This window comes from Trachypithecus francoisi, unplaced genomic scaffold, assembly GCF_009764315.1.
Source record: "Trachypithecus francoisi isolate TF-2019V2 unplaced genomic scaffold, Tfra_2.0 Lachesis_group8, whole genome shotgun sequence".
Lineage (NCBI taxonomy): Eukaryota > Metazoa > Chordata > Mammalia > Primates > Cercopithecidae > Trachypithecus > Trachypithecus francoisi.
In genome coordinates this window covers 107,208,917-107,277,843 of record NW_022681473.1, presented here as the reverse complement: position 1 = coordinate 107,277,843, position 68,927 = coordinate 107,208,917, and the positions used below count along the sequence as shown (strand labels likewise).

At 54.9% G+C, this 68,927-nt stretch overlaps 2 protein-coding genes across 5 annotated transcripts; one reads left to right on the top strand and one right to left on the bottom strand.

Annotated features, from left to right (window-relative positions):
* The first annotated feature begins 20,529 nt into the window (after positions 1–20,529).
* Positions 20,530–51,851, top strand: BCL9L (BCL9 like). 4 transcript variants are annotated; one of them, XM_033205384.1, is made up of 10 exons: positions 20,530–21,486; positions 27,848–27,901; positions 36,700–36,801; positions 38,054–38,439; positions 39,106–39,225; positions 44,564–44,774; positions 44,936–45,020; positions 45,102–47,394; positions 47,803–48,084; positions 48,488–51,851. In XM_033205384.1, exons 3-10 carry the CDS (start codon positions 36,776–36,778, stop codon positions 49,579–49,581), a joined length of 4,497 nt encoding a protein of 1,498 aa, XP_033061275.1. In that variant the 5' UTR covers positions 20,530–21,486; positions 27,848–27,901; positions 36,700–36,775; the 3' UTR covers positions 49,582–51,851. The 4 variants fall into 4 exon arrangements, with proteins under 4 accessions (XP_033061275.1, XP_033061276.1, XP_033061278.1 ...); XM_033205385.1 differs by lacking the exon at positions 27,848–27,901; XM_033205386.1 differs by lacking the exon at positions 36,700–36,801 and having other exon boundaries at positions 20,804–21,486.
* A 1,262-nt stretch (positions 51,852–53,113) lies between these two features.
* Positions 53,114–64,360, bottom strand: CXCR5 (C-X-C motif chemokine receptor 5). The gene is made up of 2 exons (XM_033205388.1): positions 64,203–64,360; positions 53,114–54,670 (listed from the first exon to the last, which is right to left on the bottom strand). Exons 1-2 carry the CDS (start codon positions 64,251–64,253, stop codon positions 53,603–53,605), a joined length of 1,119 nt encoding a protein of 372 aa, XP_033061279.1. The 5' UTR covers positions 64,254–64,360; the 3' UTR covers positions 53,114–53,602.
* Positions 64,361–68,927: the final 4,567 nt, after the last annotated feature.

Here is a 68,927-nt window from a genome sequence, read left to right as displayed (position 1 = left end):
GACCAGCCTTGACAACATAATGAGACTCTACAGAAAATACAAAAATTAGCTGGGCATGGTGGTTCACACCTTTAATCCTGGACTGTAATCCCACCTGTAAACCCAGCCTGTAAACCCACCTGTAATCAGGAGGATGCGGTGGGAGAATCGCTTGAGTCCAGAAGGCAGAGGTTGCAGTGAGCTGAAGTCGTGTCACTGCACTCCAGCCTAGGCAACACAGCAAGACCTTTTCTCAAAATTAATAAGAATAAGAATAATGTGTTTACCACATGCCAGGCATGTTAACTCCTTTGTATATATATTTTCCATTAATTCCTTTACATATATTTTCTTTCTTTTTTTTTTTTTTTTTCTGAGATGGAGTTTCACTTAGTCACCCAGGCTGGAGTGCAGTGGTGTGATCTCAGCTCACTGCAACCTCTGCCTCCTGGGTTCAAGCAATTCTCCTGCCTCAGCCTCCCGAGTAGCTGGGATTACTGGCACCCACCACCACGCCAGGCTAATTTTTTGTATTTTTAGTAGGGAGGGGGTTTCACCATGTTGGCCAGGCTGGTCTCGAACTCCTGACCTCAGGTGATCCACCCACCTCGGCCTCCCAAAGTGCTGGGATTACAGGCATGAGCCACCACGCCGTCCTTTTTTTTTTTTTTTTTTTTTTGTGAGACGGAGTTTTGCTCTTGTTGCCCAGGCTAGAATGCAATGGCGCGATCTCGGCTCACAGCAACCTCTGTCTCCTGGGTTCAAGCCGTTCTACTACCTCAGCCTCCAGAGTAACTGGGATTACAGGCATGCGTCACCACGCCCGGCTTATTTTGTATTTTTAGTAGAAACGGGGTTTCTCCATGTTAGTCAGGCTGGTCTCGAACTCCAGACCTCAGGTGATCTGCCTGCCTCAGCCTCACAAAGTGCTGGAATTACAGGCATAAGTCACCATGCCCACCTTTTATTTATTTATTTATTTTATTTTATTTTATTTTTTTTTGAGACGGAGTCTTGCTCTGCCACCCAGACTGGAGTGCAGTGGCCGGATCTCAGCTCACTGCAAGCTCCGCCTCCCGGGTTTACGCCATTCTCCTGCCTCAGCCTCCCGAGTAGCTGGGACTACAGGCGCCCGCCTCGTCGCCCGGCTAGTTTTTTGTATTTTTAAGTAGAGACAGGGTTTCACCGTATTAGCCAGGATGGTCTCGATCTCCTGACCTCGTGATCCACCCATCTCGGCCTCCCAAAGTGCTGGGATTACAGGCTTGAGCCACCGCGCCCGGCCTTTTTTTTTTTTTTTTTTAAAGACAGAGTCTTGTTCTGTCGCCTAGGCTGGACCAGGCTGGAGTACGATGGCATGATCTCAGCTCACTGCAACCTCCACCTCCTGGGTTCAAAAGATTCTTCTGCCTCAGCCTCCCGAGTAGCTGGGACTACAGGTGTGCGTCACCACGCCCAGCTAATTTTTATATTTTTAGTAGAGACAGGGTTTCACCATATTGGGCAGGCTGGTCTCGAACTCCTGACCTCGTGGTCCTCCTGCCTCGGCCTCTCAAGGTGCTGGGATTACAGGCGCGAGCCACTGCGCCTGGCCCCTTTACATATATTTTATTGCTTAAACCTTGTAACAACCTCTGTGAGGCAGGCAATATTATTATCCTCATTTTATTGAGGAAGTTAAGGCACAATAAGTTAAATAACTTGCTAAAGAGGCTTCTCACCAAAGGGCGACTTACATGAGCTTGTGTAGTGTGGAAGAGCTACCTGGAGGAAGTGGTAACTAAGTGGAGACCTAAAATTGAAGTCCGAGTTAGCAAGCTAAAGGTGGAGAGAGGGGAGGAAGAGGGAAGATTATTCTAGGCTGAGAGACCTGCAAAGGCACAAGGTCAGAGAATGGGTCCACTGGTGGGTCAGAGTAGACCTTGGAGAAGTCACTGGAGAAGTAGCTGGGAAAAGATGGAAGGCTTTTACAGTCCCTTTAAAGAATTTTAATTTTGATCCTGAGGATAAAAGAAAGCCCTTGAAAGATTTTAAACTGGAGAGTGTGCTGATCACATTGTATTGAATATAGATGGCTCTTGCTGCAATGTAGAGATTGTGTTGGATAGATAGCTGGCAGACACTTTAGAGGCTGTTAAAATCAGATTCTAAGGCCAGGCACGGTGACTTACGCCTGTAATCCCAGCACTTTGGGAGGCTGAGGCGGGTGGATCATGAGGTCAGGAGTTGGAGACCAGCCTGACCAACATAGTGAAACCCCGTCTCTACTAAAAAATATAAAAAATTAGCTAGGCATGGTGGCAGGCGCCTGTAATCCTGGCTACTGGGGAGGCTTAGGCAGGAGAATTGCTTGAACCCAGGAGGCGGAGGTTGCAGTGAGCAGAGATTGTGCCATTGCACTCCAGCCTGGGCAGCAGTGCAAGACTTTATCTAAAAAAAAAAAAAAAAAAAAAATCAGATTCTAGGTCAGCGTGGTGGCTCACGCATAATCCCAGCACTTTGGGCGGATCCCTTGAGGTCAAGAGTTTGAGACCAGCCTGGCCAATATGGCAAAACCCCGTCTCTACTAAAAATAACAAACATTAGCCAGGCATGGTGGCACAGGCCTGTAATCCCAGCTACTCAGGAAGCTGAGGCAGGAGAATCGCTTGAACCTGGGAGGCGGACGCTGCAGTGAGCTGAGATCATATCCCTGCAGCCCGGGTGACAGAGTGAGACTCCGTCTCCAAAAATAAAAAAAATTCAGATTGGGGAGAGGGCTTTTCTTTTTTTTTTTTTTTTTGAGACAGGGTCTTCTACTGTTGCCCACAATGGAGTTTAGTGACATGATCATAGCTCACTGCAGCTCAAGCCCGGGCTCAAGTGATCCTCCTGTCTCAGTCTCCCAGGTTAGCTGGGACTATAGGTGTGCACCATCATACCTGGCTGATTTTTTAAACTTTTTTTTTTTTTGAGACGGAGTCTTGCTTTGTCACCCAGGCTAGAGTGCAGTGGCATGATCTCGGCTCACTGCAACCTCCACCTCCCAGGTTCAAGCAATTCTCCTGCTTCAGCCTCTCGAGTAGCTGGGACTACAGACATACACCACCAAGCCCAGCTAATTTCTTTCTTTCTTTCTTTTCTTTCTTTCTTCTTTCTTTTCTTTCTTCTTTCTTTTCTTTCTTCTTTCTTTCTTTCTTTCTTCTTTATTTCTTTCTTTTTTTTGTAGGGATGGGGGTGTCACCATGTTGGCCAGGCTGGTCTTGAACTCCTGACCTCGTGATCCACCCGCATTCGCCTCCCAAAGTGCTGAGATTACAGGCGTGAGCCACCGCGCCCAGCTATTTTTAAAAACTTTTTATTTGTAGAGACGGGGTCTACTTATGTTTCCCAGGCTGGTCTTAAACTCCTGAACTCAAGAGATCCTTCTGCCTCAGCCTTCCAAAGTGCTGAGATTATAGGCATAGGCTACTGCTCTAGGCAGAGGGCAAAACTGACAGGGTCTGGTGATAGGGACCGTTGTGTGCAGTTTGGGGAGCAGAGTTAAGGAGGATGCTCCCAGGTCCTGGTTTGGGCAGCAGGGTGGATGACAGAACTGTCAGGGGCTAGAGAACACAGTGGGGGGTGGGAGGGGCAGGTTGTGGTAAGGGGCTGGGTGGAGATATTTGGGTCTTGAACTTGCCAGTTGAGGTGCCTGTAGGACACCCAGATGGAGGTATGTTGAAGGTGGTTAGATGTGTGGTCTGGAGCACAGGAAAGGTTGTCAGTGCAGGCGCGACAGCTGAAGCCTTGGAGAGGAGCAAGTGGATGCTGATTGAGAAGACAAGGTCAAGGACAGAGCCTGGGGAGCCCCAACATTTATGGCCAAAGGAAAAGAGGAGACTGCAAAGGAAACCAAGAAGCTTCCCTAAAAGAAAGAAGAATAGCCAGGAGGGAGCAGTATCCCAGGTGCCCAAGGAAGATTCCTGTGGGAGGCACATCGAGCAGCAGCAGGACCACAGGGAACTGAAGAGATGTGCTGAAATGGGCTCCTTGGATTTGGCAAGTCGGAGGAGTCATTGGAAACCTCTGCAAACTGGAGGGTGTGCGAATGAGAGGGACTAAGCTGGGCAAGAGGATGCAGAAGGACTAAATGACTGTGTGGAGGGTCTAGGACTCAGTGAAAGGCTAAGAGACCAGAGGGCCGCCAGAGGGCAGGAGAAGGAAAGGGAAGGATCCTCCCCCCTGCCCCGCCCCACCACCCCATGCACTTCTTTAGATCTTTTTGGCTCTTGCTGGGCCCCCTTTTGAGTTGTCTGAAAGAACCTCTGATGGCCACAGGGAAGTAGGGTCAGGAGGGCCTCCCTGGGATGCTGGTGGAGGGTGGAGGAGAAGGTATGAATGAAGCACCAAAGCAAGCTGGTCTTGGAATGCTCTTCCCTCCAGGCCTGTGGAGGAAGGAGCTCTGTCCTCCTTTGGAGAGGTGGGGCAGAGACCTGGACTCTCCAGCCCAGTGGCCAAGGGACCCAACAGAATTGTAACCTTTAACCCCTCTTGGAGTCCAGGCATTTCTGACACCCCACCCACCCCAACAGGGACTTCCAAGTGTCTCAGGCTGGTCCCCTGAGAGAACAGTGGGGGATGTTTCATGGTCACCAGGAGGAACAGCCAGGTATGATGGGAAGGGGTGGGAATGCTTTGGAATCCTATCCCATCCTCCTGGATTTGGGGGTTGGTCTTGGCACAGCTGCCCAGGCCACAGCCCTGAACTTGGCCTTCTCCCACCTCCCCAGGCCCTGTTTGGTATGCACATCAGATACCGGTGCCCTTTGCAAAACTGTTATTTGTACAGAAACCTGAGGAAAGATGAAGGAGGGAAGCTGCTCCCCCCCTTTCCTCCCTCCAGCCACTTCCACTTGCAGGGACCTGCAGGAAAATGCCCACCCCCAGCACTCTCCCTCCCCACTCCTGAGACTTGCAGCTTCCCCAGCTCCCCACGTGGCCCATGCTGGGAGTTTCTGCTCTGCCGGAAATGGCTGGGCCTTAGAGCTTCCCCCTACCCCCTGGGGCCTCTCAGCCTCAGCCCTTCCTCCCCATTTCCCCAGCCCTGAGCTTAGCACTGCCCTGCACCTCCTCCCCAACCTGGAGTCTCGCTGGCTGTGACATATTTGCCCCAAGCCTCCCCAGTTCCCTTCATCTCCAAGAATGGAGTTAGAGCCTCACCCTAGTCTATGCCCTGAGCAGCTGCCAAGATGCCCACCGTACCCTAAGGGTGCAGGAGATGGCAGCGGGGGATGGGAAGCAGGGGATGGGAAGCAGGCCATGCAAGGCAGGCAAGGTCTAGGAGAGACAGAATGGGCTTTGGAGCAGATGGGCCAGGACTACACGCCCTCTGTCTGCAGCCTTCCAGCTTGTGTCCTGGACCCACTTTCTGTCTATGAATGGAGGTGGTAATACCGTCCCACAGAGCCCTGGTGGGGACCAAATGAACAAGGAATGAAGTGCCCAACACACTGCTTGCCACATAGTAAGTAGGTGCTTAAAACAATGCCCTCCTCTCTTCCTCGGGGCGCTGATGAAGAGGGTCCGTGCAGAGGGCTCTCCAAGAGGCCGGGGGCACCTGGTGTGGGGGTGCAGGGCTATTCTGTTTCACTGAGGGGCCTTTCGGGGAGAAGGGGAGGAATGCTGAGCCCTGGGCCATTCCAGTGCCTCTGTTCACTGCATTCCTTGGCCTGGCCTGGGGAGGACCTCTGGGAAGGGCTCCTTGCAGTAGGAGGTCTCGTGGGGAGGGCTTGGTGTGGGGGGACAGCATCTGGGTTTTGAACACCCCCGGCACACACAGACTCCCCCAACTCATAATCTGATTTATATTCCTTCTCCCTCCTCTGGACCCATCACCATGGCAACCGTTTTCTCAGTTGCACTTCATCAGCTTCTCAGCGAATCTTTTCTCTTGCCCCCTCCTTAAGTCTCTTTTTCTCCTATTCCATCAGTCGGCCTTTCGAGGTACTCACAGCGCTCCCCTCCCCTTTGTCCCTCAGCTTCTGTTTCTCTCCTGCTCTTCACGAAGGTGTCCCTGCCTGCCTCTGTCCACATGTCTCTCTATGGCATCCCTCCTTTGCAGCAACAAGCTGGGGTCTGTTGATTAGACAAGAACTTGTGTCCTTTCTGATATCAGGACAGAAAAGCAGAGTCCTGGAGGGTTTCGATTCCAGTGAGCTCTGCACAGATTTCTGTTTGCCATGATGCAGTGGGTGGGTGGGAGTCAGCTTGGGTTGATCTTTTCAACTCTGACCAGGAGGCAGAGAATGGTGGGGAGGGAAAGCAGTGTTGGGCAGTTTCTTCTCCCGCCCTAAGTCATGGCTCTGGATGTGTTCTACAGGGTCCTGTCCTTGGTTCGTTTCCCAGCTTACCCTCAGAGACCTCACCCACTGCCTGCAGCTACCACTGGCAGGCGGTGCTTCCCAGGAACTTAACTTTGGCTCTGACTTCTCTTTCTCTGAAGTTCTAATCAAATCTTTTCACCTCCTCACTGGTCATGTCCACTTGGTATCCTACTGCCGTGCCTAATGCAGTGACTAAACATGAACAGTCTTCCCCAAACCATCACCCTCTTCATACCTCCCTGTCACTACCCAGAGTAAAAGCCTTGGTGCTACCTGTGACTCCTCTCTCTGTCATCCTCCACACCTCACCCAAGTCCAAGGTGGATCAATTCTCCTTTGGAAATGTCATTTGGATCTGCTTCCTTCCCTTTGCCATTCCATACATATTATCCTAGACCAAGCCCCAGCCCCAGCGAGTCATTCTGGGCCCTCATAGAAGCCTCAGAGGTGGACTTCCCACTTGGGTTTACTACAAATGCAGTCCCTCTTCAGAAACCAGACATGGCCAGGTGCCGTGGCTCATGCCTGTAATCCTAGCACTTTGGGAGGCCGAGGCGGGTGGATCACCTGAGGTTAGGAGTTCAAGACCAGCCTGGCCAACTTGGTGAAACCCCACTAAAAATACAAAATTACCTGGACATAGTGGCACATGCCTGTAATCCCTGCTATTCAGGAGGCTGAGGCAGGAGAATCACCTGAACCCAGGAGATGGAGGTTGCAGTGAGCCAAGATCATGCCACTGCACTCTAGCCTGGGCAATAGAGTGAGACACTACTAGACCTGGGCTTGTCCTGAGCACCACTTTCTTCTCCTCTTCCTCACCCTCTCTTTTTCTCCTTCATTTATTGAGTACCTGTTATGTACTAGGCTGTTCATACATGCTATCTCATTTAATCTTCACAATAAATCCTAAGGTAATTGTTATCCCATTTTACAGAAGAAACTGATGCTCAGAGCAGTCAATTTGCCCAAAGTTCTACAGCTAATAAGCAATAGAGCTGGAATTGTAGATCAGATCCAGATCTGTTGAGTTCCAAGGTTAGTGTTTTGTTTTTTTTGCTATGCCAGATTGTTCCTTGTATCACTCTTCTACTCAAAAACCTCTGAGCCTTTCTATTTTCTTCTTTTGAGGCTCATTTTGATCTGACTCGATCCCACCTACAAAATCGTTTATTCTTGCTACGTCTCAGTGTGACGTGGATTGGTACCACCCGGAAGAACATTTGCGTACTTTTGGGTTTTGTCTCCTTCTCTTTCCTGTTAAATTATTTTTATTAACAGCTTATACGAAAATACAGTATCACATTTCATAGATAAAACCCTTGAGGGATAGTAAACATTGAAAGATAAGGATCCAAGAATGCGGGCACGGTGGCTCATGCCTGTAATCCCAGCACTTTGGGAGGCCAAGGTGGGTGGATCACCTGACGTCAGGAGTTCAAGGCTAGCCTGACCTCATGGCGAAACCCCTATGGTGGCACAAGCCTGTAATCCCAGCTACTCGGGAGGCTGAGGCAGGAGAATCGCTTGAACCTGGGAGGCAGAGGTTGCAGTGAGCCAAGATCATGCCACTGCACTCCAGCCTGGGCAACAAGAGTGAAACTCTGTCTCAAAAAAAATAAAAAAATAAAAAAATTCAAGAATCACCTCCATGTATAGAATGGTTAGGTAAACCTAACAGAATAAAGTGATCAAATATCTAAGACCTCAGCAATACACAGTGGGCCAGACATGGCTTAGAAGAAGTTCAGGTGAAAAAGAATGAGGGGTTTTAGTGAGTTCAGTCTGAGACATCAGCATTGGTGGGGGAGAGGGGAATGGGAGAAAGAAAAAGGGACATGAAGCCGGGTGTGGTGGCTCAAGCCTGTAATCCCTTTGGGAAGCTGGGGTGGGCGGATCACTTGAGGTCAGGAATTCCAGGAGTTCCAGACCAGCCTGGCCAACATAGTGAAACCCCATCTCTACTAAAAATATAAAAATTAGCTGAGCGTGGTGGCAGGCACCTGTAATCCCAACTATTTGGGAGGCTGAGGCAAGAGAATTGCTTGAACCCAGGAGGTGGAGGTTGTGGTGAGCTGAGACTGACTGCGCCACTGCACTCCAGCCTGGGCCACAAGAGTGAAAGTCCATCTCAAAGAAAGAAAAGAAAAAGGGACGTCAGGCTGGGCGTGGTGGCTCACGCCTGTAATCTCAGCATTTTGGGAGGCTAAGGCAGGTGGATCGCCTGAGATCAGGAGTTCAAAACCAGCCTGGCTAACATGGTGAAACCCCGTTTCTACAAAAAATACAAAACCCCGCTTGAACGTGGGAGGCGGAGGTTGCAGTGGAGCCAAGGTCGTGCCATTGCACGCCAGCTTGGGGAACAAGAGAAAAACTGTGTCTCCAAAAAAAAAAAAAAAGAGAAAGAAAGAAAAAGGGGCATCAGCATAACGTGACTGCCAGGAGCAAATCCAATGTTTTTTGTTTTTTTTTTTTTTTTTTTTGAGATGGAGTCTTGCTCTGTCGCCCAGGCTGGAGTGCAGTGGCCGGATCTCGGCTCACTGCAAGCTCCGCCTCCCGGGTTCACGCTATTCTCCTGCCTCAGCCTCCGGAGTAGCTGGGACTACAGGCGCCCGCCACCTCGCCCGGCTAGTTTTTTTGTATTTTTTAGTAGAGACGGGGTTTCACCGTGTTAGCCAGGAGGGTCTCGATCTCCTGACCTCGTGATCCGCCCGTCTCGGCCTCCCAAAGTGCTGGGATTACAGGCTTGAGCCACCGTCAATGTTAAGTCATGTTACTGGAGATACAGTATTTGGAATAAAGGAGAAGACAGATAATCTTGCTTTACTGTAAGTTGACCAGGTGTTACAATGGGAGCCATTGTTTTGTGACTTGGGAATGTTTAGGCAAAAGAAAAGAGTGGATCACGAAGTCAGGAGTTCGAGACCAACCTGGCCAACATGCCGAAACCCTGTCTCTACTATAAATATTAAAATTAGCTGGGTGTGGTGGCAGGTGCCTGTAATCCCAGCTACTGGGGAGGGTGAGGCAGAAGAATCCCTTGAACCCAGGAGTGGAGATTGCAGTGAGCTGAGATTGCACCACAGCACTCCAGCCTGGGCGACAAGAGCAAGACTCTGTCTCAAAAAAAAAAAAAAAAAAAAAAAAGAAAGAGTAGGGACCACTAAAGCTCAAATACCTGAAGGACTATCATGGGGAAGAAGAATTAGATTTACAGTGTGCACCCCCACAAAGTGGTGCACAGACCACCAGGAGATAAGAGATCAGCTCAAAATGAAGTTCAGTTCTGTGGAGACCACTGGGAGATGAAGTTCAGCTTTGAGGAAGGAAAAACAGATGTCCATAAATGGAGTGAGCTGTCTTGGGAGGCAGTAAGCTCCCTGTTACTGGAGGTGTTCAAGAAGATACTGATGGCCAGGCGCCATGGCTCACACCTATAATCTCAGCACTTTGGAGGCCCAGGTGGGCGGATCATGAGGTCAAGAGATCAAGACAATCCTGGTCAACATGGTTAAACTTTGTCTCTACTAAAAATACAAAAATTAGCTGGGAGTGGTGACACGTGCCTGTAGTCCCAGCTACTAGGGAGGCTGAGGCAAGAGAATCGCTTGAACCTGAGAGGTGGAAGTTACAGTGAGCTGAGACCGCCCCACTGCACTCCAGTCTGGCGACAGAGCAAAACTGCATCTCAAGAAAAAAAAAAAAAAGAAGATGCTAATACACTGCTGGCCAAAGATGTTGGCAGGGAGGTAACCATCAGAAAGAGTTTGAAGGCTGGGTACAGTGGCTCACACCTATAAGCCCAGCACTTTGGGAGGCTGAGGAGGGACGGTTGCTTGAGTCCAGGAGTTAGAAACAAGCCTGGGCAACATGGCAAAACCCCAGCTCTACAAAAAATACAAAAATTAGCCAGGTGTCATGGTATGTGCCTGTAGTCCCAGCTACATGGGAGGCTGAGGTGAGAGGACCACCCAGGCCCAGGGAGGCTGAGGCTGCAGGGAGCCGTGATCACGCCACTGCACTCCAGCCTGGGCAACAAAGTGAGACCCCATTTCAGAAAAAAAAAAAAAAAAGAGAGAACTTGAACTAGGTAGTTGGTCTTTGAGATTCACTCCCTTCCCATTAACATTCATCCTGCTTTTTCTTTCCCTGCCCCTCACCGAGCCCTCTGTGTGCCTCTGTCCCTGGCCTGTCTTTCTAGGCCCAGGTCAGTTTTCTCTTTCTCCACCAGGTCTACGTGAGGATGCAATTTGCACTGACTGCATAAACTTCATATCACTTAATTATTCCGCATCTTTTTTTTTTGAGATGGAGTCTTGCTCTGTTTCCTAGGCTGGAGTGCAGTGGTGTGATTTCGGCTCAGTGCAGTCTTCACCTCCCGGGTTCAAGCAATTATCCTGCCTCAGCCTCGCGAGTAGCTGGGATTACAGACATGCATCACCACTCCAGGCTAATTTTTTTGTATTTTAAGTAGAGATGGGGTTTCACCATGTTGGCCAGGCTGGCCTCGAACTCCTGACCTCAGGTGATTTGCCTGCCTGGGCCTCCCAGAGTGCTGGGATTACAGGTGTGAGCCACTGCGCCTGGCCTATTCAGCATCTTTTATTGTTCTCTCATTGTCCCCATCTTATAAGCCCCTTGAAGGCAGGTACCTGTATTATTTGTACAATGACTAGTAAGGATAAGAACTTGGGGCTGGGCAATATAGAGAGACAACCACTTCTGGAAAAAAAAAAGCAGCACCCTAGTCCCTGCAGATAAAGCAGATGCGGTCCTGAGGCTGTGAGACCCTGCAGGAAGACAGAAGCATTAGGCTTATTCCCTTACCTCAGAGCTATGTCTTTTTTTTTTTTTTTTTTTTTTTTTGAGACAGAGTCTCGCTCTGTCACCCAGGCTGGAGTGCAATGGTGCGATCTCTGCCCGCTGCAAACTCCGCCTCCCGGGTGCAAGTGATTCTCCTGCCTCAGTCTCCCAGGTGCGTGCCACCATGCCTGGCTAATTTTTGTATTTTTGTAGAGACAGGGTTTCACCATATTGGCCAGACTGGTCTCAAAACTCCTGACCTTGTGGTCCACCCGCCTAGGCCCCCCAAAGTGCTGGGATTACAGGCGTGAGCCACCGTCCAGCAGAGCTATGTCTTCTAAAAACACTTCCCTGATTTGGCATTTCAGAGGTGAGATTACAAATGCCTTAAGAGTTAGAATAGGTTATAGGTCTTTTTTTTTTTTTTTTTTTGAGATGGAGCCTCATTCTGTCACCCAGGTTGGTGCGCAGCAGCACGATCTTGGTTCACTGCAACCTCCGCCTCCTGGGTTCAAGTGATTCTCCTGCCTCAGCCTCCTGAGTAGCTGGGACTATAGGCATGCACCACCACAGCCAGCTCATTTTTTTTGGTATTTTTAGTAGAAACAGGGTTTCACCATGTTGGCCAGAATGGTCTCAATCTCCTGACCTCGTGATCTGCCTGTCTCGGCCTCCCAAAGTGCTGGGATTACAGGCTTGAGCCACCGCGCCTGGCCTAATTTTTGTATTTTTAGTAGAGACGAGGTTTCACCATGTTGGCTAGGCTGGTCTCAAACTCCTGACTTCAAGTGATCCACCTACCTCAGCCTCCCAAAGTGTTGGGATTACAGGCGTGAGCCACTGTGCCCCACCAGGTTATAGGTCTTGACAGATGGAGAACACAAGGCCCAGGGAAGTGAATCAGTTTGTTTTAAGTCACAGAGCAGGTTTTAGGTCTGGCTGGGATTGGGACTATGCCTGGCCCAGGGCTTTGTTCATAATCCAGGGAAGCTGTTTTATTTATTTATTTATTTATTTATTTATTTTATTTTATTTATTTATTTATTTATTTATTTATTTATTTTTTTGAGACGGAGTCTCGCTCTGTTGCCCGGGCTGGAGTGCAGTGGCCGGTTCTCAGCTCACTGCAAGCTCCGCCTCCCGGGTTTATGCCATTTTCCTGCCTCAGCCTCCGAGTAGCTGGGACTACAGGCGCCCGCTACCTCGCCCGGCTAGTTTTTTGTATTTTTTAGTAGAGACGGGGTTTCACCGTGTTAGCCAGGATGGTCTCGATCTCCTGACCTCGTGATCCGCCCATCTCGGCCTCCCAAAGTGCTGGGATTACAGGTTTGAGCCACCGCGCCCGGCCTATTTATTTATTTATTTTGAGACGGAGTCTCGTTCTGTCGCCTGGGCTGGAGTGCAGTGGCCGGATCTCAGCTCACTGCAAGCTCTGCCTCCCAGGTTTACGCCATTCTCCTGCCTCAGCCTCCCGAGTAGCTGGGACTACAGGTGCCAGCCACCTTGCCCGGCTAGCTTTTTTTTTGTATTTTTTGTATTTTTTTTTTTTTTGAGACGCAGTCTCACTCTGTCACCCAGGCTGGAGTGCAGTGGCGGGATCTTGGCTCACTGCAAGCTCCGCCTCCAGGGTTCACGCCATTCTCCTGCCTCAGCCTCCCAAGTAGGGAGGGCTACAGGCACCCGCCACCTCGCTCGGCTAGTTTTTTTGTATTTTTTAGTAGAGACGGGGTTTCACTTTGTCTGCCAGGATGGTCTCGATCTCCTGACCTCGTGATCCGCCCGTCTCGGCCTCCCAAAGTGCTGGGATTACAGGCTTGAGCCACCGCGCCCGGCTTTCTTTGTATTTTTTAGTAGAGACGGGGTTTCACCGTGTTAGCCAGGATGGTCTCGATCTCCTGACCTCGTGATCCGCCAGTCTTGGCCTCCTAAAGTGCTGGGATTACAGGCTTGAGCCACCGCGCCCAGCTTGGGAAGCTGTTTTAGAACGAGTAAGGGAGCTACATAAATATAAACAGGGTCATGATGAGAGAGAAAAGGGGGGCCTGGGAGAAGGCAGGTTCTGAGCACCCCTCCAGGCTCTGGGGCATGTCCAGATAAGGAGGCCGAGTCTGCCTTCCCGGATCGTATGGCCTCACAGGGAAATGAGCCAGACACAGGAAGAAGTCCAGTGGAAAGTTGGATCAAGTGCTGCCGTGGTGTAGTGGAAAGAGTCTGGCCATGGAGGCCTGGGTACCTCTTCCAGCTATCAGCACCAGCCCTATGCTTTTAGGGAAGTCCTTTCACCACTCTGGACCTTCACCAAGCAGTTTCCTCACCTGAGAACATTCCATCTCTCAAAAATAACAGTCCTATAGTGCTACATATTGGAGCAGATGAATGCAGTAACTAAATATATTATGGGCATACTCTCCCCTCCAGCACAATCTCAGAAAGCCTCTTGCCTTCCATTAGTAGCAAGAATGACATGTTCCCAGGACGCAGAACTGCCAGACCAAGGGGGGAGTGGGCGAGACACGAGTGACTGACCAACTGGCTTTCTCTGAGACCCTGCCTCTGGCAGCTTCTCCTGGGTTTATGAGCTCTGGTAACCCCATGCAGATCAGAGCCAAGTGAGTGTTTGTCTCTCAATAAGCCAACTATTTAATCGCTATCTATAGGATAAAGAAGAGCATGAAGATAAAGGCACCTAAGCCTCTTGTTTTACATTTGAAGAAGCTGCACCCCAGAGATAGGGAGTGACTAGGCCAAGGACTTGTACTTTGGACTCTCAGACCAAAGTTCTTTTGGGACTTGGAGAATCAGAAATGGGTTGTTTGGAGCTGGGCATGGTGGCTCACGCCTGTAATCCCAGCACTTTGGGAGACCGAGGTGGGTGGATCACAAGGTCGGGAGTTCGAGACCATCCTGCCTAAAACAGTGAAACCCCATCTCTACTAAAATAACACACAAAAAATTAGCTGGATGTGGTGGCAGGCACCTCTAGTCCCAGCTACTCGGGAGGCTGAGGCAGGAGAATTGCTTGAACCCGTTGCAGTGAGCAGAGATCGCGCCACTGCACTCCAGCCTGGGCAATAGAGCAAGACTCTGTCTCGGAAAAAAACAAACAAAAAGAAGCATTGTTTGGGAATGCTGCCTTAGAGGCCTCTCATAACAACTGGTGGAGAGGCTTTGGTGGGATGCTATTTTTTTTTTTGAGACAGGGTCTAACTCCAGTTGCCCAGGCTGGAGTGCAGTGGCACGATCTCGGCTCACTGCAGCCTCGACCACCTCAGACTCAGGTGATTCTCCCACCTCAGCCTCCCGACTAGTTGGGACTACAGGAATGCACCACCATGCCTGGCTAATTTTTTTTTTTTTTGTACTTTCAGTAGAGACAGAGTTTTGCCATGTTGCCCAGGCTGATTTTGAACTCCTGGACTCAAGCAATCCACCCAACTCAGCCTCTCAAAGTGCTGGGATTATAGGGTGAGCCTCCACACCCAGCCTCCTATTCTATCTTTAGAGCTCTAGTGAGATGTACTGTTTGTCTGGACAGAACCATACCTGATGCTGGAAGTTCCAGCTCAGACAGTTGGTCCCTGCAGGAAGCTTCCTCAAACTCTCAAGTCTGGGATTGGCGTCCACTTCCCCTAAGTGTGCCCACACTGAATTGAAATCACCCGTTCACTTGTTTTCTGACCCCCACAAGGCTGCAGGCTGTGTGAGGACAAGGACAAACATCTATGTCACCAACATATACCACCCTAGTGTCAAGTGCCAGGCACATAGCAGCTCCTCAATAAATATCTGTTGGATGAATAAGTAGGTGGGGCTGGTCAGAGAAGGATTCCTGAAGGAAAAGACTTTTTTTGTTTGTTTGTTTTTTTGTTTTTTTTTAAGAGACAAGGTCTCATCTGGTTTGAGCTGGTGTTTGAAAAAAAAATAAAAATAAAGAGAAAGGGTGTCTTTGTGTTGTCCAGGCTTGTGTGCCCAATCCCACCATGATCCGCACCAGAGTTTCAATCTATTCCATTCTGACCTGGGCCAGTTCACTGTTCCTTAGTCAACCTGGTGGTCTCCCACTCCTAGGAGGTCACCATATCGATGCTGAACTTGATGTGGACACCCATCAGCACAATGCATTACAGCCCAGAACTCCTGTGGTCAAGCGATCCTCCCGCCTGCTAGCTGGGGCTACAGGGCTTGCCACTGAGCTGGGAGAAAAGGCAAATATTGAGGTATCACAGGGTACAAGGAGGACAGAATTGTCTCCAATTGGGTGAACTGCCCATGCAAAAAGCAGTCTTGAAAGGAAAGTAGTGGGAAATAAGGAGAGGCAGAAAAGTAAGGCAATTGAAAGGGGGAGGGGAAGGAGCCCTTCAAGATGATTGGCTTTGCTAACCAGGGAGGGCTTTGGGTAGATGGGAGGAAGGGTCTCAGCCATGCTGGGGATAAGAACACCTGGAATCCCTCAAGTGGAGTCTTTTTACAGGGAGGGACCTAGAAAGCAGCTTGGCTGGAGGGGAGGGAAGCTGAAGCGGCTTGGGGTGGCTGGTAGGAGCTTTGAAGCCTGGCTGATTTGTATTTGATGCTGGGGTCTGGAGGGAATGGGTGCTCTGGGAAGGCCTGAGGCACAGAAAGAAAAGGTAGGAGAGAGCAACTTCCTTCTACAGACCCTCTCCATTAGATGGAGACCTTGGGAGGATAGGGCCTATATCTTCCGGTTTTTTTTCTACCCTCCTTCAGGTGTTTGGGACGCACAAATAGAGCCCCTAGGGCAAGGATCTGGAAGTGGCTGAGGCAGCCTGCTGAAAGAGATGGTGTGGCAGGGACTGTGGGAGCTCCCTCCTTCCATCAGCCTTCCCAGAAGGATCTCCTTCCCTGGGAAGGTGCTGTTCCCGCAAGAGAAACACTCTACTGTCGTCGCCAATGCTCTTCTTCCGCGAATCCCCATGTGAGCCTATTTTTGCCAGCGGCTGCTAAGCCAGATTTAGCCACCAGGGGGCAAAAAAGCAGCCCTTAAGGTCAGTATACCCTCCTCTTTCCCCACCCACACACCTGAAGGCCAAGATGGGCGGTGCCTCACCTGGCGCTCCAGTCGAGCGCGGTAGCTGCGTTAACCCCTTCCTGCCTAGTCTGCGGTATTCTCTCGGCAGAGTCATTCACAGCAGAGCTGAGGGGCACAGAGGACGGGGGAGGGGCTGTTCGCCAGGGGAGGGGCTAGGGTAGAGGCGAAGTCAGGTTTCCAGCTACTCAGGTCCTTAGTCCTCGCTGGAGCAAGCTAGCGTTCCCTGCCTCCGTAGGGTAGTTAGCCCCGCAGATGGGTGAAGCAGCCCCTCTAGGGGCAAGAGAGGCATGGGCTGCGGTCACCTGCGCTGGGCCTCAGTGGTGGGATGTAGAGGAGAGCGCTGAGGCAGCTACAGAACCCAGACTTCCGGGCTCCCCTGCGTCAATCTGGCAAGGACCTCTGCTGTCGGCTGCAACTTGGAGATGGGGGGGTGGGGGGAGGGTAGCCAAAGAGTGGAGGGAGAGACCCAGAGGGCGGCGGTGGGGATGGGAGGCAGGGAAGATTAGGCAAGAGAGCGGGCGATTCCGCAACTCTCAGGTGCCTTGTTTTGCGTGTGGCGATTCCAGAACCAAGCAGCCTTTCAGGGCCCTGGAACCCGACCAGTTCCGGGATTGAGTTCCGGGGCACAAGGTGTTAAACTGTGGGTGGGAGTGGGGTCCGGAGTCCCTCCTCCTTCCCTCCCTCACAGCGTCATCACCACAGAGTCCACCAGGCTGGCACTCAAGGAGTTAAGTCTGCCCGCAATCTGCAAGACTGGAGCTGCGGAGGGGGAGGAGGGGGAAGCGGAGGGGGTAGAGGAGAAGGGGGAAGCAGACTGCAGGGAGACAGCGTCAGGAACCCCCTCCCCAGGGTCCTGGCCCCTGGGCCCCCAGCCCCAAAAGAGGCCCTGTCCTCCCCGGGGTCGTGCTCTCTCCCCCCGCCCTGCCCCCGCCCTCCAGCTTTGTGTCCCCAGGAGGGTGGGCTGCAGGATTTCCAGCCAAGCCTTGGCTGCCTGCTCAGTTTTTCCAAACCCTCCAGTCGGGGAAGGCGGGAGCCCTGTCAGGATAAGAGTCCCTCCCCCTTGCCCCAGTCGGCCCCCTCTCTCAGCCTCCCTTTCCTGCCCCCGCACCTTTTCCAAACTCCTTCCCGTTCCCACCCTGGCCCCTGCGCCCCCTAGCACCTCCTCTATTGGCTCCCAAGTTGCAAGCTCAGGTTGGAAGGGGCCAGGCGGGTCCCACTATCCTGAGAGGAGCTTATGAAGCCACACTCCTCAGGCCGACCCTGAGACCCGCAGGGCACCGGCTCTGCTTCTCTCCGCTTGGCGCCCGCCCCATCCCAGGACCTGGTCCTGGGGTCTCCCACCCCGAAACGGAGGCGTTGCTGGGGGGCGCCGGCAGAACCAGGCAGCAGGCTCTGTATGGCAGGTGCCAGGCCCTGGGGCAAGCTTCGAGGAGGGGGCAATGTTCCGAGCGCTGGCACGGTTCTGTCCAGCAAGTCTATTATATAATAATCACCATCTATCAGGAAGCCAGGCAGCTGGAGTGAGTGGGGAAGCCAGGATGCCCGGATCAGCTCTTCCTCCAGGGCCCAGGACGGTGTCGCCACCAAGATGGGGGTGCGGGCGCAGCCCAGCGGTGAGATGATGTGGGGGTCGAGGGGCAAGTGAGGGGCGCTGGGCAGTCAGACGGCGGCCATACAAACCCCGCCCCCAGACCTCTGACTGACAGTGCCCTGAACCAATGATTGAAGTCACTGTGGGACTCTGCGTTAACTCTTTCTTGGGTCCCTATTTGCTTTAGGGGATAGAGTCCTTTCCAGGAACTGTTTGGTCTGGACTCCTCCCACCGTCTTGGGCTAGTGCTCCAGCCGGTGAAGAGTACCAGCTGGAGAATCCTTTTGTCTTAGTAACCCCGGCAACGGGATGCCTAATCTCAGATCATCAGCAGCTTTCGCGCCGATCCCCAGCAGCCCCAAAGTAAATTGCATTACAATATAACAGTTGTGTGTACACACTGTGCTTCCAGAAACACCCCCTCGTGGCGCTGGCACACCCACACTGCGTCACAAACGGGCACCCTCACGCACCCATACCCATGCGGGCACTTCCACCGACGAACGCCAACGCTGACACACCTGTGACACCCCTCGTGACACAGTGACACACAGATACACGGAAACACAGAGGTTCCCCGAGTTGGCCAGTAGAGGGAGCCGCTCGATTCCAGCAAGGGCCCCCTGCCTCTCCTTTCCTCCTGGCTCTCTTCAGGGTTCCACCCAGAACTTGTGGCTGCCCAGAGCTCAGCTCCGAATCCCAACCTGGAACCTCCGCTGGGGGAATGAGTCACAGCCCCACCCAGGGGAGCGCTCTGCATGGCTGCTCCATAGGACATGTATTGTGCACCATTTAAGAGACCCCTGGCAACACAGACTCACTCGCCCCTGCAAACTCTGTTTTGGACCTGCTATGCACCAGGACTTGTGCCAAAGGGATCATAACAAGCCCCTTTGGCTTGTTACATATGTAAGGGAAAACTGATCCACATACATGCCGTGGTCCCCTCTAACAAGCACCCTGTTCGAGAAGTGGGGGCCCATATTATGTCTTTCTGGAGAGAAGATAAGAAATTAAACCTTATTTCCATGGGTCAGGTACTAGTCTAGGTGCTGGGATCTTTCACACTAGAAGCCTCTCTGGCTTTTGGTTTTCTTTTCTTTTAAGTGGGGATAAAATCGACTTCTCAGGACTGTGGTGATTCAACCCCCAACCCAGGACAGTGCTTGGCGCAGCAGATTGGCACTTGGAAAAGTTTTGGTGATTAGATCAAAGCATCATCATGAGACAACATGCATCAAAATGCTTTGTAAGTGGTGACGGGACACATGGTGCGGGGGGCTACTATGTTATCTTCTTTCAGGTTTTTGGCCCCTTCCACCTGTGCCTCCCTAAATCTTGTCCAGTGCCCAGCTGTTGGCACCATCAACCCATCAGATCAGTATTTACTGAAGTCCTACTATGAACCCAGCCAGCACTTGAGTATTGTGGGGAATGTAGAGGCTAGGAGGCATGGTCTGAGCCCTTAGGAATCTTTTGGGGGAAATCAGACATATATATGTGTGTGTGTGTGTGTGTGTGTATACACCTATATATGTATAGGGATGTATACACACACACACACATATATGTACATGACAAACAAGATAAAACACATGAGGAAGTACTCAGATGCTATGACAGGATAGGTGGTCAGAAGAGAGGGAGGTCAGTGAGGCTAGAGTTATCTGGGGACCATCTGTGAGGATGGGCAGGGGACAGGGCTGAGGAAACAGCAGGAGCAAGCAGGCTGGCTAGTGTTCTTCCTATCAGACACAGTCAATGCTTGTCACTTGGTATTAATTCTGGGTGGGTGGGGACAATAGGAAACAGTGAAAGTGCCCTGGGATAAGGAGACCCAAATTCTAGTCCTGGGCTTACCACTTTCTAGCTGGGTAGCTCTGGGTAAGCCCTTAGGTAATGTAAACCTCAATTTCCTCACCTCTGTAATGGGACCATAACATCTTTCTTGAAGGTTTGTGATGAACATTGAAACATGTGAAATGTTTTAAAAAGTGCTTTGGGCCAGGCGCAGTGGCTTATGTCTGTAATCCCAGCACTTTGGGAGGCCAAGGCAGGCCAATTACTTGAGGTCAGCAGTTCAAGACCAGCCTGGCCAACATGGTGAAACGCCATCTCTACTAAAAATACAAAATCAGCCAGGCATGGTGGCAGGTGCCTGTAATCCCAGCTACTTGGGAGGCTGAGGCAGGAGAATCGCTTAAACCCAGGAGGCGGAGGTTGCAGTGAGCTGGTGGCAGGTGCCCGTACTCCCAGCTACTTGGGAGGCTGAGGCAGGAGAATCGCTTAAACCCAGGAGGCGGAGGTTGCAGTGAGCTGAGACCGCGCCATTGTACTCTAGCCTGGGCAACAAGAGCGAAACTCCGTCTGAAAAAAAAAAAAAGTGCTTTACAATTTGTTTTTCATTGCATCGATAGTGCTATAGGGTGGTGAGAGTGTGTGTGAGTGTGTGTGTGTGTGTGTGAGAGAGAGAGAAGCACTTTGAGGTTAGGTTAGGAGAGCTCTTTTGAGAAGACAAAGGTTTCACTTCCACAAACATTTTCTTAGCATCTACTTTGTGCTGCTGAGGATTGAGATGAAAAAACTCAGTCTGTGTCCTCAAGGACCTCATGGTCTACTAGGGGAGAGACATGAATAGAGATGCTCAGTGCATTATGGATGTGGGTGGGTACAATGAAGAGGGGACCCAGTGCTGTGTGTGTGTGTGTGTGTGTGTGTGTGTGTCCTGGCAACTTCCACTCCTTCCAATCAGTGCAGACAGGAAGGTAGGTTTGTCAAACCTTTCCCTAGCCTGGGATGTTGTTGGCGCGTCTCCTCCTCAATCCTCAGGAGTGGGGAGAAGAAACCCCCCTCCCTGCCCCCGGGCCAACCTGCCTCCGGCTAGCCGGCCGGGCGCCTTACCGAGTCAGACCACTGGGAGGCTGGGGGAGCCGGGTTGGGCGAGGAGGCAAGCGAGATGGGGGAGCTCTTATTTTGACAGGGGCCTCTCCGGGCTCTGGTATGAAGGCAGAAGGAGGCAGCCAGAGAGCCCCGATGCTTATTCAGGCTGGGGAGTGGAGCCGAGTGGAGGGGCGAGCGAGGCTCCGGCAGCGCAGGGGAGCCCGGGGAGGCGGCGGCGCGCGGCGGAGCCAGTGGCTGGACATGCCCCGGACCCGGGGCCGCTGCACCACTGCCGCCGCCCGGAGCCAGACGGCCGGACGCCCGCACGCCTGGGTCCCCCGGCGCCGCGCAGCCCGGGGGCTGCGACCCGGACCCTCGGCGTCCGACCAACAATAAGCGCCCAGACAGCCCCCTCCCCACCCAGCGCCCGCCATCCCCGCGGGCTTTGGGGAAAGTGAAAGGAGGCGGCGAAGGAAGGAAGGAAGGAAGCAAGCAAGGGAGGAGGAGCGGGAGCAGGAGCCGGAGTCCTGAGGTTCGGGGCCGAGACCCCAGCCCCGCGCCCCGGCCCCGGCGGGTGTGCGCGCTCTCCCGCCGCTGTCCGGCGCCCACGACCATGCTCCACGGTTGGGAGGAGGAACCCCGGCACCCAGCGATCCCCGGATAGCCTCCCCCGGGCCGGGCTGGTATTGAGATCAAGGCGTCCAGGATCAAAAGATCACCGCCTGCCCGCCCTCTCTGCATCTCCAACTGGCGAGCAGGAGGACCCCCATCCACACACCGACCCTGACCTGGTTATGGCTTCCACCTCCGGCCTGGCGTGAGGACCCCCCAATCCGCGTGAGGTGAGGGGTGGGCTGGGGGCAAGGCGAAAGTCATGCCAGGCCAGCAGAGGCGCGAGGAGGGAGATCCAGTTTAAATCGGGGAGGGGAAACACAGTCGGATTGTCTCTTGCTCTCTGGCACGTACCCCCAGGCTGTTTAAGGTGTGGGGGACGCCCCCAGGGTAAGTGGAGGCTACTCTTAAGCCCCCAATCAGGTTGGCAGCTCCAGAACACCGTGGGGAGGGCTTAGGGGCAGCCAGGGGACCCTGCCACCCTAGCGCAGAGAACAAGGCCGGCCTTGGGCCAGCTGGAGCAGCGAACCTTGCCCTGGGGGCTTCTGGGAGATGTAGTCCCCCTCCCAGGCTCACCAACCCTGTGGGTCTTCGCACCCCAGCCCTCCTCCCCTGACTGATGGGAGCCTCCAGAAGGAGGTGGGTTAGGACTAGGGAGAGCTGGGGGTCAGTCACCCTTTTCCCCTAGGCACTGCCTGCGAGTAGCGGGGGCTGTGACTGAGGAGTCTCTTCTTTCAAGGCTTCTGAGTGATGTGGGCTTGGCTGGGGGTGGGGCAGTCATACAGTTCCTTGGAGGTGTCCCTGCGCTGCTAAGGGGAGGTGGCCCCTGCCTTGATCCAAAGGAACCCTCGGGAAGAATGCAGGAAGAGAAGTGAGCTTACACTTCTTGTTCCGCTAGGGTAGGTCCTATTCCAGAGCTACTGGAATTTGGTTTCAGAAGAGGCAGAGGACTACTAAGGAGAGAGTCCCTTGAAGTCTAGGAGTCTGGAGGGTGTCTCTGTGGAGCAATGAGGCTAGGATCAGCTTCTGTCTGTCTGTCCAGCTTCCTTCCTTCCGGGTTTTTCTGACACCCCCTCCCTCCCTCCTCTTTCTGTCTGTCTGCTGCTTGGGGTGGGTGTCTGTGTCTGTGTCTGGGGGGACCTCTGCTGAGAGGAGAAAAAGTGTTGCTCTGAGAGAGGTGACCTGGGCATGTGTTTGAGCCTTCAGAAAGGGGCTCCAAGGCTCCCTGGATCTTTTGCCCTCACTCCCAGCCTTGGTTTAGTGTGAAAGCTGTCTGTGCACTATGTCTGCTTTAACTCTGCTGCTGCCTCTGAGCAGCTCTCTGGATGAGACCGCCACAGTGAGTGGGCTTCCACTGTCTTCTCCCTCTCTTCTCAGCCTCTCCAGGGTGCAGCCACTTCCGGGCAGGGGCTGCCTTGCTCCTTTGCTGCCTCTCAGCATGGGCCTGGCTACCTTCTTCGGGTCAGAACCACAGTTTCATGACCCCAGAGGAAGAGCATGCTCAGGCCCTGTCTTCCTGGTGTCAGCTCTGAGGCCCTGATGATAGAGGCCTCAGGACAGGACCGGGAGAGAATGGGTGAAGAAGGTGAGGAGCAGGGAGAGAGACTGGGAGGCTGGTGCCAGGAAGGAAGGTGCCACCTCCCCCAGGTGATTTGCCTCCTTGGCCTTGGAGAGCCAGGTCTGGAAGGCCAGCCTTCTGGCCACCTCCCTCTAGGGGTTCTCTGCTTGCCCGTGTTGCTCCTGAGTGGTGTGGGGTGATGGCTCACAGCAGGAAGGGTGCTGAGGGGCAGGTGGAATACCTAAAATCTTGGGTCCAGAGTGACTTTTGTGCCTGGAGTAGAAGGGGTCCTGTGACTGGTGATGGGTTCTGGAGGCCCACATAGAGGTTCAGAATGAGTTTCTACTAGGATGGGGAGTCATAGGATTGGAGAGACACTACAGGGTCCTAGAGAGGGAGTGGCATTCCACAGAAATCTAGCGCCTCAGTGGCGGTTTGGGACCTATTGATCTCGCTTGTTGAATCTGTGTTGGGTACCCATGACCCTGCTTAGCTAGTTCCTGCCTTTGGAGTCCTGGTACCTGGGTTAAGCGGGAGCCCTAGGCTGGGATCTCAACTTCCACACCAGGCAGAACAGTAGCCTCTAGGCAGAGGCCTAGGGGGTGGCAGTGTCGGCTCAGCAAGGGCTGGAATGCCTGGCACCTGCTTTAGATTAAAGGAGATGCCGAGCAAAGGGGAGCTGCCTGCCTGTCAGGGGAGTGGCTGGGATGGAGCTCCATGGAGCCCAGGAGTGGAGTGGGAGGAAAGGACCAGGGTTGCAGCAGCAGCAGCCCAGGCAGGAGTGGAGGGAGCCACTGTCACCCAGCTCTGCAGCCCTCCTCCAGGGAGTCTGAGAGCCACTGTCACCTAGCTCTGCAGCCCTCCTCCAGGGAGTCTGAGAGCCACTGTCACCTAGCTCTGCAGCCCTCCTCCAGGGAGTCCAATAGGAGGAGCTGGGGGCACCCACACTGCCCCTAGCACCACACGCTGAAGTTCTGTCCCAGGACCTGGGGCAGCTCTGGAGAGCTGGGGTGTTCAAGTGTCCAGTTTTCCCAGGATCAGAAGAGGCCCACAGGGAGGTGTAGGGGGGTCCTTTGGGATTCTCATGGTCCTGCTGCCATGCTGGCTGTTTCTGGGGCTCTTTGGCTGCTGAGAGTGAGGTCTCTCAAGAGCCTGGGCACCCAGGGGTGACAGGGGAATGGCATCCCTTGCTTCCTTGTGCCAGAGCCCTGGGCACTGCCCGGGTGCTGACCTCTGATGGGGGGAGGGGGCAGAAGGGGGATGGCACCGTGGGAAAGTGGGCAGCTGTGGGAGCCAAGTGGGTACAGGCTGGGTGCCGCAGGCAGGGAGCCTCTGCCAGGCCCGCTCTCCCTGGGGTGGGGCGACTGTTCCATGGACTGGCTCAACCTGTTGAGCGCCTGGCTGCTGTAGCTCGGCATGTGTGCCCCTGCCTGCCAGCCCTGCCAGCTGCCCACCCATAGCCACACTGTGGGGGCTGCCCTCGGAACTGAGGAAACGAGGCTCTAACTGGCCAGAGGGGCCGGGATGGGGCCGGTGGGAGCTCCTGCCAGGGCTGAGGAGCCCATCTGAGTCCCAGAGCTGGGGCTGAAGCCAGTTGGAGGGCTGGAAGGCCAGGACTAGGAGGGGAAGGCCAGAGCACTGCACCTCCTGAGCTGGTGCATGTCACTTGGCTCGGCGGCCCTGAAGGCTGCCTGGACTTACAGCCTGGAATTTCCTCTGCCTGGTGCCAGGGCCAGGCCTCCGAGCCCCACCCCCAGCCTGGACTGACCTCCCCTCCCTCCCCTCCTGGGGGAGAGCTCAGCCTGACTTTCCCTGGAGGCTGGGGGAGGGGCAGTAAGGGCATTCTGGCTGCTGTTGGGAGGGGCGACTTCCTGGGTGTGGGCATGTGTTGCACTGCCTCAGTCTCCCCGAGGGTTCCGCATCCTTGTGGAGAGGAAGAAAGCATTGGGTTCCCAGGGGGATGCCCACAGCCTGCTCTGAGTGTGGGGGGGTCCTGGAACCTGTAGAAGACCCCTGACTCCTGCAGGCCCTTGCCGCCTCCCTATCCCCTGTGACCCCTTAGCTTTCCACCCACTTTGGGGCTGTGCTAGCTGGTGGGGAAGGGGAGCCAGGGTGCCACTCTGGAGAGCAGAAGGTGGTCACTACTGCCCAGGAGTAGGGGAAAGGACACAGACAGCTTCCCTCTGATTCTCCATGCTGAGGGGGAGGGGCGGCCTCCCCTGCTTTCTCACTTTTTCTGTCAGTGGCAAAAGCAGAGGCCTCTCCTTTGCAGCCCAGGCCCTCCCTGCTTGGCCCTGGACCGGCCCCTCTCCTAACCTTGGTGTTTTATTCTAGGTCCCCTTCCGTCAGGGCTGGGACTCCCTCTGTCCATTCCCGATCCTTCTCCAATGGACTGGTAGCCCTGGGCTGGCCTGTTTTCCCCTCCTCCTCACTCTGCACTTCCCCACCCCCAGCCTCAACTGGGAATGGCCCTGAATCCAGCAATTCCAGCATTTCGAAACCAGGATTGTTTTGAAATCCCTGAGTGGTTCTCCACCCCCCGCAGGCTCCCCTCCTCCCCAGAGCACTGCCTTCTAATCCGACTTCACACACTGTACACTGCAAGTTTGTGTGTTTGAGTTTGTGTGCTAGCACATGGCTGCGTACTACTTTGTGTGTGTGTGTGTAAGTTTGTGTGTGTGTGTGTGTGTCTAGTGTGGGTGTATCTTCTGTCGGCGGTTCTGTTTGGCAGTTCTGTGTGATTGGCCGATGTCATGTGTGTTTCCTGAGCTCCCCGAGGCTGTCTCTATGAATACGGTAGCCTCTATGGGTCTTAAGGGGCCACTCTTGGAAAATTTGGAGTGCTTTTTAGGAAACGTCTTTGGATGTGCATCTTTGGGAGTTGCGTCTGTGTTGTCAGTGTCCGGGGTACCTCTGGTGAGTGTGTGTGCTGGGGGCGTGTCTCGTCCACGTGCATGTGCATGTGCGTGCACACACATGCGCTTCACTTCTCTTCCCTCCTCTCTCCTCCCTGGGAACATGTCTGGGGTGTGTAGTCACAGGTCTCCCCACAGCTCCCTGGGACATGGAGTCCTCTGCCCTTTCATAGGGAAGTTTCCTGGCAGTTCCGTGGTCCTTGGAGAGAGAGTGGTGCAGTGGGGACTTTGTGATGAACCCTCCCTGGGAACTGGGTTCTCTCCCTCTACCCCTCACGGGCACCTAGCACCTTGTAAGGTCCCCATACCACCTGTCCACCCTCTTCTGGTCCTGATTATACAGTGGTGGTTGTTACAGGGAGGCCTGGTGCTCTAAAGGAAAAGGGGCGGGGAAAGGCAGCTAACCCCCCACCCTGGGGTCACTTGCTTCATTGAGGGCAAGGAACAGCCAATCACATTAGACCTGGGAGCTTGGTGGCAAATTTAAGGTTCAGAAAAAGTTGACTTCTCCAGTGAGGGCCAAATAGCTAAACAAGAGAAGACACTCATATTTCCAGCCTGAGCAGAAGACAGAGGGGTCTGGAATCCAGGCATCTAGGGTGGGGCCAGCTGCCCTTGTAGCCTTGATCGATTGTGGGAAGTCCTTCTTGATGTTTCATCTCATTCCCTCCTACTACACTTAGGCAGTATTCTACATAAGAGGAGGTTCCTAGGGTTTTTTGATTTGGGGCCAAAGAGAGGACGGTGATAGCAGAGTTATATCGGCATGGGATGCAGGCACTAGAACCCCCATAACCTTTCTGTATCTCAGTTTTCCATCCTGGGATCTCAGGCTAGAATGGAATGCATTCCTCCAGAAGCACTTGTGACAAATCAGTGAGGAAGCAGAGTGCTGGGGCTGGGGCTGATTGTGTGTGTGAGTCAGAGACCTGTGGAGACAGCAGCGGGAGGTGGACACAAGGATAAGCTGTCCCTTTTACGTCCCCACCCCCAGTGGCCTCTGGTCCCAGGGCACAGTGGGAGGAAGGGAGGGGTACAGGTTGGTACCATGCTCAGTGACCCAGCAGGGGGAGGGCCTTGGCAAGGAATTTTCAGTTTGTTTCTCAATCTCTGTCTCTGAGACACGCACACACGTCACTGCAGACACCTTTAGGAGATGAGCTCAGAAAAGTCACCTAGGTGGTGGCAGGGCAGGGCAGTGCCAGATGGGGCCATGTGGAACCAGCCTTTTGCTGGTAGATGCCCTGCTCTATATGAGCCTTAGAATGGAAAGTTGAGCGCAGCCAAAGTCTTCTCCCCAGCAGCCCCCATCTCAGGTCTGGGAAGAACGCAGGCTGGAGAGGGTTAAGTCTGGTTGGCAGGGACACCCCCCGCCCAGTGCAGTGAGAGAGAGGGAGGGGTGGTTAGCAGCTTGCTCTAGTTGGCGTCTCTCCCAGAATTCTTCGGAAAAGAACTCCCCTTTGACCCCCCAGTACAAACTGAGCCCAGCCACCAGCCTCCCTCCCGCCTGCTGTGGGAGCTTCGCCCAGCCCCCTCCTACTGAATTGCTAAACCTATTCCCTCGCCCCAGGCCCTCCCAACCAGACCAGGTCCTCAGGACTTGGCGTCTTCAGGGGACCAGGGCTATAGCCAGGGAGACCACACAGGGACACAGAATACACAGGCATTCTTTTCCCTGACATAGGATAACCTGGAGGTAGCTGGCACTAGAATCCGGGGTCCTCCAGCCTCCCCATCCCTCTCCTCCCCCAGGTCCTCAGGCCAGGTCGTGGGAGTCCTCTGCCTCTCCTCCTCCCCATGGGGCCAAGCTCTAAGGGAGCGCTAAGGTCTTCCAGTGCTTTCTCCTCTCTTCCAGGCTAGGGAGGGGATAGCGTGGTGGGTGGGGGGGTGCGGGGGGGTGGTGCAGCTGGGTCAGGCTTGGCTCCCAGCCAATCCACAGAAGTCCTAGCGGGGGTGGGGGGTGGCAAATGAGTAGCTCAGAGACTTCCTGGAGCTGCAGGCTGTGTGGACTGTGTGTACATGTTTATGTGGTGTGTTGGTGGGGCTGCTGGGGTGATGGGAGGAGCGGGGGCATAGGTTGCTGGAAGGGGGCTTCTAGCTTTGACCCTCTCTCCACAGGGAGCCCCCATCCCAGACCACACCCTTGAGCCTGAGCCCGACATTATTCCTGAGGTGAGAGGTCTGTGTGCCCCTGTGTGTCCCTCTCAGCCTCCCTGATTTCTGTCCGCGGTGGCCGCGTCATCCTGGCTTAGCCTCTTGCTTGGCTTTTTGTCTTTTGGGCACCCTCCTCTTGGCTTTCTGCCCCCATCTCTCCTTTCATTCCCCTCCCTCCAGAGGAGGGAGGTCTCCTCTCTCCTGGTGGGCAAACAGCCTGACCAGAACCCTAGACCCAGTCGGGTGGGGAGTGGGGCCGGGCTGGGAGGGGTTAGAGCCAGGCTCCAGTGAGAGTCTAGCCCTTCTCTATCTCAGCCGATCTCACCCCCCACCCGCCCCACCCTGCGGGAGGCGAGGAGATTCCGTCCAATCGCCCTGGAGGGCAAGGTACGATTTCCTGGTTATCCCAAGTCCTTGCTCCTCCTCGCTGGCTTGGCCTTTTCTGGCTCAGTCAAAGCCAGAGTGGCTGCCAGCCACAGTAGCGTGGTTTCTGCCCTGGCTCCCTGGTCCCCTAGTGTACACATGTGTGCATGTACACACACACACACACACACACACGCACGCGCGTGCGCGTGCCAGACTCTTTCCCTCCGTCAGCCCCCCTTCCTTACTTAGCAACAACTCCCTGAATTCACAACAAACACTCCTGAGGGCTCCCAGTCCGACTAGGGAAAGCTGGAGGAAGCTGGGGACTGGGAGGAGGCGCTTCTCCTAGACCATCCCCAGGAGGGAGGGGCTTCTCATCCCCTCACCTCAGCCCACACCCTCCCCACTGAAGCCACCCCCCCAGGGACACCGAGGAAGTGGTCCTGCTCTCTACTGAGGAATGAAAGAAATGGGGAGCATTGGCCAGGTGTGGCTGAGCAGGTGGGTGGGGAGCAGGGCTGGGACTCCACCCTCACTGGTGAGTCCCACTTGACCTTTGACCCCCACCTGGGGCCTCTCACAAGCCCATGGTAACTCTTGGCAGGGGCTCTGTGCTGTTGTCTCAATGACTGGCCTTGTGCCCTCCTCTGACCAGCAGGGACAAGGATGGGTGAGGAGGTAACGGACTGGAGTTGGGCGGGGCTGGGGGAAGCTGGAGAACTTTGCTGTGTCCTGGCAGCACAGGCCAGGCCAGGCGGGTACCTGGGTTGAGGGAGTGGGGAGTGGTGCTCTCTCTCTCATCTTCCCTGGGCAAGCCCTGGGCACATCAGGCATGGAGGGAGAGGGTGGGGCCTGGGCACCCATGCTTGCTTTCATCATCGTTCAGAGGACTGATACTGTGGTGCATCTGGAGTGTTGTGAAATGGCCCAGAACCCAGATGCCAGGGAGTCTGAATTCAAATCCTGCTTCTTCTAAAATTATGGGCCTTAGGCGAGTTATTTCACTTCTTGGCACTTCCCTTTTCTTAGTGGGAAAGTGAGCATAATAAGAATACTTTCTTACCAGACTGTTCTGAGGATTAAATTAGATGATGCACTTGAAGCATTTAGGACTGTGAAGTTACAAAGTAAATGCTCAATAAATGTTGGTGATCCTTCTATTTTATTAGTCAGAGCTCTTCACAGGAACTTTTGACCCTCCCAGGGGTTTTAGCCCAGAAAGAATTGATAGTGAGAAGAGGGAGTGTGGGGGTGGGGAAGAGACAGCCTTTCCACACTCCAGATTCCTGGATTCTAATACCCCTCCAGACCCACTGTTTGCTACCTCCGTTTCCCCATCGTTGGTGCTTGCTGACTTCTTGATTGCAAGTTTGCCAAATAGCCAGGGGCCTGGAGAAGGCCCAGGGAGCTTAGGACACGTCTCCCTCGCTATCTTCAGGCTTCTCAGGGCCAGCCCTCCTCCCTGAGGCTGTTTGCTCAGTTCTGCTCCAGCACTCCTCCCACTGCCCCATCCCCTGCTGCTCTGCTCTCACCAGGCAAACAAGACATTCCGTCCTTAAATGGCTTAAATGGCCGCCTCCTCTCCTTCCTGGCCTAGGGGTCAGGGACCTGGCTTGGGGAGTGAAGTGTCAGTGTGGAGCTGTGACCTGGATGGCAGCTGTTAGGAACACCTCAGGGCCCCGGGCCCCCAGATTCCCTGTGCCCTGCCCGGGCATTTCCCTGAGGGGCAGTGCCCAGGCCTATGATAATGTGGGGGAGCCCTGAGGGGCCTGTTTGGCACCTGCTGGACACAGATGGTCAGGGAGGGGGCATCCTGAAGCCCAGAAGGGGAGTGGAGTAATATCAGCATCCACAGCGTCCAAGGGACACCTCCAGAGTCCTTCCCTGAGCTGCAAGGGGGAGTGTGGACAGGCTAGGAAAAGTTCTGCCTTAACCCTGTGTGCTGGCAAGGGAGAATGCTGAGTGGGGCCAGGCGGCCAGGGCTCCTATAGGCCCTGGGGTGAGAGTGGGATGGTGGAGGGGCTGAGGCTTGGGAGCTTCTGAATGAGGAGCCCAGGAGTGGGTGGCAGGGACGGGGTGCCCACAATGAGGTGTGGAAGCTATGCAGATAGGTGGGTAAAATCTTCTGGGGACTAAGATGTGGTTGAAGTGCCTAGGATCCCAGGGGCCCTGGGTCTGAGGCCTGGACTGAGCTAGCAGGTGTCTCTCCGGCGTGGTACCAAGAGGGGTGGGCTGGAGCCCCTGGCCCTGCTTACCATGTTCCTCTGGATCCAGAGAGGACACCTCCCTTCCATGGGCCAGGGGAATGAGGGCTCAGGGTCTGCCTGGGCCATGCCTCACTGCTGGGCTGGCCATGCCTCCTGTGCCCAGCCCCTGGGGCCTGTTCCTTGGGCAGGCTGGGGCTATTTTTGGGATCGGGCTGGGGCTCTGGGGCTGGTTTCAGATGTTCCAATGTGAACGGGAGAAAATGGGAACAGATGGCTGGAGGGTTCCGATCAGTGGGTACTGCTGGGCGCAGGTTATTTTTAGGACCTTGTTAACCCTTTGGGGGCTTGTGGGGCCACTCGGAGAGATATAACCCTCTCTAGTTGAGAAGAGAACAGGTTTTCTTCCTGGGCCCCCTACTTTCCAGAACTGCTTGTCAATTGTTCCTTTGAGATCCGTGGCTAGAGAGTAGGCTTAAGCTTTCTCCCAGCCCAAGTACTACAGGGTGACAGCCAAGGGACAGGCAGGGAGAAGGGTACCTGGCAGAGGGGAGGCTGGCTCTCTTGAAGGGAAATTCCCCTTTACTTGCCTCCTGGACTTTTGAGACATGGTCCTGAGGCTAAGAGAGTGGACAGCCGCCCAGCCCCTCTCTGTTTTCATGCTCTGGGTTTGAGTGTGTCGGTGAGCCCAGGATGCCCAGGACTGTGCCAGTGGAGGGAGCTGGCCTCTGAGAGGAAGGCAGGGAAGGAGCTGGGTCTTGGTACTTGATACCGCTAATATGATGCCCACGGGCCCTGTTCTCTTGGACACTCACAGGGAAAATATCTGGACAGTGCCTTCCTTTACCAAATGCCCACATATTTGGGTGCCATGGCAGAAGGTAAAAATGAGGACATTAAGGCCAGAAGTGGTTTGTTGAGGGCTGGTGTGTCTTAGGCATTCTGTTAGTTTCACACGGTTACCTCACTGTATAAAATTATTCTCATTTTGCAGATGAGGAAACCGAGGCTCAGAGGGATAAAGGGAAGGACAAGGCCCCATAGATAAGAAGGGGCAGGGTGTGATTGACACTATCTGACTACAAACTCAGTTTTTTGGGTTTTTTTGAGACGGAGTCTTGCTCTGTCGCCCAGGCTGGAGTGCAGTGGTGCATCTCAGCTCACTGCAACTTCCGCCTCCCGGGTTCAAGCAATTCTCTGCTTCAGCCTCCCGAATAGCTGGGATTACAGGTGCCCACTACCATGCCCGGCTAATTTTTGTGTTTTTAGTACAGACAGGGTTTCACCATCATGGCCAGGCTCATCTTGAACTCCTGACCTCGTGATCCACCTGCCTTGGCCTCCCAAAGTGCTGGGATTATAGGCATGAGCCACTGCGCCCGGCCCTCAAACTCAGTTCTTATTCCACTGCATCCTACTGCCTGCCAGGGCCCCAGCCCCAGAGGGCGAGGCCGCCAGGCACCAGACCTCCTCTGGGAGCAGCTTTACTGAATGGGTGTGGGAGAGGAGGCCTGGGGACAGGGGACCTTGCCTGTCACTGCTCTCACAATCCCCTAAGCCCTTTTTGCCTGAGGGTGCCAGGACTGACACCAGAAACCCCATGTGGCCTTCCTGTCTCCCCTGCAGAGGATCACAGGCATACATCCTGTCTCATCACCCCCACCCCTCCCGGCCTGGCCCACGTGCCCCTGCATCCTGGAGGGTCATGACAGTCTGGATGTCAATGTGGGCAGAGCTCATGGAGTCCCCAGGTGCTGCTGGTGCCAAGAGTGTGGGCCAGCAGGCGAGGTGAGGGGCCAGGAGGATGCCTCTGCCTCTGGCTGTACCTGGGGAGAGAGCAGAGCAGGCAGGCAGGCGGGCGGGCGGGCGCTGGGTGAGGTCCCACCGTGGTGCGCTTGGCTGTGCCAGCAGTCTGCTGCACTCCATCCTCCCACAATGGCCCCATTGTTCCCAGCAGCCAGGCAGTTTGGAGGAGGTTCCTCGGCCACCCCTACCCCCCTAAATAGGGACCAGATTAACCCCTTGGAGGACTGAGGCCAGGTGAGGGCCCATAGGGAGCTGCCTTGCCCATCTCTGCCTGTTCTGGGAACCCAGGCTTGGGAAATTACCTTCTACCCACATGAACCCAGCACCAGACCACCTCCTGAGATGGGAGCCTCCATAGGGTAGAGAGTGGCACCTGGATCATCTCCTATCCCCACCCTGGTGCAGGTGCCAGGGGACAGGAAGTACCAGTGGGGCGGCGGGCAGAGACCAGATATATTTGGGCCGGTGGGGCTAATTCCAGCCACCACTGCCTGCCCTACTGGCTTCTGAGCTCCTTTCCTTCCTGTGAAACCAGAGCTAGGTTGGGCCTAGCTCAGGATTTCGGTGGATTTAAAGAGGCAGCACCATCCCTGCCAGCCTGGCTCCCTCTCCCCTGCCCAGGTAGGGTCTGGGGCAGAGAGAGGACTGAAGAGCTTCTTGCTCCTCCCTCGCCCTGGGCTAACCCCTGGCCCTTGCCTCTGTTGGGGTACCAGGCTTTTGGCACTCCTCTCTCCCAGAGCCTTGGGCGGGTGGGGTGGGCGGGGGTGGGCTGTGGTTTCCTGTGTTGGTTGTTTGTGCCTGGCCCAGAGTGCCCGCCGCCTGCCTGGGCTTCCTGCCCTGTCTTGTTTCCTTGTGCCCCCCACCCCCTCTCCACCCCTCCCCCCCGTGAGAGGGAGCAGCTGGGGATTGGGTGGCTGTCTTTGGGGGCACCCCACTGCCAGGCCATGATTGCTGCCCAAGGCCCGACCACACTGACAATGACTGTAGGAGCCAAGAGAAGTGAGGTGACCTCAGGCCTGTCCAAGCAATGCCACTTGTCCCTGCGAGCTCCAGAAGGGACAGTGGGCCAGAATGGGCAAAACCACCGATCGCCCCCCAGTACCCTGTTCAAGGATCCCAGACCAGAAAGGTCTGGGACCAGGAGTTTCCACGGCCCTGTGGAGCTGGGGTTGTCGACATTACCCTAGGGCTGCAGGTGGGGTGGGGCTGGAAACTCCCAGGGAAAACCTCCCAAGCAAAAATGGCTGATTTGCATGGTCTCCTTTGGCACAGGGTGGGGGGAAGTGGGGAGAGCTACTAGGAACCAGGGCCATGGGAAGGCCCCTAAGTCTGGAAGTCCCCACATCGAGGGTCCCAGAGCAGCACCTTGGTCCTTGAGCAGATTTCCTGCTGGGCTACAAATCCTTGACCTCCCCACCCGCTGAGTCACCACCTCAGGAAGAGGAAGTGACCTGAGCTGTGGAGAGAGCTTCTGAGGTCTGAGGGGTCCTGACACCCAGGAGAAAGGGGATTTGGGACCCTGTCGTCTCAGGCGCTGTATCTCCCTGAGCCAGAGGCCAAGGATCTCGTTTGCTCTGTTGTCCCCAGCAGGGTCCTGAGCCCTCGCGTCATCACAGGGGGCCCGGGCAGACAGAAGTATGGACCCTCCAAAACATTTTCTTACTGCCTCTTTGGGGTGGTTTTGAGCTAGGCAGTGACACTGGTGGGCCAGCTGGTGAGCCAAGCAGAGGCTCCCAACGTGGGGGCAGCGGGAAGCAGGCAGGTTGCCACTGGATGTGTGAATGCCTGCCCTACCTGTGGTAGTTGTGTGTGGAGCAGAGCCGGTGTGTCACACCTGGAGGCTCTGGGCATCTGAGCCTTCCTCAGCTCCCTCCCCCAGCCAGGATCAGGTCCACTTTAACCCTTAGCAACCCTTAGGCTGCTGGCTCCTACCCTCGCAGTCACTCAGGGTGGGGGTGGCGGGTGGGGGAACGGATGGATATCTCAGGCCCTTTGTCAAGCCGCCTCCTCCGCTCCTCCGGGCACATTCATTCTCCTGGTATGCGCCTGGCCTTCCACTCAGGTGACTTGCACCTGCTCCCTGTTTGTGAGCTTGCTACCCCTCCCCACCTAACCCCCTAAGAGGGAGGCACGGTGATGTGTTCCCAGAGCCCCATCCCTTTGCTTTCTTGCACCTCAAGGGCCTCTGGCCTCGTGCTAGGAAGCCCCCTTTACTTGGTACTTCAAAATTGCACTGGGCTGAGATCAGCCCTCTTGCTTCCCATCACCAGGCCTTCCAGGTGTCTTCAGAGACTGTGAGTGTGTGGAGGAGGAGGGGTCTTTGGGAGCTGGGGCAGACTCTTGAGGGGCAAAGGGGGGAGGTGTGAGATGGGAAAGTCCTGACTCATCCACGCTTGACTCAGCTCGCCCTGCGGCGGGGTGGGAGAGAGGGGGTGGAGTCCCAGAGGGGAGGGTGACTGAAAGAGTCTTCTGGGGAGGAGCCTGGGCCCGAAAGGCCACTGGAGAGGACTGATTTTCTAATAGCCCCTTCCCAAATTCTTACAGGTTCTCAATTTTTGAGGCTGTGAACATAGGTAGTGAGTGGCCCTTGCCCTGCCCCTCCCCCCTTATGGGGGGCCTGGGCACTGTGGCTGGAATGTGGGAAGCCCACCTATCTGATGCAGGCTCAGAGGAGCAGTCATGGCTGGGGTGGCGAGGTGGGGCCACTGCAGTGTCTGGAATGAGGGTCCCCACACTGCCACGTACTGGATATATGACTCAAGGTCACATCACTTCCTCTTCCCAGACCTCAGTTTCCTCGTTGAAATGGGGTCGATCCTTTTGAGAATCTGCGAGTTGGTGAAGGCAGAGCCTGAGATGCATGCCAGTCAGGAGCCTGCTCAGGGCCCTGCTGTCTCCAGTGACTCCAGCCTCTGCCTCTGCTCTTCCCTGGTTGTGATGGAGAAGCTGGGGGTGGCGGGCTGTTTCCCAGGCAGGTTCTGGACTTTGGAACCTTCCCCCAGGAGCCTTCCTCCCCAGAGACAGGGCTGGAGTGGCGAAGGCCAATGTGCCCTAGGGTTGAGTTGGGGTTACACTCCCGCAGGGTGGCAGGTGGGGCCCCCTCACCCCGAGGTCCCCGCCCAGCCTCCAGCAGCCTCGCAGGGAGCAGAGCATCAGGAGTGTGCACCGGTGTCTGGCCGGGCCTGTCACCGGGACGAGGCTCATGGGCCCAAGACTCCTCCCCTTTGACCGGGATCGACTGCTGGAGGGCGGGTAGGGGAGGCGAGGGGGAGCCAGGGCGGGGGGCAACTGGGTGAGGCCTCTGTGTTTGTGTAAGTCTGTCTGTTGCTGTATCTATGGCCCTGTGCGTGTTTCTTTGTAACAACCAGGCTCAACTTTCTTCGGCTCTCTTGTGGCCGGCCTCAGTCTTTTCATCTGTTCAATGAGTCCGGCGCTCCCACTCAGTCCTCGGGCAGCCTCGGTGTCTGCGCGTGCCCCAGGCTGTCTCCGCGGCTCCCACTCCGGCCGGCGCTTCCCTGGCCTCCGGCGCGCCTCTAGCTTCCTGGGCTCCGTGCGTGTCTTTGTCTCCCTGTCCACGTGTGAGCTGTTGAGTGTGTGTGAGTCAGAGTTCGGGTGTCTGTGGGTCTCCGAGCCCCTGCCGGCAGCACCCGGTGCTCGCCAAGCTTTTGCCGGCTGGCGCGCGCCCAGCTCCTGGCGGGACCTGTCCGTGTGTCTGTCCGCCCGCGGGGCCTGGAGAAGCACGCTGCAGTCCTGTCCGCCTCCCGCTCGCTGCCTCGCTGGCTGTCGCTCTCTCGCTCTGCCTCTCCGCCCGGGCTCTGCCGAAGGGGGCGGGGTGGGGGTGCAGGGCGGGGGGAGGGGAGGCTCCTGCATTCTTGCGGTCGGGGAGGAATCCGAGCCAGCGTTACTGGTCTCCAGAAGAGCCCAGCTGCAGCCCCGGGGCCCCGCCAGGCCTCTCGCTGCCCGCCCGGGCCTGCTGGGATGGGCACGGGCTAGGCCTCGAGCTGGGGACGGGGCGGGGCGTGGCCCCCACCCCAGGCCCCCTCCACGGCTGGGGCGCTCTGGGGGTGGGGCGTGAGGGGTACCCCACCCTGGGTGAGGGGCGCGTCTGGGAGCAGGAATCCCTCAAGGGGCCAGGGCAGACCTCACGGCCGCCACACGCGGTACCTTTGCTACCTAGTCTTTTAGTGAATTCTGTCTCTGCCGCCCGTCAGGGCGGGGGCTTGCTGGAGACTGCAAGCCCCCTGAGGGCAAGGTGCGGGAGGGATGGGGAGAGGGCTGGCCTCCAGGATCGAGACCCCATCTCGTAATCCTCTTTTTCCAGTGCCACCCCACCCTACCCAGTTCCCTAGTCCCAGGGCTGTTGGGGCTTCCCTTCTCCCCTCCCCCTTTTACACCCCCTCCCCAAGTCACGAGTTTTCTCTTTGGGGCTTGTTGCTGCAGTCCGTGCTCCAGTACCGAGTACCTGGCTGGGCCCTGGGCACGCACAGGGGCCGTAGCCCCACTGTGTGTGGGAGCCATGAGGATCCTGGCTAACAAGACAAGGTGTGTGGGTGTCGTGGCGGGCGGGATGTGTGTGTGTGGAGTGTGGGAAGGGAAGGGCCCAGTGGTGATGGGGCCCAAGCTGTGCTGGCCAAGAGAGGAGCCGCCCTGGGCACCTGGCTCCCAGGCCACCAGTAGGCTAAAGTGGGGTTAGCATGGGAAGGCCTGGCCCGAAGCAGGAGGCGCAGCCAGCCTTAGTACCTGGGCCCCGGGGGCAGAGGGGACTGGCAGCCTGCTATGCTTGCAGCTTCTGGTCCCTTCTAGTTCTTCCCTCCTTAAAATGGTTTGAGCAGACCCCCTCCCACCCTACTGTGGAGTCCGAAGGCCGCCTCTGGCCTCAGTCTAGCTGGAGGTGGGAGCGGGAGTAGGGGGCGGTGCCTGCCTCCCTCCCCCCACCCCGGAGAAGCCGGCAGACAGGGCCAGGCGGCAGCAGCAGGACAGCAGAGCTGAAATAAATCTGAGCTGGTGTGGAATGAGGGGGGATAAATATCCTCTCCCGTGATGTGATCTTTCCAGCGGCTATTAATAGGTCTCCGGGGAGGGGGAGGCGGCGGGGGGAGCGGGCTGGAGCTTAAAGGGCCCGCAGCCTAGGCTGCAGGAATCCTTGGCTTCAAGCTGCACTCCCCATCTGCTTGACACACCGCTCCCCTCCCCCTTTCCTCCTGCTTCTGCCTGCCGGCCTGGCCTGCCAGGCCCCCCTCCTCAGGCCTTCCCCTCCAGCTGTCTGGACCAGTGGGTACCACTCCCCAGTGTGCGTTTCCCCACTGTCCCTGGGGAACGAGACGGGGGCATGTGCAGTGACCCCAGGTCCTGCGGCCCTTCTCTGCTGGTGTTGGGACATATGGGAGTTGAGGTTTGAGACCTTGGAAGGAGTCTGAAGACAGCTGATCTTAGAAGAGAGGATGCTTAAGTCTGATACAGAGGACAGGGTTGCCACAGAAGCTTGCAGGCTGATGGGTGTTGGGGCTGAGGTGGGCGAATTCTGCCAACTCTGGGCCCTGGTTTGCATTCAAATTGTGGAGGCTGGAGGGTGGAGGGTTTCCCCATCTCCACTCCCCAAGGTGGGTGAGGGCCTTGGCCCTTGTCTGAGGAAGCCATGGAGGGAAGTAGGGAATAGCTGGTGGTAGTCTTGAGATGCCACCCCTTCCCCCTACCCTCCCCCATTATTAGAGGAGGCAGGATGGGGCAATTAAGTTCCAGGCATGCCTAGCCCCTAGCAAGGTTAACTTTTCACATCTCTCCTACCTTCTCCCAGGTTACCCCACCCCAGGAGGAGAGAAGCTCCAGGGAGCCCGCCGCTGTCCCCCCGCGGCCATTGCCCCCCTGCCCCAGCCAAGCCAATGCACCCAGAAAATAAACTGACCAATCATGGCAAGACAGGGAATGGCGGGGCCCAGTCTCAGCACCAGAATGTGAACCAAGGACCCACCTGCAACCTGGGCTCGAAGGGCGTGGGGGCGGGGAACCATGGGGCCAAGGCCAACCAGATCTCGCCTAGCAACTCAAGTCTGAAGAACCCCCAGACAGGGGTGCCCCCTTTCAGCTCGCTCAAGGGCAAGGTGAAGAGGGAACGGAGTGTGTCTGTGGACTCTGGAGAGCAGCGAGAGGCTGGGACCCCATCCCTGGATTCGGAGGCCAAAGGTACCCCATTTCCTTATCCCCAAGACCCTAGCATCTCCTATAGTCCAAGGCTCAGATGTTCTGGGAGATCAGCTCTCTGCCCCCTGCTTGTCCAGTCCTCACCCCACATTCTTCTCCAGTGTTTTCTGCATGGGTACCTTTCAACACCCACCAACCAGATCATTCGGGATTGGGGTTGGCCATGGTGCCACCCATGGAGGGGCCACACAGAGTGGTCATACTTCTGGATTCCTTCCCCTCCTGCTTACCCACTAGAGCTCCAGAGAGGGACAGGGAGGTGCTGTGGAGTGAGGAGCAGACCCCAGACCCACATACTTCCCAGGAGCCTCCGTATCCCAGCTGGTGGGAGCCCTTTGGGAGCAGGCACTGGGGCCTGGAAGAGTAGCAGCAGCTCCCCCTCCCCGCCAGTCCTAATTAGAACCAGTTGTGGTTGGGGATTATGCTGTACTTGGTGTTGGGGGGGAGGGGAGACAGGCATGGGGCTATAGAGAGAAATCAGAAACAAATGGTCGTGTGGTGGGGACCACGGGCAGGCGAAGTGCCCACCGTGGCCTGGGCAGTGCCCTCTAGGGTGGGGCATGTTAGAGAATGGGTCTGGGAGGGACCCCGGGTGTGGGAGAATGGGGTCTCTGGGTGCTCACTCTTTCCTCCATCCTGCCTGGGCAGAGGTGGCGCCCCGGAGTAAGCGGCGCTGTGTGCTGGAGCGGAAGCAGCCATACAGTGGGGACGAATGGTGCTCTGGACCGGACAGTGAGGAGGACGACAAGCCCATTGGGGCCACCCACAGTGAGTGCCTGTTGATGCCAGGGTGCTCTAGCCCGTGATGTTCCAGGGGGATGGACTTAGGACTGAGCCTGGGAAAGAAATGAGGACCAGGAGCCCTGGATTTTTCTCTCCCATCCCACCTCAGACTCTGTCCCTCCCTACACTGCAACAGCCTTGCCTCTGCCTTCCAGGTGCTCAGTGGCCCCCTCTCCCTAAGGACCCTTGGTGAGGCAGAGTGGAATGGCCCCCTTACTGGTCACATCACCTACACCTCTACTCGTGAATTCCTGGCCTATGCTGCCACCTTCTGGTTAGTGGAGGCAGGGCAGTGAAGGTCCAGTGTCCCTGGGAGTGGGACAGTTGGCTCTGCTGTGCAAAGCCCTGCTAAGCCTGGGTGTGAGCTGCCACTTGGCTGTATCTCTGGTGCCCTTCCCTAACCTCTAATTGACTCCTGGCAAGTACCCAGGGTGTGTCACCAGGACAAGAAGTGGGTGTGGAGGGATGCCCACTCCTCCTCTGATTCTTTTATGAATCCACCTGTATTTTGGCCTTCCGTGAGTGATGGGGGAGAGCCAGAGGTAACCCCTATCCCTGGGAAGCTTGTACACATTTTTCCCCCTCAAAGTTTACATCTTTTTGATGGGAGAGACATAAGAAACTGGCCAGAGAGGCTGGGTGTGGTGGCTCTCACCTGTAATCCCCAGAATTTGCGGGGCTGAAGCCGGAGGATTGCTTGAGCCCAGGAGTTCAAGAACAGCCTGGCCAACGTAGGGAGACCCCATCTCTAAAGAGAGAGAGAGAGAAAGGAAAGAAGTAAAGAAAGAAGAAAAAGAAACTAACTAGAGACTATTAAATTGTGAATTTCTTGAAGGCAGGGATGGTAGAAATAAGAAAGAAAAGAGTACGTTGACTACTTTGCTACTCTATTTTATTTTATTTTATTTTTTATTTATTTATTTATTTTTGAGATGGAGTCTCGCTCTGTCGCCGGGGCTGGAGTGCAGTGGCCGGATCTCAGCTCACTGCAAGCTCCGCCTCCCGGGTTCCTGCCATTCTCCTGCCTCAGGCTCCGGAGTAGCTGGGACTACAGGCGCCCGCCACCTCGCCCGGCTAGATTTTTGTATTTTTTAGTAGAGACGGGGTTTCACCGTGTTAGCCAGGATGGTCTCGATCTCCTGACCTCGTGATCCGCCCGTCTCGGCCTCCCAAAGTGCTGGGATTACAGGCTTGAGCCACCGCGCCTGGCCGCTACTCTGTTTTATTTAATCCTTACAATAGCCTTGTGAGGTCAGTGTTATCATAACGTCAATTACAGAGGAGGAAAGAGAGTCAGCAAATGTGATGGAGTGAGCAGACTATGTCTGTGGCAGGGGTGCAGAGGGTCAAATACCAAACCTCTACAGCTAACTGGAACCTCACAGACCATCCCGTATCAGTTCTCTCTCCCCCGTGGGACTAACCTGGTGGTCGCCAAGCCTCTGGCTGAACCCTTTGATGATAGAACCGTTTACTGCCTCCCAGGCCAGACACCTTCCCCCATAGCCAACACCTCCAGTTCACTTATGTCACATCAGACTGCACCATTGTAGAAACTTTGTGAGTTTTATTTATTTATTGTTTAGAGACAGGGTCTCTCTCTGACACCCAGGCTGGAGTGCAGTGGTGTGATCACAGCTCACTGCAACCTCAAACTCCTGAGCTCAAGTGATCCTCCCACCTCAGATTCCCAAGTAGTTGGGGCTCAGGCATGTATCACACCTGGCTAATTTTTGTATTTTTTGTCTTGCCATGTTGCCCAGGCTGATCTTGAACTCCTGGTCTCAAGTGATCCTCATGCCTTGGCCTCCCAAAGTGCTGGAATTACAGGAGTGAGCCACTGTGCCTGGCAAACATAGGGAAATACAAAGTAGAAATTGCTGACATCCCATACTCAAGGCGACCATTGTGACTCATTTAGTTGTACTACTCTTAGAGTCTTTTATTTATTTATTTATTTATTTATTTTTGAGTTGGAGTTTCACTCTTGTTGCCCAGACTGGAGTACAATGGCACCATCTCGGCTCACTGCAACCTCTGCCTCCTAAGTTCACGCAGTTCTCCTGCCTCAGCCCCCCGAGTAGTTGGGATTATAGGCATGCGTCACCACACCTGGCTAATTTTTGTGGCTAATTTTTGTGTTTTTAGTAGAGATGGGGTTTCACCATGATGGCCAGGTTGGTCTTGAACTCCTGACCTCAAGTGATCCACCCACCTCAGCCTCCCAAAGTATTGGGATTATAGGCATAAGCCACCGTGCCCGGCCTGCCCTTAGATTCTTTTTTTTGTTTGAAACAGAGTTTCGCTCTTGTTGCCCAGGGTGGAGTACAATGACGTGATCTTGCTCTTGTTGCCCAGGCTGGAGTGCAATGGCGCAATCTCGGCTCACCACAACCTCCGCCTCCCAGGTTCAAGTGATTCTCCTGCCTCAGCTTTCCCGAGTAGCTGGGATTATAGCAATGCGCCACCATGACCGGCTAATTTTGTATTTTTAGTAGAGACGGGGTTTCTCTGTGTTGGTCAGGCTGATCTTGAACTCCCGACCTCAGGTGATCCACCCGCCTCGGCCTCCAAAAGTGCTGGGATTACAGGTGTGAGCCACCACGCCTGGCCACTGCCCTTAGATTCTTTTTTTTTTTTTTTTTTGAGACGGAGTCTGGCTGTGTCGGCCAGGCTGGAGTGCAGTGGCGCGATCTCGGCTCACTGCAAGCTCCGCCTCCCGGGTTCATGCCATTCTCCCGCCTCAGCCTCCGAGTAGCTGGGACTACAGGCGCCCGCCACCACGCCCGGCTAATTTTTTGTATTTTTAGTAGAGACGGGGTTTCACCGTGTTAGCCAAGATGGTCTCGATCTCCTGACCTCTTGATCCGCCCGCCTTGGCCTCCCAAAGTGCTGGGATTACAGGCTTGAGCCACCGCGCCCGGCCCTGCCCTTAGATTCTTAAAGAGTTCTTATTGGAGGGGCGATAGAATGTAGACATTGACAGAACTAGTTCTGCCATCAGGCTGCCTTGGTTTGCAACCCAGGTTATTTCTGTTAATTTGGGAAAGGGCCTCCATTTCCTCATCTATAAAAATATTATTTACCTCATAGGGTTCGTACAAGGAGTAAATGGGGTTATACATATAACATGTTAGCTTTTTTTTTTTTTTTTTTTGAGACGGAGTCTTGCTCTGTCCCCTGGGCTGGAGTGCAGTGGCCGGATCTCAGGTCACTGCAAGCTTCGCCTGCCGGGTTTACGCCATTCTCCTGCCTCAGCCTCCTGAGTAGCTGGGACTACAGGCGCCCACCACCTCGCCCGGCTAGTTTTTTGTATTTTTAGTAGAGACGGGGTTTCACCGTGTTAGCCAGGATGGTCTCGATCTCCTGACCTCGTGATCCGCCCGTCTCGGCCTCCCAAAGTGCTGGGATTACAGGCTTGAGCCACCGCGCCTGGCGTAACATGTTAGCTTTTATCGTTATTGTACTAGAAAGTTCCTTGTTGGACTAAGCCCTGCCTCTCTCCCCATAGCTTGTATCCAAGAGCCCCTCAGCAACCCTCACACATGGAGGTCAGCTCTCAAGCTCCCCCACAAATTTCTGGCTCTGCTCTTCTATGTAAAATTGGAGAGATAGGGTCTAGAGCAGGGCCATTTTGGGGTGGGTCAGTCAGAGAAGAAGGTGGAGAAGAAACTTTTTCCAAAGAGGGCAGCCTGACACTGGGCCCATGGCCCGGTAGTCACTGCCCTAGCTCAATGGAGACAACTTTAGGCAGTTTGTCTCCCATTAACTGAGAATGCTGGGACTTACTGTCTGTGGGCCAGGCACTGTGACTTGCTTTTCTTGGCATGGGAATGGGCCTACCCACTCACCTAGAACCACTGGAGATTTTTTTCTACGCTAAGACTTGCAGTCAAGTGTATAACCATGGAACAAAACTTCCCTTGGTGCTGAGGGTAGCTGGTCTGTCTTGAGAGTGTTTCCAGTATGTCAGCTTTTTCTGTTTCTTTTTTCTTTCTTTCTTTCTTTCTTTCTTTATTTATTTTTTTTATTTTTATTTTTTGAGACAGTCTCGCTCTGTCGCTCTGGCTAGAGTGCAGTGGTGCGACCTCAGCTCTCTGCAACTTCCACCTCCTAAGTTCAAGCAATTCTCTTGTCTCAGCCTCCCGAGTAGCTGGGATTACAGGCATGCGCCACCATGCCCAGTTAATTTTTGTATTTTTAGTAGAGACGGGGTTTCACTGTGTTGGCCAGTCTGGTCTTGAACTCCTGACCTCAGGTGATCCTCCCGCCTCTACCTCCCAAAGTGCTGGGATTACAGGCATGAGACACCGCTCCTGGCTCTCTGTTTTTCAAATGGATTCTTTTACTCTGTGACATTGATTTAAACTTACTGTTAAAAAATATATTTCTTTGACCTGCCCCCTGTGCAAGGAGGAGGTTAGTATTTTACGTTTTATAGATGAAGAAACCGAGGCTTAGAGGGATGTCTGGTTCATAAAATCACACAGTCAGTTAGTGGTGGGGCTAGAGTGAAAAACCATCCATCATTTGAATCATCAGCTTGTGTACCCTCTATGCCTTCTGCCTAACTGGGTGACTAGACTGTGTGCACATACACTTACCCAGTTTGAGGGGCAGCAGCAGAGCTTCAGAGTCCCTGCCCTGGGTTCAGTTCTGGCTCTGTACTAACTGGCTGTGCAACTGTTTTTGTTTGTTTGTTTGTTTTTTGTTTTTTTTTTGAGATGGAGTCTCGCTCTGTCGCCTAGGTTGGAGTGCAGTGGCGTGATCTTGGCTCATTGCAAGCTCTGCCTCCAGGGTTCACGCCATTCTCCTGCCTCAGCCACCTGAGTAGCTGGAACTACAGGCTCCCACCATAACACCCGGCTCATTTTTTCATATTTTTAGTAGAGACGGAGTTTCACTGTGTTAGCCAGGATGGTCTCGATCTCCTGACCTCGTGATCTGCCCGCCTTGGCCTCCCAAAGTGCTGGGATTACAGGCGTGAGCCACCGCGCCTGGCCTCCTCCTTTGTTAAATGGAGTGTGTGACAGGTTCCTCCCAGGGTGTGTTGATGAGATGAAATCACACCTGTTAAGTCCCCAGCAGAATGCCAGGCCCATGGGAGCCTGTGGAAGGGACACATTTTCTCTGTCCCTGCTCTCCACATGGTCACCACTCTTGCCATCATGGAAACCAGCCTAATGAGAACACCAGATAGTGACATCAGATGTTCCTGTGGGCACGAGCTGTAAGGCTGTGAGCATCAGTGGGAGGGGTATCAGCTGGTCCTACCTGCGTCTGGACCACTTAGCCCCTTTCCCTCTCCTCTCTCCTCCTGCAGATTGTAATGTAGCAGACCCAGCCATGGCGGCCCCACAGCTGGGTCCCGGCCAAACCACCCAACTGCCCCTCAGCGAGAGCAGCGTGCCAGGCGCCCCGCACGGCCCTCCTCCTGGCCTTCGGCCTGATGCCCCTGGGGGCGGGGGCGGGGGCGTCCCCGGAAAGCCTCCCTCGCAGTTCGTATACGTCTTCACCACCCACCTGGCCAACACGTAAGTGCCTGGTGGGCAGGCCACGTCTCTCTCTCTCTCTCTGCCCAGCACCTCTCAGCCTGGGGTTCTGAGGGAGCCATGTGCAGGGGCAGGGTGGGGTGGGTGAGGGTGGGGCTCCCTCCTGCTCACCTCTCTGAGCTGTGGGTGCCCTCACTGTGCAGGGCCGCGGAGGCAGTGCTGCAGGGCCGGGCAGACTCCATCCTCGCCTACCACCAGCAGAACGTGCCCCGGGCTAAGCTTGACCAGGTGAGAGTGGTGCCTCTGTGGGCAGCAGGACTGGGCAGAACGTCCCCTTCCCTGTCTCATGCTCTCTTTGTCCTTCTGCAGGCCCCTAAAGTGCCCCCCACCCCAGAACCGCTACCCCTGAGCACGCCGACAGCGGGCACCCCACAGTCCCAGCCACCTCCACTGCCGCCGCCGCCACCCCCGGCCCCTGGCAGTGCCCCGCCTGCTCTGCCCCCAGAGGGGCCTCCTGAGGACAGCAGTCAGGACCTGGCCCCCAGCTCAGTGGGAGCTGCCAGCACAGGTGGTGGGACTGGGGGCACCCACCCTAACACCCCGACGGCTACCACCGCCAACAACCCTCTGCCTCCTGGAGGAGACCCCAGCAGTGCCCCCGGCCCTGCCCTGCTGGGGGAGGCAGCCCCCACTGGAAACGGGCAGCGCAGCCTGGCGGGCTCAGAGGGCCTGTCCAAAGAGCAGCTGGAGCACCGGGAACGGTCCCTCCAGACGCTGCGAGACATTGAGCGACTGCTGCTCCGCAGCGGAGAGACTGAGCCCTTCCTCAAGGGGCCCCCAGGAGGAGCGGGTGAGGGGGGCCCCCCAGCACAAGCCCCCCCTCCCCCCACCCAGCAGCCACCCACGGCCCCTCCCAGCGGGCTGAAGAAGTACGAGGAACCCTTGCAGTCCATGATTTCGCAGACACAGAGCCTAGGGGGCCCCCCTCTGGAGCACGAAGTGCCAGGGCACCCTCCGGGTGGGGACATGGGGCAGCAGATGAACATGATGATACAGAGGCTGGGCCAGGACAGCCTCACGCCGGAGCAGGTGGCCTGGCGCAAGCTGCAGGAGGAGTACTACGAGGAGAAACGGCGGAAAGAGGAACAGATTGGGCTGCACGGGGGCCGCCCTCTGCAGGACATGATGGGCATGGGGGGCATGATGGTGAGGGGGCCCCCACCTCCTTACCACAGCAAGCCTGGGGATCAGTGGCCGCCTGGAATGGGTGCGCAGCTGCGGGGACCCATGGATGTTCAAGATCCCATGCAGCTCCGGGGCGGACCTCCCTTTCCTGGCCCCCGTTTCCCAGGCAACCAGATACAACGGGTGCCTGGGTTTGGGGGCATGCAGAGTATGCCCATGGAGGTGCCCATGAATGCCATGCAGAGGCCCGTAAGACCAGGCATGGGCTGGACCGAAGACTTGCCCCCTATGGGGGGACCCAGCAATTTTGCCCAGAACACCATGCCCTACCCAGGTGGGCAGGGTGAGGCGGAGCGATTCATGACCCCCAGAGTCCGTGAGGAGCTGCTGCGGCACCAGCTGCTGGAGAAGCGGTCGATGGGCATGCAGCGCCCCCTGGGCATGGCAGGCGGTGGCATGGGACAGAGCATGGAGATGGAGCGGATGATGCAGGCACACCGGCAGATGGATCCTGCCATGTTCCCAGGGCAGATGGCTGGCAGTGAGGGCCTGGCGGGCACTCCCATGGGCATGGAGTTTGGTGGAGGCCGGGGCCTCCTGAGCCCTCCCATGGGACAGTCTGGGCTGAGGGAGGTGGACCCGCCCATGGGGCCAGGCAACCTCAACATGAACATGAATGTGAACATGAACATGAACATGAACCTGAACGTGCAGATGACCCCGCAGCAGCAGATGCTGATGTCACAGAAGATGCGGGGCCCTGGGGACATGATGGGGCCCCAGGGACTCAGTCCTGAGGAGATGGCCCGGGTTCGGGCCCAGAACAGCAGTGGCGTGATGGGCGGCCCGCAAAAGATGCTGATGCCTTCACAGTTTCCCAACCAGGGCCAGCAGGGATTCTCTGGGGGCCAGGGACCCTACCAAGCCATGTCCCAGGACATGGGCAATACCCAAGACATGTTCAGCCCTGATCAGAGCTCAATGCCCATGAGCAACGTGGGCACCACCCGGCTCAGCCACATGCCTCTGCCCTCTGCCTCCAACCCTCCCGGGACCGTGCATTCAGCCCCAAACCGGGGGCTAGGCAGGCGGCCTTCGGACCTCACCATCAGTATTAATCAGATGGGCTCACCAGGCATGGGTCACTTGAAGTCACCCACCCTTAGCCAGGTGCACTCACCCCTGGTCACCTCGCCCTCTGCCAACCTCAAGTCACCCCAGACTCCCTCACAGATGGTGCCCTTGCCTTCTGCCAACCCGCCAGGACCTCTCAAGTCACCCCAGGTCCTTGGCTCCTCCCTCAGTGTCCGTTCGCCCACTGGCTCGCCCAGCAGGCTCAAGTCTCCTTCCATGGCGGTGCCTTCTCCAGGCTGGGTTGCCTCACCCAAGACGGCCATGCCCAGTCCTGGGGTCTCCCAGAACAAGCAGCCGCCTCTCAACATGAACTCTTCCACCACCCTGAGCAACATGGAACAGGGTGAGTCAATTGCGCAGGCAGACAGGCAGGCAGGCTCCGAGCAGTGTGCCCATGCTGGGGCTGGGCAGTGAGTCGAGGCCTCTGTACTGGGGCCCAGAGGTGGATGACTCTGCTCGCGGGGCAGATGATGACAGCTGTGGGCTTTCTCAGAGGGCACTACATGAGTCCCTCAGGCATTTTGAGGGATTGTACTTGGTGCCCAGGATCTTCCCCTTGCCCGGGGCCCTGAGGCTGCAGGGATTGCTTGAAGACTAGTGGGCTCAGGAGATACTGGGGGCCTGTGGGTGTGTCTGAAGGACCAGGTGATTTGGGGAACCGACCTCTTCCTAAACCCCCCCAATATCCACAGCCGAACTCATCTGCCCCTCCCCAGTCACCCCTGCTCTCTTTGTCTCCCCGTTTCTGTAGGTGCCCTCCCGCCTAGCGGCCCCCGGAGCAGCTCCTCAGCACCTCCCGCCAACCCTCCCAGCGGCCTCATGAACCCCAGCCTACCATTCACTTCCTCCCCAGACCCCACGCCTTCCCAGAACCCCCTGTCACTGATGATGACCCAGATGTCCAAGTACGCCATGCCCAGCTCCACCCCGCTCTACCACAATGCCATCAAGACCATCGCCACCTCAGACGACGAGCTGCTGCCTGACCGGCCCTTGCTGCCCCCCCCACCACCACCACAGGGCTCTGGGCCAGGTGCGAGGACAGGCGGGGGCCCCAGGGAGGCCAGCTGGTGTGGGCACTGGGATCGGGGAGCACAGCTGTGGTTGTGCTGACTTTTTGTGCTTCTGAAGGCTCTGGGCATGGGGGTGGAGGCTCCGGGATGCTGCTCCCACTCACGGGAGTCATTAGTGAAATGCAGCCCAGAGCACTCGAGTGGTCTTTCCAACACCTGGCGGTGTCTGCGACCTGAGCCAGAACTTAGTCTCTTGGCTTCTAGCTTCAGTGCCTCCAGTCCCTTCCCTCCCAGCCAGGGGAAGCCAGTGGTGAAAACTCCGACCCCTGGCACCACCTGGCTTGGGAGTGGAGAAGGCCTGAGCCCTGCACCCTCCCCGAGCTGGGCGCACCGTGCCTGACCCCCTGTCTTTATTCCCTGCAGGGATCAGCAACAGCCAGCCCAGCCAGATGCACCTGAACTCAGCCGCTGCCCAGAGCCCCATGGGCATGAACCTGCCAGGCCAGCAGCCCCTGTCCCATGAGCCCCCACCCACCATGCTGCCCTCTCCCACCCCTCTGGGCTCCAACATTCCACTGCATCCCAACCCACAGGGGACAGGAGGGCCCCCTCAAAACTCCATGATGATGGCTCCAGGGGGCCCCGACTCCCTGAATGCCCCCTGTGGCCCGGTGCCCAGCTCCTCCCAGATGATGCCCTTCCCCCCTCGACTGCAGCAGCCACATGGTGCCATGGCCCCCACTGGGGGTGGGGGCGGGGGGCCTGGCCTGCAGCAGCACTACCCGTCAGGCATGCCCCTGCCTCCCGAGGACCTGCCCAACCAGCCGCCAGGCCCCATGCCTCCCCAGCAGCACTTGATGGGCAAAGCCATGGCTGGGCGCATGGGCGACACATACCCACCGGGTGTGCTCCCTGGGGTGGCATCAGTGCTGAACGACCCCGAGCTGAGCGAGGTGATCCGGCCCACCCCAACGGGGATCCCCGAGTTCGACTTGTCAAGGATCATCCCCTCTGAGAAGCCAAGCAGCACCCTCCAATACTTCCCCAAGAGCGAGAACCAGCCCCCCAAGGCTCAGCCCCCCAATCTGCATCTCATGAACCTGCAGAACATGATGGCGGAGCAGACTCCCTCTCGGCCTCCCAACCTCCCAGGCCAGCAGGGCGTCCAGCGGGGGCTCAACATGTCCATGTGCCACCCCGGACAGATGTCCTTGCTGGGCAGGACAGGTGTGCCCCCACAGCAGGGGATGGTGCCCCATGGCCTGCACCAGGGGGTCATGTCACCTCCACAAGGCCTCATGACCCAGCAGAATTTCATGCTGATGAAGCAGCGGGGCGTGGGGGGCGAGGTCTACAGCCAGCCGCCCCACATGCTCTCCCCACAGGGCTCCCTCATGGGCCCCCCGCCCCAGCAGAACCTCATGGTGTCCCACCCCCTTCGGCAGCGCAGTGTGTCCCTGGACAGCCAGATGGGCTACCTCCCGGCGCCAGGCGGCATGGCCAACCTTCCTTTCTAGAAGTCGCTGCCGGGGCTGGAGCCGGGGCAATGTTGCAAATACGATAACCTTAACAAAGTTCTTTCCCTCAATGTTGGGATGGCCTGGGTCGAGGGGTGGGGTGGAGGGGGTGGGAGGGAGCTTGCGTGGGGAGTGGCATTTGTGGAAACCAGATGTGCTGGCAGCTTAGGGGGATGTGGCAGAGTGGGGTGGGGGGATTTTGGCCTTGGGGTTGGTTCCATTTTGGCCACCAGGACTGCCCCTCCCCCACTCCTCCCAATTCCTATGGAGCCTCTATTTTACCTCTTTCCCTGCATCCCTACACCCGCCACACCCCCTTCAGCTGTGCTTTTGGAGTCCTGGGTGGGATCTGGGGGGAGAGAGGAAGGACAGGTCAGGTCTCCCCCAGCCCTTCTGCTCTTGTCTCCTCGTGTCCACATTGCTGGAGCTCCACCTCCCTCTTCGTTTCTCTGCACCCGCCCATTTTCCTTCTGTCTTTACCTGCTTCGTATCCTTTCCCTGCTGATGTGGCTGACCCCTCTCCCTCCTCTCCCTGCAGGCGGCTGGCCAGGTGGGCAGGTGCCAGCCGGAGCTGTAAATAGAGCGCTGCGCTTTTGTGCTGGTTTGTGCGTGTGCTGTATTTCTGTGTTTTGATAGAAGTCACACAAAAAAAAAAAAGGATAAAAGAAACCCTTCCCCCTTCTTCAAGTTATTGCCCTCTCCATTCCCCTGGACCCAGGATGTGCAGGCCTACATGGCCACCCACTGTTTGCAGTGTCTCTGGGTCCCTAAGGATACCATTCCTGTCCCCTTCCCAAATGGTAAAATGACGTAAATGCCCCACTCCTAAACTGAGGTCAGACCACCTAGGCTTCCACCTGGTGAGCCCTAGCAGGGCTGAGACCCCCAGGGCGGCAGCCTGTCTGCTGCTGAGTGATTCGGGGAGAACATGTGTGCACACGCACACGGGTTTGCCCACACCGGTGACACGGGGCCCTGGCTTCCCACTTTGGATGCCTGGGCGACCCCTGCTGCTACATCTTAGCCAGAACTTGAAGTCTTTTGTCCCAGTTTGGGATGAAGGAAAGGAGGAAGAGGTGGTGGCTGTGTGGCCCCCTTGAGTGGAGCCATGGAAGGTGTGACATGGTGCCATTGGGGCCTGTGGCTGCAGTAGCCATGGGCCGGGTAACCTCCAGGGCCCTGACTTCCAGAGGCTGCTGCCACCTACTTCTTATCAAAGAAGGGGGAGAACAGTTCATCTGAGTCAGTGCACCTCCCCTCCAGTCTCCACCCCCTGAAGATGGAATCAGGGAAACAGCATCCTGCCGCCTCCTTTCTGCCTGCCAACTCACCGGCAAGGTTGTCCCTCTGCCCAGGGCTCAGGGCCATGTACCAGATCTGTCTGTGTCCACCCAGGCACAGCCACTGCCTCCCCCTAGGCTCCCTGCTCCTCCCCAGGAGAGCTCCCCATCCGCCTTTGGTCAGAGCTGAAGCCATATACGACTGGGTGTTTGTCCCCTACTTTGGCCCCAGGAGTAAAAAACTCCTTTTCTCACTTCCTTTCCTGCCTTGGGAGGTGGCAGGGCAGTTCCCTGGCTGAGGCCTTTTGCGCCCCGCCTCCAGGGCCAAGGGCCATTCTAGACAGGGTGTCTTCTACCAGGACCAGTCCCTAGCCTTCCTGGCCTGGAGGGCCTGGTCTCGCACTGGCAGCTGTAATACAAAGGGAACTTGCCCCACTTCTCCCAGCCTGGTGCTGTCCTCTCGGCCCACCATCGGCCAGGTCCAGCGCTTCCTCTGGGGCTGACAACAGGCCCCTGACTCCCCCCGGCCACCTCCCAGGGGCTATGGCCAGGGCCTCTGTGTTTGGGGGGTCACTTGCCCTTCATCCTGCCAGGCGCTTTGCCCGCCCTGCCTCAGCCTGGGCCCTGTGCCCTTGAGCCCTCCACCCCTGGCCCAAGACCCCCCAAACTGTCTGACTCTGTGTTTCCTGCCCTGAGGAGAGAGGGGTCAGATCGCAGCGGGCCGAGTGCCCTCTCCGTCCCCTCTTCTCCCACCTGTGCCACAGGCCAGCCTACTCTTCCCTCCATCCATGGCCATACCCCTAGCCATTTTGTACCATTATATAAATATATATATATAAATATAAATATATAAATACAATATGTGAAGACATCTTCTTGGTTTTTATTTTGAAACAATTTTTAGGCTTGTTCCGGGAGTCTCTGTGCTGCCTGTACTGTATTGACCTGTTTTATAGGTGCCTTTTTATTAAAAAGAAAATTCAAAATCCAGCCTCTTGCCTCTTTGCCTCTGCTTCAGACTCCTCTGTGGATTAGATTACCCAGCTTGCTAGGAGATAGTCAGAGAAAAAAGGCGCGTCCCAGGTCTTCCTTGTTCTGCCGTGAAGACACTCTCTCCTGAGCCACAGCTGTTATTTCCCCAGTGGGGCCTCCCAAGGAGCTTGGCTGCTTGGCTTGGTGGAACAAGTGCAGGGGTCCCTGACTCCCTACCCGATCAAAGGCTGGGGAGGTGGGAGGGAGTGCCCAGAACTGTGGGAGGGAGGTGGGAGGGAGCGCCCAGAACTGTGGGAGGGAGGTGGGAGGGAGCGCCTCCCACACCCCAGGTGAGCAAACAAGCACGGAGCAGCTTCCTGCGGTTCCATCTGAGTGGCATCCTCGCAGAGGCAGGGCATGGCTTCCTGGGGCCTGGGGACTTCCCTGCCCCAGTGTGTTTCTTATACTTCCCTGCCTAAGGTGATGCCACAGAAGGGATGGTTGAGATGACTCCCACAGGCCCCTTCCAGTCCACCTTTCTCCATTCGGACTCCTGAGTTTCCTCGGGTCTGTAGCTTGTGGGAAGGGAGTGAGGAGGCAACAAGCCAGACTCCTTCCCCATCAGTGCCCACAACCTCCCATCCCCTGGACCCGGCCACCCTAGGAGTTCTCCACCCCACTCCATCTTGCCTGGTGGAGGGGACCACCGGGTTTCATTGATCCATGTCCCTCCTTGGGGTTGGGGAAGAAAGCTCTTTTCTTTCCTCTGTCGGGTTTCTCTCTTGCTTCTTGGCCTTTGCACTTCCTCAGGTTACTGGCTGGTCTCCAAGGGCACCTAGAGACGGCCCTGCCTGCAAACCACCCAGGACCCGGTGACATGGGGAGGACCAAGCACTGTTTCAGTCCGAGCCAGTGGCAGCTACCTGAATTCAACCAGTCCAAGCTTCCTGCTTGGTCAAAATGGCTGCAGGCTTGGGGACTTGGTAGAATGTCTGTGTTTTTAGGGACTGAGTTGTCTGAAGGCCACAGTCTGCTGCCAGCTGGCCGTTCTTCAGCCTTAACCTCCACTCATCCCCTGGTGCTCAGCTTCTCCTGGCCTTGCGGACAGGTGGGTAGGAGGGGAGAGGGGATCAGCTTCTCCTGGCCTTGCGGACAGGTGGGTAGGAGGGGAGAGGGGATCAGCTTCTCCTGGCCTTGCGGACAGGTGGGTAGGAGGGGAGAGGGGATCAGCTTCTCCTGGCCTTGCGGACAGGTGGGTAGGAGGGGAGAGGGGATCAGCTTCTCCTGGCCTTGCGGAAGGTGGGTAGGAGGGGAGAGGGGATCAGCTTCTCCTGGCCTTGTGGACAGGTGGGCAGGAGGGGAAACTGCGGAGGTCAGCAGCCCTAAGCTGATGGATGTGTTCTGGGAGGGACAGGCGCTCTCCGTTGGCAAGGGCAGAAGTAGAAGTTGTTTCCTGAGCGTTGGGTGATTAGAATGGGAGGTACATGAGGTTCTCTCAGCCCAGGAGGGCTGATGGGTAGCGACAGGCTTCACTGTGCCTTCGAGCTGCTTTCCGCTCCCTGGGCTCCAGCCGAGTCCCAGGGCTGGCAGAAGAGCTGGCAGGGATGTCCTAGAAATGGGGGTGGGTTCCTCTAGCTACCCCAGCTAAGGATACTCCTAGGACACTCTAAGCCACCGTGAGCCCTTAGGATCCCAGCTCCTGTTGGAGGGAGCAGCCAGCATCACTGCGCGCCCCAAGGAAAAGCAGCAATAAAGAGGGACACTGGGACCTAGAACGTGGTGAGGGAGGTGGCATTCTCTGACTCAGAGAGACTGCTCTTGCGCCAGCTAGGGAAGAGCTGGCACAGGGAGGCAGGGCCGGTGCAGCCCAGCTTGGTCAGGAGCCGCGACAGGTCACTGCGGAACTTCACGCCAGCGAAAGTGTAGAGCATGGGGTTGAGGCAGCAGTGGGCCAGGCCCAGGAACTCACACATGGTGATGGCCACGGAGAGAGAGCCATTTAGCTCGCAGGTATTGTCCACAGCCTTCAGCCTCACCAGGGTGTCCAGGAAGATGACGATGTGGTAGGGTGACCAGCAGAGGAAGAAGATGCTCGTCACCAGGATGGCCACCCTGACTGCCTTCTGCCGCTGAGGGCGCCGCTGGGCCTGGCGCAACCTGTGCACTACCCCCACGTAGCACCAGCCCATCACCAGCATGGGCAGCAGGAATCCCACCACATGGTAGAGGAATCGGGAGGTGAACCAGGCATGCGTTTCAGCTTGGTTCTCTTGGGAGAAGGTGCAACGTGGCAGGGAGTTGTTGGGATGGGCTTGGCTGACTTTGGCGAAGAGAATCTCCGGCAAGGCAAAGAGGAAGCCCACCAGCCAGATGGTCCCGCAGGTGATGTGGATGGAGAGGAGGCGGCGGTGGCGGTAGGCGTGGACAGCGTGGACAATGGCCAGGTAGCGGTCTACGGCGATGCAGGCCAGGAGCAGGCTGCTGCAGTAGAAGTTGACTTTGTGCAAGGCAATCACAGTTTTGCAGAGGAAGGTCCCCAGGACCCAGCCCACAGAGCCCTCGGCCACGGCAAAGGGCAAGATGAAGACCAGCAGGAGGTCGGCCACGGCCAGGTGGAACAGGAAGGTCTCCGTGGAGCTGCGTGTCTGCCGGTGCCGCTCCAGAATCACCAGCACCAGGACGTTGCCGATCACGCCCAGGAGGAAGATGAGGCTGTAGGCCACGGGCACGAACACAGCCTTGAAGGAGGCCATGAGGGGCCCCTCCGTGGCAGAGCAGAGGTGATTTTCCACCAGGGAGGTGTCGTTATAGTTGTCGAATTTGTCAAATTCCAAGAACTGCAAGGGTAAGGAGACGGGAGGGTGAGGACCTGAGGACCTGTCTTTCCTCTCTGAGAGGAACCCTAGCTCTCTTGGAGGTTTTTCCTACACAGGGTCCACTGACCAAATGTCAAGTTTCAAATTTCAATGTGGAACAAATCACTTTGTCTTTTCCAACTTCAGTTTTCTGCCTGTCAAAGGGATCGCATTCCTTAGAGTGGTGGTGCAGATGAAGGGAGGTGTGCGGGTGGCCATGCTTTGTAAGTGCTGAGGGGCTGGGCCCCATAAGTCAGCTTGTGTTTTGGGGTCCTCATGTACGGAAGCCTGCAGCCTTGGGGGCTGGAGTCACAGGATTTCAATTTGGGGAATGGACCTGGTTGGTACAAGGACCCGTCTGTTTCAGTTCCGAGCAGAACAGTCGGGCACTGCAACTTAGCATCGTGCTGGGGGCTGGGGGCAGGCGGGTGCTGACGTGGCCTGTGGCTCCCTCCTCATGGGTCTCGCTGTTCCTGACCATCTCCGTTATCACTGAAATGGCAGTAATAGCCTCCCATCTGGTTCAATATGCACAACCTGCTCAAGGTATGTAATAGTATTCCTTCGGCCAGGTGCGGTGGCTCAAGCCTGTAATCCCAGCACTTTGGGAGGCCGAGACGGGCGGATCACAAGGTCAGGAGGTCGAGACCATCCTGGCTAACATGGTGAAACCCCGTCTCTACTAAAAAATACAAAAAACTAGCCGGGCGAGGTGGTGGGCACCTGTAGTCCCAGCTACTCGGGAGGCTGAGGCAGGAGAATGGCGTGAACCCGGGAGGCGGAGCTTGCAGTGAGCCGAGATGGTGCCACTGCACTCCAGCCTGGGCGACAGAGCGAGACTCCGTCTCAAAAAAAAAAAAAAAATAGTATTCCTATTTTGCAGATGTGTCTTGCTAAAGATCAGGTTTGTGTGAACCGACATTTATCTACTTCCAAAGCCAATACTTCCCACTGAACAACCCTGCCTGGGCTTCCTTCTAGGGGCAGTAGATGCAGGTTCCCTGCTACTTCCCATCACTGGCAACCTCCCTGTAGCTAGGAGCACTCAGAAGCAGAAAGCCCAGAGGCAGAGAGAGGCAGGAGAAAGTGAGGGCAACACGGGGAGACTGGCAGGAGAGAAGGAGAGAGCCTACTCCAAGCGCAGGGGGCGTGCCCGTGATGTCTCCGGAAGTTCCCTCCTCCCCATCCTCCTCTTCCTCTCCCCATCACCCCACCTCCATCACCCCAGCACTCAGGTTGTTTACCCAGCTAACCACAAAGGAAGACATGTGCCTGTTTTCACACCTTTCACTCACAGCTGTCCCCTGCACCTGTTCCTCCTCACCTCCCAGCTCTGTTCTTCCCACCCTCCCTACCCAAGCCCCTCCCCAGGCAATTCAAAATCAATTATAACCAACCTATGTGGGTTCAAAAAGGCAATACTATAAATGATGAGCCCCAGGGAGGCAGAGGATAGGATGGGGTACCCTGTCCACCAGGCTCTGAGTGGCTTAATGCTGCCCCCATTTTAGGAGAGCAAGGCCCCCCCACAAGGAGGGGATGGTCACACTGGGTGCCACAGGGCTTTCTTGCCTCTCAGGAGCCACAGTTGTGGGTCACACACTCACTCCTAATGCTGAGCAGACCCATTCCCCAACCTGGGTCTTTCTTTCTGGCTCTGGGGGAATGGGGCTCTGTGAGAAGCAGGTGTGGGAGACACATCAGTGCAAGGGCAGAGCCATCTGCCAACCCTTCCCACAGCATCCCTCTGCCATTGCCTCAGTCTAGTCTTCCTTCTCTTCACTCTAATGCTCAGGAGACCATCTCTCCATGGGTCCTGTCTCCACCAGCTTCTCTACTCCTGTCCACATCCTGCACAGAGGACAGGGTGAGTTTTCTAAAACACAAATCCCATTGCATCAGTGTTCTGCTTAAAGTCCTTTATTGGTTCCCCATCACCTATAAGCAGTAGTTTTCTTTTGTTTTTTGTCTTTATCTTTTTTTTTTTTTCAATTTCACTTTTTTTTTTTTGAGGTGGATTTTTGCTCTTGTTGCCCAGGCTGGAGTGCAGTGGCACGATCTTGGCTCACTGCAACCTCTGCCTCCTGGGTTCAAGCAATTCTCCTGCCTCAGCCTCCCGAGTAGTTGGGATTCCAGGCATCTGCCACCACACCCAGGTAATTTTTTTTGTATTTTTAGTGGAAACAGGGTTTCACCATGTTGGCCAGGCTGGTCTCGAATTCCTGACCTCAAGTGATCCACTCACCTCGGCCTCCCAAAGTGCTGGGATTACAGGTATGAGCTACCGTACCAGGTCTCAATTTCACATTTAATAACAAAGTCAACTATAAGAAAAAGTCATATTTGTGATAATGTTCGTCAGTAGAAGATTTATTGGAGTCTGGGCATGGTGGCTCAGGCCTGTAATTCCATCACTTTGGGAGGACAAGGCAGAAGGATCACTTAAGCCAAGGAATTTCGGACTGCAGTGAACTATGATCATGCCACTACACCAGCCTGGGTAACAGACCAAGACCCAGTCTCAAAAAAAAGAGTAGAGTAAGCCATACTTAGTGCCATTCACACATTGCTAAATTTCAGAACTGCTGGGCACAGTGGCTCCCAGCACTTTGGGAGGCTTAGGTGGGAAGATTGCTTGAAACCAGGAGTTCAAGACCAGCCTGCACAACATAGTGAGACCTCAACTCTACAAAACATTTTAAAAAAAAATAAAGTTTAGAACTAATTGCAGAACATCCCATGCAGTAGGATCCCATGGAATTTCTCTCCCAAACACACACCTTTGTTTTTGTTTTTTGATGGATAGTGTCTTGCTATGTTGCCCAGGCTGGAGTGCAGTGGCTATTAATAGGTGTGATCATAGCACACTACACCTCGACCTCCTGGGCCCAAGTGATCCTCCTCCTGCCTCAGCCTCCTGTGTAGCTGGGACTGCAGGTGTGTGACAACAGCGCCCAGCTCCAAGAACTTTCTTTAGAGTACCCATGACTGTGTGTGTGTGTCACAGGGTTCCCCTGGGGTGGGGAGTGGTGTTGTGGCTCCAGGCTCCCCTCCTTGACTTTAAACTATAGCTCTCCACTTTTGACTTGTGTAGTGCTTCACACATAAGCTTTTGTTGAAGAAAATGGTTCTACTTTCATTTGAAAACCATGGACCTGTGGGATGAAGTCTAACCTCCCCAACAGAGCCTTTATGTTCCTCCCAAATGTATATTCCTCTGACCTTTCAAACTTTGTCTTCTATTAATATATTATTGCTCTAGGTCACCCCTCGGCCTCTCCCTACCAGCCCAACACATTCCTGTCTCCAAACCTCTGCTTGGCCTTTTCCTTCTGCCTAGCAGGTCTTTCTTTCCAAATTAGCCTATCTAATTTCTACCCTTCCTCCAAAGCCGAATTCAATCCCATCTTCCCACATCCTTGCCGGCTCCCCTCTTGGAATTCTCTCTTCTCCTTATGATGCGTGTGCATTTATTACAGCACCCAGGGGTGGGATGACCACTTTCTAACCAGATGGCAAAGGTCTGAGAAGCAGGCCTTCTGTGTCCCCCTCCCAAGGTCATGTGTTTTACATAGGACAGATGTGTGCTGACCTGCTCTGAAAGCAGTTTCCCAGAGAAGGCCAGGAGCCCTGATAATCTGAGACTTAGGCAAGTGTCTCTGCAGGGACTCACTCCGTCGTCTTCTGCATTCTGCCTTCTCCCAATAACCTTGACCGCCTGGATCCTAGATCCTATCTTGAGTGCTCTCTCTCTATTGGGAGCTCTTTCCAGTATTGTCATTGAGCACACCCACTTGACTAATACTGGAATTCAGCAGTCGTCACGCAGAGCCAAGCCATTCATGCAGAGGGAGGAGAGCAGCAGGGCCTGGGGCCGTCAGCAGGGCTGAACTCCACCTACCTTGGCTGTGCCTGGGTGAGGGCTTAGGTCCAACCAGCCTATCTGACCCAGAAAGCCCTGGGTTTCTGTCCCTAGGGCTCCCATCTCCTGAGAACCAGATTTAGAGGGGGGTTGGGAGGGGCCTGTCTCTTCCTCCTTGCCAAGAGGTATTTGTTTGGCAGCGTCAGAGAGAGGAAGATGGGAGGAAGCTGGTTTGAGGGGTGCTGGGAACTGACAGCACATCTCACCAGGAGGTGTCAAACAGACGTTTTGGGGGTTCAGGAGTGGCACATGTTAAAGCCACTTCCCACACATAGGAGTTCTAGCTACCCCAATCTCCCCCAAACTATGGAGAGAGGCAATAAAGCAAGGTTGGCTCTTGCTTCCTGGGAAGTTGAGGAATCAGGAATCCTGAATACTGTGGGGCATGTTGTGCTGAAGGAAGCCCTTCAATCCTTGCCCAGAGGGAGCATAGGGCAGACCGTTTGCGTGAGCGGTGTACCCATTCTTTGACATGAAAAGCTGTAGAAACCCAAGGCCCTCATGAACACACACACTCTGACAGCAACACCCACCTTGCATAGACAAGAAACAAGATGACCAGAATGAGGCTGAGAGTGGAGCTAGAATCTAGTTAGAAAATTGCTGTGAGCACTGCGGAGGAGCAGGGGCTGTAACAGTGTCCAGTATTGAGGGGCTTAGGGAAAGGTGGGGGGTGTAAAGAGATGCAAAGTACTTGGCCTGTGGTAGGGCCCAAAATGTTACTCTTCTCCTTCCCTCCACTGTAGGATGCAGGCTCCTCCCTGGATAATTAAGTTTCCAAGCCCCACCTCACTTCTCCAAATAATGAAGCTGCCCCACTGCCCAGCACTGACCAGCATGAAGCTCAGCTCACATTTGCTAATGGGGATTCTATGTCAGCAGGTACATTGGGCAGGGGTGTCTAGCATGCCTCAGGGATCTATCCTGGGTCCCCTCCTCTTCAGCACTCTCAACCTAGCTTTGGGGGCACTCTCAGGCAACACAGAGCTCTTTACAAGCTGGAACCATGGGCCCAACCTAACCACATGAAATTGCGTGGGGAAAATATACAAGCCAGGACTCAGGTTTAAAACTTTACCCATCCAGGGATAAGTTAGGGAAGACCAGGTAACAACAGTTGGTGAGAAAGACTTGGGAGTTTGTTGCCTACAAGCTTAAGATGAGTCATGGGAGTGACGTGGCCAGCAGAAGGGCCACTGTTACCTTCATCTGTTCACCTTGAGTCCATGAGGGCTGATGTCACGGATTGAAAAGAAGCTCCATGGGCAAGAGGAGCAGCAATGGACTCTTGCTGTGGGCTTCTGGGGCATCCAGAAGGATTGGGCAGAAGCTGAGGGGGTAGAGCTTCAGTCAAAGGAGGGAGAACTTTCTAACAGGCAGAACTGTCCAGCAATGAGATGAGACCCTTGGGAAGGAGAGGAACGTTTGAGCCCAAGTGTGCGGGAAGAGATTCCTGCCCTGGGAAGAAGGATGCTGGACTCTGCCTTCAAATGCCCCTCACTCTCACTCCCAGATTCTCTGTCTGTCCTGCCCTGCCTGGGGCTGAGCTGGTTCTCAGTGTGATCTCTGTCTAGCTCAGTAGCTGGAGACTTTGCTTTTCTAGTCCATTCTGCCACTAGTGAATGCCCCAGCCTGACCTTGCTTCTCAGCCCCGAGAAGGGGGCAGGGCTGCCTGCGTGCGTGGCTCACTCAGGCCGAACCCCAGGACTCCAAGACCTGAGTCATGCTGGCCACGGGAGGTGTCTGCACACAGACGCCAGTCATTGCTCTGGCCACGGGGAGCATGCAAGCTCCATCTCCTTTTATGTCCCTGTGTGGATATTCCCAGCTGAGAGTCAGGAGCTGTGAATGGAGCCAGCCAGGGTATCTGTCATTCCAGCCTTCGGTGGCTTAAGGAGTGCAGGGGTCTGGAGGAATGAGACTGGGCTGTGAGTGAGGGTGTAGGTCTGTATCCCTTACCCCGTCTTTCTTCAGGAGGCCCACAGCCCTTAAAGACCATCTGAGACTCTGGCTTGCCATTTGTCACATCTCCCTTGTTGCACCCATAGCCTTCAGGGACAAGCCTGTGAAACTCCTCTTCCATCTCTTCCCACGGGTTTTGGCCATTAGAAGCAGGTACTGCGCTGGATGTGGTTTTAGGGGGACAGTTTAACCTACTCCAAGCCTCTGCAGCAAGACTTTAGGCTTAAAGGGGTCCCACCTGGCACCCCAGCATCTCTTTGCCCTTTGGATACAGAGTCACACAATCCAAGGTGCAGATAGACAGGCCTCCCAGGTGTGTGTGGCAGCCTCTTGAAACCATCTCCTGGGCTGGAAATATTTTGCCCCACCACTCTTGAAAGAACGCTCATTCTTGTGTCCTGATTCTCAGGTCCACACACACGGCCACTGTTGATGCCGTTCTGCTAGAGGAGTGGGATCAGCTGCAGACTGCATCCCTGGGGAAGGCAAGAGTTCCTGACGACTCTGCAGTCTGTATGCCTGAACCCAGATTCACTTTGACCCTGACCCATCCTCAGCCTGGCCTTGGGGCTCTCCCTCATGTCTGATCCCTCCAACCACACCCCCAGTTGGGCCTGCTCTGCTGGGGTTGCTCTGGGACTTTTGATCTGATTGGCGGGGGGCGGGTGGAGAACCTCCCTTCCCCCCAGAAACAGCCTGAGCTAGTTTTGGTTCCTGTTCTTCACACCTCCGTGATGAAATGAGATGGTCCACGTGGACGGGCCGTGTAGCCTGTGATGCTCTAGTCATGATGTGTAGTAATTATCTATGGAGAGGGGTCATAGAAAGCCAGGCTCTGGGGCTTGGGCCAGCTTCGCCCTGTGCTATAGCAGCTTCCCTTTCTGGTTGGTGTGCAGGGTGGGGCTGGAGGTATAGTTTATGACCAGCCTCTGTGGGTGCCCCAGCCCAGGCCCTGGTTCTGTTGGAAGGAGGCTCTCAGATCAAGGTTCGCATAGACAGGGGCTGCTCTAGGTCTGCCTGGATCTGCCTTTCCAGCAGGATGGGTCCCTGGCATGCCCACCCCAGGACCTGGAATCTTCTGATTCCTGGCTCTTAGCCATCTAATTTTTTTCTATTTGGACCATTCATTCTTGAGAATTAGCAGCCCCTCCACACCTCCCGGCCCCTGCCTTAAAGAAGTGGACATTTTAAGCGGCTCAAGTTGGTCTTCGAGTTCAACAGGACAAATGGAATATAGAATGACCAACCTGGCTTATGGCGAGGAGCCCCCAGTTCCTTTTCTTTTTTTTTCCTGGCAAGTTTGTGTAGCCAAAAGTCTCCAGTTCTTAGCCCAACATTAGAGTGTAAAACCCAGTGTTCAAGGAATATGAACCAATACTTGGTATGGGCAAGGACAAGGAGGAGACTAGGAAGCAGAATGAATAGAAGAACCTGGACTAATTCCAGAGGAAAATGGTGAACTAAGAGCTTTACTGCATCACAAATCAATAAATACTTATTGAGAAGCTGTTACATGTAAGATTCTCCTGCCTGTACCACTACGCCCCGGGGTTTTTGTACTGTGACACTGAGGGACAGTCTGCCAAGCTGCTCACGGCCCTTCAGTGAGTAGGTGGGGGTGGAGGAGAGGGTCTGTGTTCTGAGGGGACACTGGCCCTGGAGACAGGGTATGTAGGAGATTCGTGAAGGGAGAATGACGCACTGGTGGCTGGCTGAAGAACTCCAGAGCCCAGATGGTTGAGAACTCTTGGACTCCTGGCTAGACCCTGAGTGAGGGATCCAGATATTTGAATGCCTGGCTGAGGATCACTCATTTGAGGTGTGACATGAAGCAAGTCACTAGGTACCTTTCCCCCAGATGTAGGTTTTCTCGGGACATACCCTGCTGCCCCTGGCCCCTGCCACCACCTGTCTCTAGTAGGTCACTCAGTGAGGTGAGACGCGCAGTTAGGGGAAACTCAAGGTTTCTCAGAAGCTGGGACCCGCCAGGTCTCCAGTCGGTTACTAAGAAATCCAACTGGGTCAGGGCTCGTGGTCAGTTTGAAGCTGCAGGCAGAGGAAGACGCCCAGTAACCTAATCAGGCGAGGCCAGAAGCCGTGACTGGGGACCAGGGTGGGAGCACATTGCCCCTTTGGGGCTGCAGCCTTTTAGTCTGATTTGGGATATTGCCCAGACTCTGTGATTAGACTCAGGGCAGCTTCATAGGCGTGCAACTGGTGCAGTCACACGGGGCCTGCACCCAGCAGGACCCCCCACTTGGTTTAGTGCTCTGCTGTTGCCTTCTTGATATTTTTAATAATTTTTCGACAAGGGGCCCCATGTTTTCATTTTGCACTGGATCCCACAAATTATGAAGCAGGTCCTGATTAGATGAATGGTCCGGCTCTGATTCTGCTTGCGGTTTGGATCCGAGAGGCCAGGCTTTGGGTAGTTAGCCCTTCTGCTCACTTTCTCTCCGTGTCCTACTTACACTTCCCAGCCTTGCGATCTGGGCAAGCGAGAGGCAGGCTTCTCCAAGCAAGTCTGGGAACACGGTTGGTGGAACTACAAAGTCCACTCCAGCTGGGGGAGCAGGAGGGAGTCAGACAATATCTCAGGGTAAGTTTGGGCCAGGAGAGTTGGTAGGAGCCAGGGTTTGGCTCCTTCATGATCTAACCCAGAATGCAGTCCCAAGACAAGTCCCCTCCCTAGGGGGAGAAAAGACCGTGAAGAAGTTTCCAAGAAACCCTTACAACCAGCCCCTGCTGTCGGTCCACAAGGAACCCTGTGTTTCTCCGGTTGAGCTGCTCCACACACACATCTTTTGGGAGCCCAGTGACGACCAGGTCAACTGCACCTCTACGCTTCACTGCAGAGACTTGAGTGCTGGCAGCGTAGTGCTGGGGACCATTTTCTTAGCCCACCCAAGAAACCTTTCCAAGAATACCTTATCTCTAGAGATTCTACAACAGGTTCCAAGACATTTTTTCAGATTAACAGTTTTCTCACCCTGCTCCCCGACTCCAACCTGCTGGGATCCTCTTCCTTGCTACCATCTGTTCTCATACTTCTCAGTTTAGCACATAATTGTTGTCTAATAGCTTCCAGTGAGTGATTTTTTTTCTCTGGCCAGAGCAGAAGCTATTTGAGGGCAAAGACCAGATCCTCAACTTCTCCACCCAACACAGAATGTAGTGCCCTGATGATATAATCATATGGCAAGAGATGAACAGCTATGCACTGATTGACTGATGAGCAATGCCAGCCTCCTTATGGTAAGAAAACCTCCAAAGGTACTTTCCTGTCTAGTTCCATATTCCCACCCTAAGAGAAAAGGAGAGAAAGAATGGGGAAGTGAAGTATCCTGTTCCCGGTCACATAGCAACTCAGAGAAGGATGCAGGGCCTGAACCCATGTCTTCCAGCTTCCTCTAAAGGATGTCTACTAAGGACAGCAGCTCTCCTTATCTGCTTCTTCCACAGAATGGAAAATAAACTCTTAAAGGGCAGGAGCTGACTGACCTGTCTAGATTTTACAGATCCACAGCGGGAGAGGATTCCCACGCTGTCCCCTCTCTCTCAGACTCTGGCAGAGGATATTAGAATTCCAGGCAGGGCCTCGGCAACAGGAAGCTACCCGTGTCTACTCACCAGGTCCTCCAGGTTCTCGAGGTCCATTTCCAGCATTAGCGGGTAGTTCATGGCTGTGCCGGCTGTGAGTCACCAGACTGGTCACTGTCTGATGTTGAGAGGCTCCCCGCCAGGTGCCTCTAGAGAGGTGGCAGCCGTCAGCTGCAAATTTAAGCAAATGAGCTGCGCATCGTCTCCTGGGGCTGTAGGGCCGCGACCTGCCTCACAACTCATCACTTTTTTTTTTTTTCCACTGGGTCTTTTCTGTTTTTTTGAAGAAAGAGGGAAAATCCCCCACAGCATCAGTGCTAGTCAAGCATTTCAGCTTCTTTCCCGGCAACAATTGTCTCAACTGGGGCCTATGACTAGTTTAAAGGTTGCCCTCACTTCTCCTCCCGATACCCCCAATAAGGGGCTCACAACTTGTGATGAAACCACCACACAAAGTCAGCAGACTGATGAGGGAAACTCCTGATCAACAGAGAACAGGAGAAGAGCTCTCCCAGCAGCCTCTCCTCCAAGCCACCTCCAGACCTTCATCTTCCTCACCACTAGGGTGATCAACCATTCCAGTCTGCGCAGGACTGAAAAGTCCCTTGACTTGGGAAACCCCTAAGTCCTGGCAAATCAGGGCACTTGGTCAAACTACTTGCCACCATCCTTTTGTCCAACAGGGGCAAAATCCCTTCCCTTCTCAGCTCAAGTTCAGAAAAGATAGGTTAGAATTTTTCAAACGGAACAACAGTAAAACAATACTGGAAGACAAAAATGAAATCAACTCTGGAAGGCCGAGGCAGGAGGACTGCTTGAAGCCAGGAGTTGGATACCAGCCTGGGCAACATAGCAAGACCCTGTCTCTAAAAGAAAAAAAAAAAGTGAAATCACCAAGAAAAGCATATAGTTACAGAGTCATTTTCTGACTCAAAAATAATGATGTTCTATCTATAAATTAAATTGGCTTGCTGATAAATTATTAACCTCATAGACTACCAGGCTAGAGAGGACTTCAGAGATCATCCAGTCTAACCCCCAATTTTTATGCAGGAGGTCCGTGAGGCTGAGAGGGAGAGCAACTTACCCAAGATCCCACTGCTAACCAGTGGCAGAGCTGGGACTTGAACTCAGGTCTTCTGACTCCACCTTTAGTGTTTTCTCTTGCAGGCACTCATAACCTCTGTCCTTTCCCTCAACTCTGCCCTGTCTGAGGGCCTTTTCCTTTAAGAAGCCCTTTTGTAGATGTTGATCAATTTCCCTTCCAAGTCTCATTTGTGGCTTTTTCTTCCAGAAGTGGGCATTTCCTCTCTTGGTCCACAATGATGTGAAAACAATGTCTGCACGCACAGCGGCACCCACACATGGTGGCTGTTTCTTGGCCCCACCCCCACCTTTGTATCATGCTCCCTTTTAACCAAATCACCCTTCGCTGGGATCCTACCCTTTCCATTGCTCTCCTTCACCCTCTCCTCCATATTCACCTTCCCTCTTTCCCCTCTTCACACCTTGCTTACTGAAGATGCTTACCTCACTGCATCCCCAACAGATGTACCATTCTTTTTTTTTTTTTTTTTTTTTTTTTGAGACAGAGTTTTGCTCTTCTTGCCCAGGCTGGAGTGCAATGGCATGATCTTGGCTCACCGCAACCTCTGCCTCCCAGGTTCAAGCAATTCTCCTGCCTCAGCCTCCCGAGCATCTGGGATTACAGGCATGCTCCACTACGCCCGGCTAATTTTGTTTGTTTGTTTGCTTATTTATTTATTTTGAGACAGAATTTTGCTCTTGTTGCCCAGGCTGGAGTGAAATCGCGCGATCTCAGCTCACCACAACCTCCACCTCGCGGGTTCAAGCAATTCTCCTGCCTCAGCCTCCCGAGTAGCTGGGATTACAGGCATGCGCTACCACCCCGGCTAATTTTGTATTTTTAGTAGAGATGGGGTTTCTCCATGTTGATCAGGCTGGTCTTGAACTCCCGACCTCAGGTGATCCGCCCACCTTGACCTCCCAAAGTGCTGGGATTACAGACGTGAGCCACGGCCGGCCAGCCAACAGATGCATCATTCTTAGGATTAAACAGCCTGAGGCGTTTCCAGCCTCTGTTGGTGGTATTGGGGTCGTTTCCTTGCTCTTCTCCATTCACTGCCTTTAGAAGCTGCTTTCAAGGAGGAAGGCCTTCAGGACAAGGCATCACACTTCTTATCCAGCACTTCCAGTCCTGATACCTCCGGGAGGAAGCTGCCCCAAGGTTTCCTGTGTCCCAGGCTTGCTGGGAACTCCTCATCCTTCCATTCACCCTATTCTCAACATCCCTGCCCCTCCAATCCCTCAGCATACTCGACTTAGCCTTGGCCACCCTGGCTAGGGACATTGATCAGGAAGGAGTACAGCCTATAGAATCATAGAGGAATTGAAAGGAACTTTGAAAGATAAACCAGACTATCCTCAACCACACCGCCACCCCCAGCAAATGCAAGATTCCTGTCACTGCATCCTTATCAGATGATCACCCAGCATCAATGAATACAAACATCAATGAAGGTGAGACATTTGCTCCTTTCAATAGATCATGTTTCAATGGAGGATGGTTTCATGATTAGAAACTTATTCCTCATCATGAGTCAAAATATGTCTTCCTGTAACTCCACCCCAGAGGTCCTGGCTGTCCCTTCTGTCTGGACTGTCTAACTCTTCTTCAATAAGCATCCTCTGAAGACAGCCAGCACATCCCGAGAGTCTTCTTGTCTCCAAAACACACTTCCACAGTGTCTTCAGTCGTTATTCGAAGACTTGGTTTCTGGGTCCTTTGACACCCTGTTTTTTGACTTCTGGGTGATTTCTGGGACATAGATAAGTCATCCTTGGGTCTATCCAAGTCCTGATGGCAAATATTGACAGGATGAAGCCAAAATCAGAATTCGGCTTCATGTCATTAGAGACCTACTATACCCAAAGGTCAGGAAAGACTTCATGGAAGTCTTGGCCACTGGAGGCTTGGAGAGAGCGAAAGCTTGGTGTGCCTGGAGAGGGGGACACGGTGGAGAGTGTGGGACATGATGAGAACTGCTTGGAAAAAATGTGCAGAAAGAATTCCCTGGCCGGGCATGGTGGCTCACGCCTGTAATCACAGCACTTTGGGAGGCTGAGGCGGGTGGATCACGAGATCAGAACAAGACCATCCTGGCTAACATGGTGAAACCCCATCTCTACTAAATATACAAAAAATTAGCCAGGCGTGGTGGCAGGCACCTGTAGTCCCAGCTACTCAGGAGGCTGAGGCAGGAGAATGGCGTGAACCCAGGAGGCGGAGCTTGCAGTGAGCCGAGATCGCGCCACTGCACTCCAGCCTGGGTGACAGAGCGAGACTCCATCTCAAAAAATAAATAAATAAATAAATAAATAAATAAATAAAATAAAATAGAGAAAGAATTACTTGGGGCTCACGTCTGTAATCCCAGGACTTTGGGAGGCCGAGGTGGGCAGATCACAAGGTCAAGGGATTGAGACCATCCTGGCCAACATGGTGAAACCCCTCTCTACTAAAAATACAAAAATTAGCCGGGTGTGGTGGTGCACACCTGTAGTCCCAGCTACTCAGGAGGCTGAGGCAGAAGAATCGCTTGAACCTGGGAGGTGGAGGTTGTAGTGAGCTGAGATGGTGCCACTGCCCTCCAGCCTGGTGACAGAGTGAGACTCTGTGTCAAAAACACACAAACAAAAAGAATTACCTTGTGCCCGGCACATCATAGGCATTCTGTGTGTGGTGATGTGGCTATGGCAATGATGATGATGAGATAGGGCAGGGGGAGGAGTGAGGAGGTGATTGAAACATGTATTGGACAAGGTAGGAGCTGCTCTTATGGCCTTAGTGCAGTGGTACAATCAAGGCTCACTGCAGCCTCGACCTCCTGAGCTCAAACCATCTTCCTGCCTCAGCCTCTCAAGTCACTGGGACTACAGGCACATGCCACCTCACCTGGCTAATTTTATGTTTTTTGTCGAGACAGAGTTTCACCATGTTGCCCAGGCTGGTCTTGAACTCTTAGGCTCAACCGATATGCCTGCCTCAGACTCCCAAAGTGCTGGGATTATAGGCATGAGCCACCATGCCCAGCAGCCATGAGTTCTAATGTTGCCTTGAGAAGGCTCAGAGAGTTACTGCCTCGACTAGAAACCATGATCTTACAGTCTTCACACATAAAGCCAGACTAGCTCCCTAGGAGAGAGAGGGCCATGTCTAAGCTGTGATCCTTTGCCTTTGAAGGGGAGATGTCAGAGGTCCCACCTGTGTGTGACAATCAGCTGGGAGAGGACCCTTCCAGGTCAGGCAGCCCAGGTTTCATTTCAGTTTGCAACTTGTTTGTATTTCACCTATGCAGGATCCCAATCCCCACCCCATAGGCAGTCTAACTGAGGCTAAGTTGTTTTCTAGTCTTCTCGTCAAAATGACCACTGGAGGCTGAGCATGGTAGCTCACCTCTGTAATCCCAGCATTTTGGGAGGCCAAGGGAGGAGGATCACTTGAGCCCAGGAGTTCGAGGCCAGCCTGGGCAACATAGGATACCCCATCTCTACAAAAAATAAAAATATTAGCTGGTGGTGCACACTAGTGGTTCCAGCTACTCAGGAGGTTGAGGTGGGAGGATTGCTTGTGCCCGGGAGGTCGGGGTTGCAGCGAGCTGAGATTGCACCACTGCACTCCAGCCTGGATGACAAAGCAAGATCCTATCTCGAAAAAAAAAAAAAAAGACAGAA

Bases quoted from the DNA above. Each gene is read 5' to 3' on its own strand.
- BCL9L (XM_033205385.1), top strand. From the start codon at position 36,776: ATGAGGATCCTGGCTAACAAGACAAG. The intron at 39,226-44,563 runs GTGAGTGCCTGT...CTCCTCCTGCAG, and splicing joins GCCCATTGGGGCCACCCACA to ATTGTAATGTAGCAGACCCA. The intron at 48,085-48,487 runs GTGCGAGGACAG...TATTCCCTGCAG, and splicing joins ACCACAGGGCTCTGGGCCAG to GGATCAGCAACAGCCAGCCC.
- CXCR5 (XM_033205388.1), bottom strand. From the start codon at position 64,253: ATGAACTACCCGCTAATGCTGGAAATGGACCTCGAGAACCTGGAGGAC. The intron at 54,671-64,202 runs GTGAGTAGACAC...TTACCCTTGCAG, and splicing joins TCGAGAACCTGGAGGACCTG to TTCTTGGAATTTGACAAATT.